Here is a 72,089-nt window from a genome sequence, read left to right as displayed (position 1 = left end):
AAAGTCGATAGTATTCAGTTGGGGAAAGTTTCAAGAAGAAGCCTTTGAGGAATTAAAGAAGAGACTCGCGCAAGCTCCAATCCTTGCTCTACCCGATGGTGACGACGATTTAGTTGTTTGTGCTGATGCCTCGCATCAAGGGCTAGGTTGCGTGTTGATGCAACGAGGGAAGGTGATAGCTTACGCGTCTAGACAGTTGAAAGTCCACGAGAGTACTTATCCGACGCATGACTTAGAGTTAGCAGCTGTAGTGCATGCTCTTAAGATCTGGAGGCATTATCTGTACGGTACTAAGTGTACTATCTATACAGATCATAAGAGTTTAAAGTACTTCTTCGAGCAGAAATAATTGAACATGAGACAGAGAAGATGGTTGGAGTTGATAAAGGATTACGACTGCGATATTAAGTACTACCCTGGCAAATCTAACGTGGTCGCCGATGCACTAAGCCGTAAGAATGAGGAAGTCCTTGCAACAGTAAAGTCATACAAGTTGATCAGGAACCCAAGTCTTTTTGAAGAAATCATCAAGGTGCAGTCATAGGTGTTAGTAGATGGAGGGTTAGTAAAGAAAGAAAGGATTCATGGCCAGCAAGATGAGTTGATGGAAAACACTCATGGAGTTAAGACTAGGTTCGACCGTATGTGGATTCTACGCCATGGAGATCTCAGAGGTCGAATCTTAGATGAAGCTCATAAGTCAAGATATTCGATTCATCCAGGAACTACGAAGATGTACCAGGATTTGAAAAAAGATTATTGGTGGCCAGGAATGAAGAATGATGTGATAGATTATGTCAGTAAGTGCTTAACTTGTTTACAAGTCAAGGCAGAGCACCAGAAGCATTATGGAAAGATGCAACCTTTGGAGATACCAGAATGGAAATGGGAACACATCACCATGGATTTCATAACTAAGCTACCTCGTACAGCTAAGCACCATGATACCATCTGGGTGATTGTGGACCGTTTGACCAAGAGTGCTCACTTTCTGCCTATACGAGAGGCTATCTCGTCAGAAACGTTAGCAAGCTTGTTCATTGAAGAGGTTGTGTCTAAGCATGGAGTACCGTTATCAATTGTGTCCGATAGAGATACAAGGTTTACTTCGAGATTTTGGAAGAAGTTCCATGAAGCTATGGGAACGAGGTTGAACATTAGTACGGCGTATCATCCCCAAACAGATGGACAGTCTGAAAGGACGATCCAAACCCTTGAGGATATGCTACGTGCTTGTGTTCTAGACTTTGGTGGAAGTTGGGATGATCATCTGCATCTGGCAGAGTTCTCTTATAACAACAGTTACCATTCAAGTATTGGTATGCCACCATTCGAGATGTTGTATGGGAGACGTTGTAGAACTCCCGTATGTTGGGGAGAGATTGGACAGAAGGAGATGGGAAGCCTAGAAGTTGTGCAAGAAACCTCTTCGAAGTTCGATCAGATCAAGGCAAGAATAAAAGCTGCTCAAGACAGACAGAAGTCGTATGCTGATAAGCGGCGACGACCGATTGAGTTTAACGTTGGTGACAATGTGATGCTCAAGGTCTCGCCTTGGAAAGGAATCATTCGTTTCAGGAAGAGGGGAAAGTTGAGTCCAAGGTACATTGGACCGTTTAAGATTATAGATCGTGTAGGTGAAGTGGCTTATAAGCTGGATTTGCCAGAAGAGTTAGAAGGAATTCATTCAACCTTCCATGTTTCTCATCTGAGAAAATGTCTAGCTGATGACACGTCCCATGTGCCATTAATGGACATTGAGGTGGATGAACAGTTGAATTACATTGAGCAACTGATAGAGATAGTTGACCGCAAGGAGAAGCAACTTCGTCGCAAAGTTATACCTCTAGTGAAAGTGATATGGAAGCATCGCAAGGGATCGGACGCTACATGGGAAGCTGAGGATGAGATGCACAAGTTTTATCCGAATCTGTTTATGTAATAGTAGGTTTCGGGGACGAAACCTCTTTAAGGAGGGAAGACTTGTAACATTCTACTTGGGGTTATATTAATAAAATAAAGTTCGTTTATTTTATAGCGGGTCGTTATCGGTTTAGTTGAATAGAATACGAGATGGACTTGTGTTGGGTAAATGGATATGGGTTATGGACTTGGGTTATGGAGGAATGAAGGAAAGACCATGGGCTTAAGCCCATGATCAAAAAAAATATATATATACCCTTAAACCCTCCATTTAATTCACTTACACATATCCCTTACACCATCCAAAACACACACTTAAGATTCTCTCTCTAGTTCTCTCTCTCTAAACCGATATCAAGAAGGAAACCGAGAACCGACCCGAGGTAATGATAGTATTATATTGTATGAGCTTAACCCGTTAGATATAGTTGCGAAACGACGAGCCGACACCGTTTAACCGTTTAAATCATGAGATCCGGGTGGAATCGGGTATAAACCGAACCTATGATGAGCTTAGGGATCACCCTAGCTCAGATCTGGATCGAACGGGGCGAAAAACGAGTTAAAACTCGTTTTTCCGGTGAGTTCGCGTTTTTCCGGCGGCTTTCCGGCAGTGGCGTCGCCGGAAAGGCGGCGCCGGAAAGTTAATACGAGGTTATGGGTGTCAGGGAATGTTCTGACATCCCCTGACCTAACCCTAGTTCGCTAGGGAGTAATTGACGAATTAGAAGCGATTCGCTAGCTGATTCGTCTAAGGGAATATAACGAACTAGCTTTGATTCGTGTACTAATTCGTTAAGGAAAGATTAGTGAACTAGCATGTCATTCGTTATGGAAATAAGGGCGAACTAGGCCATTCGCTAAGGCCATTCGCTAAGAGAGGGACGAATGAACCCCCTTCGTTATAGGGTTCATTCGTTGACAAGATCAGTTCGTTAAGGTCCAATTCGCTATAAGGACCAGTTCGTTAAGATGCATGATTCGTTACAAAGGCAGATTCGCTAATGGCTAATTCGTTATGAATTCCCATTCGTTAAGAACTGAGTGACGAATTAGAACTTTGAAAGAATGACAGAACAGTCCCTGGACTTAGAAAAGAATGATTTAATTATAAATAAACCCTTGAACTTTTAAGTAGCATATTATTCAATGATTCAAAATGCTAATGGAAAATGTGATAAGACAGTTAATGAAAATAAAATTTTTCCAAGCTGACCTGGCAGCTTAACCCCAGCCAGGGGCTCTGCCCCTTGGACCTCGCTAGGGGCTGCCGCCCCTAGAACCCCGCTGCCAGGAGCGCTGCCCCCGGACCCCTGTTCGTTGAGGGTAATGATTAAACTAGAAAGGCGATATGTGTAGTGATAGTTTACTGAAACGTATAATTATTATACAGTTAGTCGTGCACAGCTCAAGAAGGGAATAACCGTAAACGGTGAACGCAACCGCATTGAGGTGAGTTTCTAGCCCCACTTCCTTGTTATGTTTTCGGGGCTGTGTGAATACTCGATGTGATAGTTAATACACTTATCTTAAGTGGTAAGTGTATGCCTTGTATGATTTATGTATGATGATTGTTTGACGGTGCGTGAACGATCTTCGGATATTGCATGTACCGTCAGGTGGTAGTTAAGATATGATTGATAAGTCTCATGAAAGATAGGATGTATGTATGAATATATGATGTATGCATAATGTATGTATGTTATGATGATGGTACGTGAACGCTCTTCGGAGATTGCACGTATTGTCAAGGAAAGTATGTTTGAACAGGTACGGTACAGTTACACGAAACAAAGGGACCAGACCTTAATAATATATGTGATGTTAGGGACCAGACCCTAATAATATCTGTGATGTTAGGGACCAGACCCTAATAATATCTGTGATGTTAGGGACCAGACCCTTATAATATCTGTGATGTTAGGGACCAGACCCTTATAATATCTGTGAGGTTATAGGGCGAAAGGCTCTTTAAAACGTATGATTATGTATGTAAAGAAAGTATGCAAGTAAGAATGAAAGTATATGCACTTATGTGTGTATGAAAGAAAGTTAAGAGGTTAAGTATGAAATGTAAGAAGGTATTGTATGATTATGTGATTAACTAGAACTCACTCAGCGTAGCCGACTTTTAGTATGCACTCAGGTGAGTAGATTGAGGCAGGTAGCTTGAGGAGGACACATAGCAGAGTTGGACGAAGCTGGCATCTGAAGATTTTGCTATGATGTTTTATTTTAAAAGACTATGTTTTGTTTTTAAATGACTATGAATGCTCGATAAGACCAGAATTATGGTTATGGAATGTAATGGTTTGAATGTTTTTAATGTTCCGCGAATGTTTTAATTAACTCTGATATTTAGAACTGCGTTTATGAGTAAATCCAACACGAAAGTAGGGCTACCGGTAACGGGGCCTTACAAGTGAGCTCTCAACAAAGTCACAATTAAGAATCGTTATCCACTCCCTCAAATCGACGACCTTTTTGATCAACTTCAAGGTGCTAGCTATTTTTCAAAAATCGATCTTCGTTCCGGCTATCACCAATTCAAAGTTCAAACCGAAGACATTCCGAAAACTGCTTTCCGAACAAGGTATGGCCATTATGAGTTCACTGTTATGCCATTCGGACTTACTAATGCGCCAGCTGCGTTCATGGACATGATGAACCGAATCTGTAAGCCTTACTTGGATAAATTTGTTATCGTCTTCATCGACAACATACTTATTTACTCTAAGTCTAAGGACGATCATGAAAATCATCTTCGAACCTTACTTGAAATTCTAAGAACCGAGTTGTACGCCAAGTTCTCAAAATGCAAGTTCTGGTTGCACGAAGTGCAATTTCTTGGTCATGTCATCAATGTCAACGGCATTCAAGTGGAACCTGCTAAGATTGAAGCTATCTGTAAGTGGGAAATCCCAAAGTCGCCAACCGAGATTCGAAGTTTCTTGGGATTGGTTGGCTATTACCGTAGGTTCATCGAAAACTTTTCCCGAATCGTTGTTCCTCTAACTTCTTTGACTCGTAAAAACATTAAGTATGAATGGGGGACAAAGCAACAAGAGGCGTTCGATATACTAAAACAAAAGCTTACCCAAGCTCCTATACTGGCCTTGCCAGAAGGTGACGAAGACTTCGTTTTTTTTAGTGATGCATCTCATTCCGGCTTGGGATGTGTACTAATGAAACGTAAGAAAGTAATCGCCTACGCCTCTCGTCAACTTAAGGTGCACGAAAAGAACTATACAACTCACGATCTAGAGTTAGGCGCCATAATCTTTGCACTAAAAATATGGAGGCACTATCTCTATGGAGTAAGATTTATCGTGTACACTGATCACAAAAGTCTAAAACACATCTTCGACCAAAAAGAGCTTAACATGCGACAACGACGCTGGATGCAAACTCTTAACGACTACGATTGTGAGATTGTTTATCACGAAGGTAAAGCCAACATCATGGCTGATGCCTTGAGTCGTAAAGAGCACGAAAAGCCAAAAAGAGTTTTAGCGTTGAGGCTAGAACTTCAAATCGATCTTATCGATCAAATCAAATCCGCTCAAACTCAAGCGATCAATGAAAACAAGATCTCCGATGAAAAACGTAACGGCACCATTGACTCGCTCGTCAAATGTGACGATGGTATCCTTAGAATGGGAAACCGGATTTGGGTACCAATCGTTGGAGATTTACGTGAGAAAATCATGAACGAAGCCCATAAGTCCAAATATATGATGCACCCCGGTAGTGACAAAATGTATCAAAACCTTAAGTCGAACTACTGGTGGAATGGGAGTGGATTCATGATTACATTAACAAGAATAAAGTGGAATTGAATGTGATATTAACTACTGCACTTATTAACATGTATTGCAAGTGTGGGAGTGTTGAAAGAGCATTAATCCGCATCGGGTAAATGGATGGTCCTGTTGGAACTCGATGGTCATGGGCCTTGCGATCAACGGGCGTGAAAATGAAGCAATTGAGCTGTTTTCTAAGCTCGAGTCCCTGATCATGTTAGTTTCATTGGTGTTCTGACCGCGTGTAATCACTCAAGATTGGTTGAAAAGGCAAAACATTATTTTTGTTTAATGACTGAAAGATATAAAATTGAACCGTCAATTAAACGCTATGGGTGCATGATCGACGTGTTATGCAGAGCGGGACTGCTTAAAGAAGCGAAAACACTCATAAAAACCGGATGTGGTTATATGGAGATCGGTGTTGTCATCATGCATGAGCTATGGTAATGTTGAAATGGGACAATGGGCTTATAAGAATCTGGTTGATTTAGGTGTTGATGAGAGCTATGGTAATGTTAATATTATTACACTAGTTATTATATATGTTGATCAATTCCTCATGGTGATAATGGAAAACATGAATAATATGATTAACTTATAATTATATGTGTATCTGTTAGAGCAGGGAGAGTAGTAATCGTAGCAGGGTATGATGTAGTCGACATGCTTGTCATCTTGATCGAGTTCCCATTTAGGATGTATAGTTAAGGATGGTTAGGGTTCTTGAGAGGAACTCGGTTTAGAAGAGAAGGGAGACACATGATTTACTTATGTGTGTGAGATTAGGTTATGATGTTAATTTATTCTCTCTATATATACACCCAAGGGAAAACCCTTTATTAGCTATTAAGAGTAATATGACCCATCAACAATTACCAAGCCAATATATAATAAGGTATAACTAATATTTTGATCTAGTATTATATAAATGATAATGATGGTCATATAAATAAATATATAAAATATATATATTCTTACATTCTCCCACTTGGCCGAGTAATCATTTATTATGAGTATTAGATAAGCCTGATCAGGAGTTAATACTCATTTTAGCTTTAAACTTAAACTGGAGCAGAGAAATACAGTCATTGAATTGAACATCAGCTCAAGACCCCCATTAATCATACTGTAGTCCTTATCTAAAACCTAAGTAGTTATGATCAAAATTTTCAAGTAAGCCCTTCAAACGTTTGATTTGTATATTAATTCGTCTATATGTCATTATGCATGCAGAACATATTAAGAGACGTACAAAATCAAAACTGATGAGGAAATTTAATAGTTAATCATTCATAGTACGATATGCAGTTGTACGTGGTCATTAATAAACCCCTCATGATTATAAGCGCTTTCATAATACTTATGGGTAATAGACCTTTAGTTATAAGATCCTTAAGCATATCATGAATGTATTCGATATGAAAATTTAGATTCCTCAATTCGTTCATAAATGAATAATTAATTTCATATCAAAATTTAATGCAGCACCTATCAAACTGTTACTATTTGAGAAAACATGGTAACTGACTTTATCACAATAAGTCTTCAATATATAATTTATATGGAGTTTAATAAAAACTTATGAGTCCATTAATAAATGTTCAACAACATTTATTGACAACAACGTTGTACTTAATCAGCATATTATGTTGTTATGACTTAGGTTGTTGTTATCAGTTCATTATGACTCCTCCATGAGATAGATTTATCTAGTGACATAAGAATATATCCCGAAAATTACATTTTCTTATCTCTGAATATGACAAAGTTTAGAGTAATATACCGGTTTGAATTTTCACTTCTTCTTTTAAATTATAGTCTTTTGTTTATTTTAAAGATATTTTAATACTCTTTTAGATGTTTCACATTAATCTAGGCATATCTAGTGTGTTACAATTTTGAGTAATATCTGAACGAGTATAGACTTGAACCTATATAAGGCTTCTACTTAATGAAGCATAAGGTAATAATCTCAATGATCCTATTATCCTCTAAATAGAGCAATATTGTTTATTACATGTATAAGGACCCATTTAAGATAAAACTTATAGAACAAAACTAACGTCCCTTTGGGTCTATCTCAGAATATTATGATATCTATTATGTAAGGGATATCTCTGAGATCTATCACATCGAAGTATGTACGAACAATGCTTTGACTTATGTAACATATACTTGTCAGAAGAATGTTAACTATATAAGGACAAGTTTGTTTTTAGTTGCTCCCACTCATCTTGAGGTAGGTACATTAATCCACTAGAATTTTGATGAAAATAATTGTATAAAGATTTCATCACATTTTGATGTTTACATTAAATAAAATAGAGTCCATTAAAACATACTAAAATACAAATAGAAATTAATACTTTGCATACAATGTGAATTTTATTAATTAGAAATTAGTTGAGTAGCTATCTCATCACACAAGGTAGTCATATACTCAACGCTTGGTGAACCCCATTCTATGTCGTTAACGAGCTGACCATCACTTTCTCCTCCTTGTATTTCAGAAAAGATAGTGTTCTCATCGTAGTCCATAAATAATTGATCATGAATATTGCATTTCCTTATAAAATTATGGACAGCGAAACAAGCAATCACTATGTCTCTTTGTATTGGAAAAGAAAATGGAGCCATTTGCTTTAGGATTGGGAATCTAGCCTTCAAATTGGAGGGGATATGTTTCCTTCTAATTTGAAAAGAAATGGTAGGAAAGAAAGGAAAAGGTAGAGAATAATCAAGTGAATATATAAAATAAACCAAATTTCTTAGGGTATCAAATGATAGTACATAAGGTTCTACAATACATTGAAGATGAAAGAACAAACATAAAGTGTCTTTTATTTTTGTAGATATGAAAGAACAGAAGCAGTGTGGCTTTCACTTCCTTTCTCATTCTTTATTTTTGTTAACCCAGAAACATTCTTGTGCAACATTTGAGGGCTCATAAGCTTTAAAAATTTTCATATTCAACCTCCACCATAATTTTAGTTGTTTTGACACATCACCAAGTTGAAATAAGAAGTTTTCACAAATTTTAGTTGTTTTGATCACTTAAGACTAATATAACGAAATTTTTCGAAAGTTTTCCACAAAATTCAAATTAATCGAGCGTTTAGAGAACATTTTTATTTGGGGTTAAAATGTAATGATAAAAAACTAAAAAAATATAATATTTAATTAAAAGTAAGAAAGTGTGATTATTTTAAGTATTTACTTATAGAGGTGGTTGTGAGAAATATTGAAATGTATTGAGAATAAGTGGAAATACAATAAAAAGAATAAAATTTGACTACTTTTACGTTGTGGTATTGGTTTTTCAATGGCGTTCTACTTCCAATCTCCCCACACTCCAAATCAAGACCCCCAACCATCCCCAATTCTTCAATTCAACAATCAAACACAAGCCGAACACAAATCCTTGGCAAATTTTCAAGCATGAGGCTTAAATTCAACTTGACGTCATGTTCGTGAGTTTTTACGAGTTACCGGAGCGGTAGTAAGCGATTGTGCTGGGCTGCACACGACGGTGTGTGATCGTGCTTTGTTCAGGGAATTGTTAGGGTTATATTCTTGTTAAATTAGAGACACTTACATTGAAAATTTAAATCCAAATTCTTTCCATTAGGCTCACAAACTGGTCGGGTCAGGCAGGTTCGAGTTACAAGTCAAAATGGTTTAGGGTCGGTATGGTTATGAGCCAAATGAGTTTTGTGTCAAAAAAGGTGATCTTAAAAACATCAGTACAATTCGGGTCTAAACGGATTTCTAGCCAAAATGAAGCCGATGGCGGTAGTGATGGGTCGACTACGACTTGGAGGCATGCAACACCTCCAAAATCCGATCCGATTGAACCGATTAAATGATGACACATGTATGTAATTTCTTATGTGTTCATATACATGTACCAACGTGCTTGTATGCGCTTGCATGTTCATATGTAACTTATGATATTTCATATAATACTAGACGGGAGTTGATCAGATCCCAGGCCAACTAACCTGTTGAGGTCTAATAGGATTAAGCTCAAATGAGTTATTAGAGCCCATAGACTATTACCACTTAAACCAACCATGAACCATGGCTCTCTGCGCAAAAACATTCTAGGTGATGAAAAATAAGGAATCATAATTCTGATTAAAAATAATTATTATTATTTTTCTTTTTTTTTTCGAACTATAACTTTTATAAACACCGCCGAAAAAACAAACACCGAACAGTATGTTCAACACTACAGGCCTATAACCAATACCATTATTACTACATTATCCTTCCAGCAACAAGGGGTTTAGGTAAATTCATTGACCTGATTTCAGGGTCAGAACTGGGAAAAAGTATATTAAGCTTATGCATCAAAACATCACTTCTTGATGGTATCTCATTCAACAGAAACTGCTGAACAATAGGCTTCTTAAACCACTCAGATACCGAGCCACCAGGCGCCCTTAAAACCACCTTACTCACCTCAAACGGCGACTCAACCGAACTTAGGTCTAAACCATCGTGTAGAGCCCGTAATTAGGTCTAAACCGGGCTTTCTTCATTTCATCCCAGATTCTTAAAGCCGTGTCCAGCTTTCCCGCTTTGACGTTCGACTCGATCATGGAATCAAATAAGGGCGCGGACGGTTTGAGCCCGAATCCTTGCATTTCCATGTAGATTTTCATGGCCGTATCCAATCCACCAGCTTTTCCTAACGAGTCAACGAGTGGCATGAAGACGTTAAACCCCGGTTTCATGGTTCAACCGATCAATCAAAGCAAGATAACTGAAGAGGTATGTACCCGCCTCAACACCGAGCGAGGCGGGTCAACCCACAAGATATAGACAAGAGGCTTGAAATCAAGACATTATGAAGGCACAAAGCCAAAACCTATGCACATGGCGCATATCACATATGCTCACGCATATCACATATGCTCATGCATCACATGCTCATGCATCACATGCTCATGCATCACATATGCTCAGGCATCACATATGCTCACGCGTATCACATCTGCGCGTGGCGCATCCGCGCGTGGCGCATATCACATGCTTGTGCATATCACATCTGCGCATGAAACATCTGCGCGTGAGAATAAAGAGAAGACCTCGCGCATCCTCAGGATGGGTGTGACATCTGACCCGATCCGACCCGACCCAGGTACCCGTTTCTCCGATCCGATCTCTTTCTTTTATGATTTAATATTTAATTATACTTATACTTTATTTTTAATAATAATAATATATTTTCCTTCCCGCCTCTTCCTCTCTTTTCCTTTCCTCCGTCCCGTCCCTCTTCTTCTCTCTTTCCGCCTTCTTTTCCCTCTTGTCGCCGTCCCGCCCTTAAGCCTTGAACCCCTAACTGTCCTTTGTTTCTTCCTGCCTAAGGTTGTCTGCGCAGCTCCACGCGCCAGACTCCTTACAAGGAAGCCTGCGCGAAGACCAGTTGTTCCTGCGATACGCGAGGCGAACTGTTCTCGCAGCGCGCTAAGAATTGTAGTTCTTCCCGCGACGCGCTAAGAATTGTAGTTCTTCTCGCAGCGCGCTAAGAATGGTAGTTCTTCCCGCGACGCGCTAAGGATAATAGTCCTTCCCGCGGCGCGCTAAGGATTGTAGTTCTTCCCGCGGCGCGCTGTGGACTGTTTTCTGTCTGCCTTCGCGCTCGCGCGCTCTTGACCTTCTGTGTCTGCCTTCGCGCTCAAGCCTTCTCGCGCTATGTCTTGAGTCTTTTCTTCTGTTTAATCTAGCCGTTTGCTTTTGTGATGTCTTATCTTCTGTGTTGTTATCCTGACCTATCTTATGTCTGAAAAGTTACTTTCGGCGCAGCATGCGCACCAACCCCATTGGTTGGCAGAAAAAGTGACTGACATTATCTTTTGATATCTTTTGCTTTTGGAATCTTTTGCTTTTTGGAGATCTTTTCCCCTTTTCTAGGGATTGTGTTCCCTAGGGTTTCCCTATAAATAATAATGTTAATTTCTTAACACTACACACACAAACACTTAATTTAACCTCCTCCTTGCTCTCTCTGCCGCCTCCCCTCTGCCCCCGTCTTCCTCCCTGTTCTGCCCTGCTTTTCCGGTAATATATATATTATATATAACTTACTTATTAATTATGCTAACTTATAATCAAGACTTAAATCAAATCATTAAAACAATAATCTTTAATTATAGGTTAACTTGTGCTTGTTTTAAGTTGGTTCTTGCTTTATCTTTCACCGCACCGTTTATCAAGTGAGTAATCTCGTACCTAATCCCTTTTTATTTTTAATGTTTTGGGATGTTCATGTGTTCATACAAACTTAGAGTCTTAAACTTGTTTATGAACTTTAGTCGCGCAGTATCCCATGTGTTGAGGACGTTTACTTGGCTGTTTATTTGTATGTGTGTATCATTAACCGCTTTGTTCGGCCTATTCCGAAGTTTTCATGGATCCATTGGATGAACACGGGAGACCTATCGTTTACGGTTTTCTTTGTTTACACTTGCACAGATGTTTTCTTGTTTTTGTGCTCAATTGGGAGCACGGATTGAACTATGAACTATGATCTATTTAGGCTTGATCACAATCTGATTACACCCTTGTTAAACACCAGACATACACGTGTTGCGCGCAGATTTATTGTTATCTATGTATTGTATTAAACTTGATTTCTCACCAACACGCAAGTGTTTGACGTTTATTTTAACACATGTTCAGGTTTGCGGTAGCTACATTTGGAGCTTGTGGACACGTAGGACGTTTTTACTTTTGGACCTAGATTAAAATGTATCAAGACAAGTTATTGTTGTTCGAATATTTTGCCTTATAATATATTGATTTATGTTGATTTATGTTATCTTGTGTTTACGTTGCGCGTGCGTGAATGAATATATTTATTAAATATTGACACCCAATAGTGTCACGAGTAATGAAACAATATGTGGCGCCCCGATGTATAATCCGCCTTTGGTCGGGGTGTTAGAGATTGGTATCAGAGCGCTTACATGGTGGAATGGAGTAGCTCACGCGCGTGGCGCAGAGGCTGCTTCCAGCATGCTCTGGGAAGAATTTAAGGATCTCTTGACGCGAGAATTCTGCCCTCCCAACGAGGTAAAGCGCCTGGAGGAAGAATTTTGGAACTTGAAGCAATACAGTGGCGAAGCGCGCGAGTATGCGACGCGTTTCCATGAACTAAGCCTGCTTGTCCCTCACCTTGTTACCCCTTCCCGCCGAGCCATCGAGAAATTCCTTGGGGGTCTCCCCATGGAAATTCAAGATTCTGTATGGGCCAGAAACCCAGTAACCCTCTCTGACGCCATCGAATTGGCCGCTGTGCTCAGCGACAACCATGTCAGAGCAGGAACCCTGTTCCTGCGGGGAACTGAGAAAACCAAACCCACCAAGACTGTCCCAGAACCAACAGAAACCAAACCTGAACCCTCTAACCGTAACAACCTCAAGCGCAGGCGCAAAGCCTATGCGCTTACCAGCCCGCCCATTGTCCAGCAACCCACCTACCAACCTCCAGTTCACGCTCCTAACCCACTGTCGACCTACCCAACACCTCCTATAGTCCACAACTATGCCTTAACCAATCCCGCACACCCTGTCCCGCCAACTAAGAAACCTTACACAGGAAACCAACCCTTTTGCCCAACCTGTAGACTTCACCACCCAACCCAAACCCCGTGTCGACAATGTAACCGATGTGGCCGCGTTGGTCACTCTGCCGAGTTCTGTAGAGTCCCTTCCGCCAATCCAATGGCGCCAACACCACCAGTCTACCCGCAGAACCCACAACCAACATACCCTAATCCACGACCCAGGACGTGCTTTAACTGCGGTGATCCCAGTCATTTCCGGAACGCGTGCCCGAGACTACAAGTGCAAATCACACAAGCGAATCCGGTGAACCAAATTTCGAACCAAGTGGCGCGTGGCCGAGCTTTTAACATAACCGCGCACCAAGCGCAAGCGAATAATGATGTAGTTAATGGTACATTTTTGCTTAACGGATTTTATGCTTCTGTACTTTTTGATACTGGCGCCGATCGAAGTTTTATTTCTCGCGCGTTTGAGCAGAAGCTTGCGCGACCGCGCAGCGACTTAAAAGAAAATTTTTCAGTTGAATTGGCTAATGGCGAAACTGTTTTAATTAACTCCGTGATCAAAGATTGCACGCTTAACCTTAACGAAAACGATTTTCTGATCGACCTCATCCCCATGCCTCTTGGAAGTTTCGATGTTATCATTGGTATGGACTGGCTCTCGAATAATCGCGCCGAAGTTATTTGCGCCAGGAAGTTGATTCGCATTCCTCGAGAAAATGGTGATCTTCACATCTATGGCGAGAAACCCTCCAGTGGTCTTAAACTTATGTCTTGCGCCGAAGCCCGAAGACTCATGCGGAAGAAGTGTATTGCATTTTTAGCCCATGTGGTTAAACCTGCTGAAGAAAAGAAGCTTCGCGATATCCCTGTTGTGCGTGATTTCCCTGAAGTTTTTCCTGATGATCTTCCTGGTATCCCTCCCGCTCGTGAAGTCGAGTTCCGTATTGATCTTGTCCCTGGTGCTTCCCCCGTAGCCAAATCTCCTTATCGTCTTGCACCCGCTGAGATGCAAGAATTGGCAAGCCAACTTCAAGAGTTGACCGCTAAAGGATTCATTCGCCCTAGCTCTTCGCCCTGGGGTGCTCCGGTGTTGTTCGTTAAAAAGAAAGATGATTCGTTTCGCATGTGTATTGATTACCGCGAGTTGAACAAACTCACCATTAAGAACCGGTATCCCTTACCGCGTATTGACGACCTCTTTGATCAACTCCAAGGTGCCTCTTGTTTCTCCAAGATCGATCTCCGCTCTGGCTATCACCAGTTGCGCATCCGCGATGAAGATGTTCCGAAGACTGCCTTTCGAACTCGTTATGGCCATTTTGAATTCTTGGTCATGTCCTTCGGTTTAACCAACGCACCCGCCGTTTTCATGGATCTAATGAATCGGGTGTGTAGGCCTTTCTTGGATAAATTCGTGATTGTGTTTATCGATGACGTTCTGATTTATTCTAAGACCAAGGCCGAGCATGAGCAACATCTTCGATTGGTATTGCAAAAGCTTCGAACCGAGCAGCTCTTTGCCAAGCTCTCCAAGTGTGAATTCTGGTCTGATGAAGTACAGTTTCTTGGTCATGTTGTAAACAAGATGGGGATTCATGTCGACCCATCCAAAATTGAAGCAATCAAGAACTGGATTACGCCATCCACTCCTACCGAGATCCGTTCCATTCTGGGCTTAGCTGGTTACTACCGGCGTTTCATTTCGAACTTCTCGAAGATCGCTTTGCCTTTAACAGCTCTAACGCACAAAGGTAAACCGTATATTTGGGGCTCGAAGCAAGAAGAAGCCTTTCTGACGCTCAAGCGTTTGTTGTGTGAAGCTCCTGTTCTTGCGCTACCTGAGGGTAATGAAGATTTTGTCGTGTATTGCGATGCATCCAACCAAGGTCTCGGTTGTGTTCTTATGCAACGAGGCAAGGTTATCGCTTACGCATCAAGGCAACTCAAGGTTCACGAAAAGAATTATACAACTCACGACCTCGAACTAGGCGCAGTTGTATTCGCCTTGAAGATCTGGAGACACTACCTTTATGGTACTAAGTGTATCCTCTACACTGACCATAAAAGCCTTCAGCATATCTTTGATCAAAAGGAACTCAACATGAGACAACGCCGATGGAACGAACTCATCAGCGATTACGATTGTGAGATCCGGTATCATCCTGGTAAGGCTAATGTGGTAGCTGATGCGCTCAGCCGTAAACCCTGCCAGCTTAACTGTATCTTGCCGCGCACGCAGCTTCACTTTGCGCCGATTCAGAGCAATCTTGAATCACGCATTCGCGACGCGCAGCGCGCATCTATCAGTAATGGTAACCTTCGCGCCGAGTTAGCGTGTGGCGCGGAAGCGCATTTTGTGCCCAATCTGAGTAGAATTCTCTGCTATCTCAATCGCATCTGGATTCCCTTTGATGAGAATCTTCGCGCTGATATCCTGAGTGAAGCGCATAAATCTCGGTATTCTATTCATCCCGGCGCTGATAAAATGTACAAAGATTTGCGCATCACTTATTGGTGGCCCGGTATGAAAAAGGATATTGCTGTGTTCGTAGCTAAATGCCTGACTTGTTCTAAGGTAAAAGCTGAACACCAGCGCCCATCTGGTTTGCTCGAACAACCAGAAATTCCTACGTGGAAATGGGAATGTATAGCGATGGACTTTATTACCAAGTTACCTTTGACAGCAAGCAAACATGATAGCATTTGGGTAATAGTGGATCGTTTGACTAAGTCTGCTCACTTTCTGCCCATTCGTGAAAACTACCGTGTTGAGCAACTCGCGCAGCTTTATGTCAAGGAAATTGTCTGCCGCCATGGTACTCCTTTGAGCATCATATCCGATCGCGATGGCCGTTTTATATCCCGCTTTTGGAAATCTCTCCAATCTGCGCTAGGAACTCGCTTGGACATGAGTACGGCATATCATCCTCAGACTGACGGTCAGTCTGAGCGAACTATTCAAACTCTTGAGGATATGCTCCGATCTTGTGTTCTTGATTTTGGAGGTAATTGGGATTCGCACCTGCCTTTGATCGAGTTCTCTTATAATAACAGCTATCATTCCAGTATTGGTATGGCCCCATTTGAAGCACTTTACGGTCGTAAGTGCCGCTCCCCGATTTGTTGGAGCGAAGTGGGTGAAGCTCAAATCACAGGACCCGAACTTGTTCAAGAGACAACCGATAAAATCGCCAAGATCCGTGATCATCTGCTGACTGCCAGAAGCCGACAGAAGAGTTACGCAGATCGCAGGCGAAAGCCTCTCGAATTTCAAGTTGGTGATCTTGTTCTCCTCAAAGTGTCGCCCTGGAAGGGTGTTGTCCGCTTTGGGAAGAAAGGTAAGCTTGCTCCTCGATATGTTGGTCCATTCAAGATTCTCGCGCGTGTGGGAAAAGTTGCCTACAGACTTGACCTGCCGCCCGCGCTCAGCAATGTACATCCAACGTTCCATGTATCCAATCTCAAGAAGTGTTTAGCCGACGAGAACCTTCACATACCACTTGATGAAGTTCAAGTTGATGAATCTATGCATTTCGTTGAGAAGCCTGTTGAGATTATGGATCGCGAGGTTAAGCAAACCAAGCGCAGTCGCATCCCTATCGTGAAAATTCGCTGGGAGTCCAAGCGCGGAGCCGAGTTTACATGGGAAAGGGAAGATCAAATGAAGATCAAGTACCCGCACCTGTTCTCTGCGCAACCTACTTCGAGATAAATTTCGGGACGAAATTTCTTAAAGTAGGGGAGACTGTGACATCTGACCCGATCCGACCCGACCCAGGTACTCGTTTCTCCGATCCGATCTCTTTCTTTTATGATTTAATATTTAATTATACTTATACTTTATTTTTAATAATAATAATATATTTTCCTTCCCGCCTCTTCCTCTCTTTTCCTTTCCTCCGTCCCGTCCCTCTTCTTCTCTCTTTCCGCCTTCTTTTCCCTCTTGTCGCTGTCCCGCCCATAAGCCTTGAACCCCTAACTGTCCTTTGTTTCTTCCCGCCTAAGGTTGTCTGCGCAGCTCCACGCGCCAGACTCCTTACAAGGAAGCCTGCGCGAAGACCAGTTGTTCCTGCGATACGCGAGGCGAACTGTTCTCGCAGCGCGCTAAGAATTGTAGTTCTTCCCGCGACGCGCTAAGAATTGTAGTTCTTCTCGCAGCGCGCTAAGAATGGTAGTTCTTCCCGCGACGCGCTAAGGATAATAGTCCTTCCCGCGGCGCGCTAAGGATTGTAGTTCTTCCCGCGGCGCGCTGTGGACTGTTTTCTGTCTGCCTTCGCGCTCGCGCGCTCTTGACCTTCTGTGTCTGCCTTCGCGCTCAAGCCTTCTCGCGCTATGTCTTGAGTCTTTTCTTCTGTTTAATCTAGCCGTTTGCTTTTGTGATGTCTTATCTTCTGTGTTGTTATCCTGACCTATCTTATGTCTGAAAAGTTACTTTCGGCGCAGCATGCGCACCAACCCCATTGGTTGGCAGAAAAAGTGACTGACATTATCTTTTGATATCTTTTGCTTTTGGAATCTTTTGCTTTTTGGAGATCTTTTCCCCTTTTCTAGGGATTGTGTTCCCTAGGGTTTCCCTATAAATAATAATGTTAATTTCTTAACACTACACACACAAACACTTAATTTAACCTCCTCCTTGCTCTCTCTGCCGCCTCCCCTCTGCCCCCGTCTTCCTCCCTGTTCTGCCCTGCTTTTCCGGTAATATATATATTATATATAACTTACTTATTAATTATGCTAACTTATAATCAAGACTTAAATCAAATCATTAAAACAATAATCTTTAATTATAGGTTAACTTGTGCTTGTTTTAAGTTGGTTCTTGCTTTATCTTTCACCGCACCGTTTATCAAGTGAGTAATCTCGTACCTAATCCCTTTTTATTTTTAATGTTTTGGGATGTTCATGTGTTCATACAAACTTAGAGTCTTAAACTTGTTTATGAACTTTAGTCGCGCAGTATCCCATGTGTTGAGGACGTTTACTTGGCTGTTTATTTGTATGTGTGTATCATTAACCGCTTTGTTCGGCCTATTCCGAAGTTTTCATGGATCCATTGGATGAACACGGGAGACCTATCGTTTACGGTTTTCTTTGTTTACACTTGCACAGATGTTTTCTTGTTTTTGTGCTCAATTGGGAGCACGGATTGAACTATGAACTATGATCTATTTAGGCTTGATCACAATCTGATTACACCCTTGTTAAACACCAGACATACACGTGTTGCGCGCAGATTTATTGTTATCTATGTATTGTATTAAACTTGATTTCTCACCAACACGCAAGTGTTTGACGTTTATTTTAACACATGTTCAGGTTTGCGGTAGCTACATTTGGAGCTTGTGGACACGTAGGACGTTTTTACTTTTGGACCTAGATTAAAATGTATCAAGACAAGTTATTGTTGTTCGAATATTTTGCCTTATAATATATTGATTTATGTTGATTTATGTTATCTTGTGTTTACGTTGCGCGTGCGTGAATGAATATATTTATTAAATATTGACACCCAATAGTGTCACGAGTAATGAAACAATATGTGGCGCCCCGATGTATAATCCGCCTTTGGTCGGGGTGTTACAATGGGCGCATATCACACATGCACATAATCAACCTCGTCCTTATCCAAATCAGGATTAGGGCAACCTTGATTGTGCACGTCAAACAACCTTCCAGAAGGTATCTTTTTAAGGAATAAGAATATGCTGATGTTGACAGCTGCCAATGAAAGGTGGACAACTCAGCAAAACCCATGTGCTACCACGTGATTATAACCAATGAAAAAGCACCAGGTGTCCCAAGGACACGTGGCGCGAAGCAATAGGAGGAGACCAACAAGGCCCTAATTGGGTCTGAGCCCAATCATTGGAAACCCTAGCACTATAAATACCACATCAACTCCACAAGGAGAGACACACCCCATTACACAGTATTCAGCTATATTAAGCAACACACTCCAATTTCCTTACTCTCATATTATTATCTTCTCCTACAAACACTTATTCTCACACCGGAGGATTACCCCAAAGAGGACCCCTCTGTCCCTTTCTGAGGGGTAAGTTAACGGTGCTATTCATTTTGTAGGTGGAAGAATCCAGATTCCAGAGAACCATCGGTGAAATAGCATAATCACACCCGAGGAAAGTTTATCGTCTACCAGTGAGTCGATCCACGTTTCTTCATTGGCGCCATCCACTGTTACAACGGCAACAAAATCTCCAGTTCTCTAAAAAAAAAATTCTCAACATGGTTTCTGGTGTTCGTAACGTCGATCAAGTTCTGGAGGATATTGAGCGTGAGGATGTTAATGGAGGACAGCAGTTTCTGAGGGTGCCGCGTGATTCTACGCGCACCACCAGTAATCATCCCTTCATCACAACTCCTCATAGCCAGACTGAAACTCCTCCAGACGATCTCACGTTCCAAAATCTTGCCGGCGCGAAACAAAAAGGACCAATGGGTCCAGAAGATGAAACCAATGACCCTAAGGAATGGCTCATAAACGAGCAAAGACGTCTAATGGACAAGTACAATAAAATGGTCAAACACAAAAAGTCAGCCGACTTAACACAAAGGCTAGCGTTTGACAAACAAACCGTTCATGGAACAAGAAGAGCGCGCGCGCCGGAAGAGGGTCACTCTGTTCACACTGAACATGCTGAGTTTAGTGATGAAGAAGTGCACAGCATAAGGAAGACGCGAGATACTCATGCAGGAGGCTCACAGCTCCGCGCGCACATGAACGTGACGCATGGAGCCAAAGCCGACATGGATCTGCACACGCCGTACAGCCCACCAGTGAGAGGGCAAGTGGACGTAACCACACCGTACAGGCCAGCCATCTTGGTGAAACATTCAAAATTCACTGAGCGCATCGCGAAGGCTCCCATTCAGCACAAAACCAAGATGCCAAGTGGTTTGGGCAAATATGACGGCACAACAGATCCAGACGATTTCTTACAAGGTTTTTACAACACGGGAAACCTAGAAAGCTGGACGATGCCAACATGGTGTCACATGTTTGCTCGCTGCCTCACGGGCGCGGCGCGTGTCTGGTTCGAGAGCTTGCCGACTGGGCAAATCGATGGGTTCGAGGAACTATTGGAAAAGTTCCAAGCCCACTTCGTACAGCAGCGCAGACACACGCGCGACCCTGATGACATCATGCACTGCGTGCGCATGAATGATGAAACGATTGAAGACTACATAACTCGTTTCAATCAGGAGTCTCTGGCAATCGGAGGTATCACTGAGCAACTTTTGCGCGTGGCCTTTATACAAGGCGCGCGCAGTGATCAACTCCGCCGAGCTCTCGTAAGCAGAGATGGCATGCCAACCACTTGGGCCAAGCTAATGGAAGCATCGCGAGTCTTCGCGAGAAATGAAAAACAAATTGCCCAAGATAGGGCAAGAGAAAGAGCGCATCAAGCTGAGACACCGCGCAGCAACGAAAGAAGGGGCAAACAGAACTCTGTATGGTCCAGGTTGCAACAAACCAGTTTTTCTCCCGCAGAAAAGCAGGCGCAACCAAGCTCACCCCAGCCCCAAAAAGACGTTCGTATTCGCGGGGAGGGTGACAAGAGGGAAGGCGGCAGAGATCCTAACAGACCTCTGCCAAGAATATGGACTCCCCTCACTAAAACGCCTTCACAAGTGTTAAGCACTGAGAATGTCCAGTTCAAAAGCCCCAAGCCACTACACTACAAGGGACCATCAAACAGTGGCAAGTACTGTGAGTTTCACAAGTCCACAGGACACAACACTGATGCATGCCACCACTTGAAGGATGCAATTGAAAAAGATGTGAAATCAGGCAAGCTGGCTCACCTGGTAAAAAACTCAAGACCAGAAGATGAACAACCAGAAGGAGCCTCTGCCAGCAAAAGGTTCAAAAGAATCTGTGTAGCCGAGGGAGGAAGGCAAGGGCAAAATTCAAGAAAGAGAAGCCCGCAAATCCAAGGAGATTGGCGCGAGCAACAAGTAATATTCCCAAGAATCAGGGGAGGCCCTTCTATCAGCAGTCCTCTTGTCATCACTACACACATTGCTCATTATGAAGTGTCAAAAGTCCTGGTGGACACTGGCAGCGAATCAGACATCACGTATGAGCAATGTTTCAGGAAACTGGATCTGGCAGACCAAGCAAGGCTTGAAATTGTGAATGCACCAATCTCTGGTGTTTCAAATGAAATCATTCATCCCCTAGGTCAAATACAATTTGAACTAACCATGGGGGATGAGAAACACAAGCGAGCCGAAGTTGTCAACTTCTTGGTCTTGCCCACCACTTCATGCCACAATATGATCTTGGGTAGGGGAACGATTGCCTAATTCAACGCCATACCGTCGCCAGCGCACGGCGCGTTGGGGTTCCCAACACCAACAGGTGTAACTTTTGTATACCGAGATCATTTGTGTGCAGTGGCAAGTACTCCGCGGGAAGGGAGAATGAAACTTCCAATGGCAGACAACGCGCCAGAGGAATGGATTCTCAACCCAAAATTCCCGGAGCAAACAATCACAATTGGCACTACGATATCAGACGACACGAGGTTGAGAATGAAAAGATTGCTCACAGCATATATGTCGGTCTTCGCTTGGCAACACTCTGATATGACTGGGGTTCCGCGAGACCTGGCGCAACATTCTCTCAACACGTTCAAGTCTGTAGAGCCAATTGCTCAAAAGAAGAGAGTCGTGGGGGATGAGAAGGCGAGGGCCATGAATGAGCAAGTTGAGGATCTATTGCGCGCAAACATCATCCGCCCGATACGATACCAGACATGGGTAGCCAATCCTGTGATGGTAAAGAAAAGTAACGGGTCGTGGAGGATGTGCATTGACTTCAAGGACCTCAACAAAGCATGCCCAAAAGATTGTTATCCCCTCCCAAACATCGACGCAAAGGTAGACTCCGTGGCGCCATTCAAGCTCAAATGTTTCCTGGATGCCTACAAGGGCTATCACCAGATTCAAATGGCACCACAAGACGAGGACAAGAATGCCTTCAGAACCGACAAGGGTGTTTTTTGTTACACAAAAATGCCCTTTGGTTTGAAGAATGCGGGAGCCACCTACCAAAGACTTATGGATGCTGTTTTCAGCGAGCAAATTGGAAGAAACCTAGAAGTCTACGTGGATGATTTGGTGATCAAAAGCAGGGAGGAAAAACAAATGCTCAAAGACATCGAAGAAACCCTTGGGCGCCTAAAGGAAGTTAACATGAAGCTTAATCCGAGCAAATGCACTTTCGGCGTACAAGAGGGAAAGTTTCTAGGTGTAATGGTCACCAAGGATGGTTTCAAGGTGAACCCAGAAAAGGTGGAGGCCATCCTTGACATGCCCTCGCCATCCACCATGAAAGAAGTCCAGAAGCTGAATGGTAGATTGGTTTCAATCAACAGGTTCCTAGCGAACCATGCAAGCAAATCTACCCCATTTGTCAACACATTGAAGAATTGCTTAAAGAAAAGCCAATTCAAGTGGACTCCTGAGGCCGAGCAAGCTTTCAGTGAGATAAAAGAATGTTTGATAAATCTGCCCGCGCTCACAGCTCCACTTCCTGGTGAAACTTTGACATTATACTTATCAGCAGGAGAGCGCGCAATCGGAGCAGTATTGTTGGTGGATCGCAAGGGAATCCAAACGCCAATATACTATGTGAGTCGGGTGCTGACAGATCCTGAGACGCGCTACTCCATCATGGAAAAGTTAGTTTTGTCACTAACACACGCGTCGCGCAAGCTTCATAGATATTTCAATGGTCATCCCATTGAAGTTCTAACTGGTTACAACATCCAGCAAGTCTTGCGGCGTCCCGCGCTCTCAGGAAGGCTGACAAAATGGGCGCTGGAATTAGGAGAGCACACAATCGCCTATAAGCCCCGTCCAACAATAAAGGGACAAGTCTTAGCTGATTTCATCGCAGAAATCCCCGAAGGAAAAATTGAAGAGGCTAAACGCGAGGTAGACCCTCCGCGAGCCAATGATGAAGAAAATGTTTGGAGATTATTCACTGACGGAGCTTCAAACAACGAAGGGTCCGGCGCAGGCCTCAAACTGGTGGATCCAGAGAATCATGAATATACTTACGCCATCAGGTTGGATTTAAAGAGCACCAACAATGAAGCTGAGTATGAAGCCCTGCTGGCTGGCCTGCGCATCGCGCACAAATTCGGAGTTAAAAAGCTAGAGGCCCATGTTGATTCATACTTGGTAGCAGCACAGGTCAATGGCCTTTATGATGCCAAGGAGAATACCATGCCTCTGTATCTAGAGCAGGCGAAAAAGCTCATCGAGCAATTTGACTGCTTCAAAATCATACATATTCCGCGCAGTGAAAACAAATCTGCCGACGCGCTGAGCAAGATGGCATCAACCAGCTTCGATCACTTTGGCAAAGATGTCAGGGTAGAAGTAATGAGCAGCCCGTCGGTGGTAGCGAAGTCTGTCCTTGTAACTCATACAACACCTTCATCATGGATAACTCCAATAATGGAATTCTTGATGGAGGGAAAGGTACCAGACGATCGCGCACAGGCGAGGAAGATAAGACACAAGTCGCAGAATTATGAATTGCTTGATGGTACATTATATCGACGCTCTTATCTTGGACCACTCATGAAATGCCTAGATGCTGAGGAAGCAAGCTATGTAATCAGAGAGATACACGAAGGAATCTGCGGAATACATGCTGGCCCGCGCATGGTGGTTGCCAAGGCAATGAGCGCAGGTTACTATTGGCCAGGCATGTACTTGGACGCCTTAAAAGAGATCCAAAAATGCAAAGCGTGTCAGAGCTATGCGCCAAACACCATGCGGCCAAAGAACAACTTGATTCCGGTGACCTCCGCATGGCCTTTCCACAAATGGGCAATCGATATTGTGGGTCCCTTACCGCAGGCGCAAGGAAGAGTAAAATTTTTGGTAGTGGCAGTAGACTATTTCACAAAATGGGTCGAAGCAAAGCCACTAGCAAAAATCACAGCCGAGGCGATGAAGCAGTTTATTTGGAGCCACATCATATGCCGTTTTGGCCTTCCCATGGAAATTGTGAGCGACAATGGCAAACAATTCACTGACAAGAAGATATCCAGCTGGCTCAAGGAATTGCGCATCAACCAAATCTTCACTTCAGTATACCACCCTCAGGGGAATTGCCAAGTGGAGCGCGCGAACCAAAGCTTGCTAAATGGGCTGAAGAAAAGGTTGGAGGGAGAATCCCATTCTTGGGTCGAAGAGCTACCTAATGTCCTGTGGGCGCACAGGACATTAAGCAAAACCAGCAATGGAGAATCCCCGTTCAGCCTAACCTATGGAACGGAGGCAATGATTCCAGCAGAAATTGGATGCCCATCCCATAGAGTGCTCATGATGAACAAGATTGATAACGAGCGCGAAAGGAGGTTGGATCTCAACTTGCTTGAAGGGCGCAGAGAGGCGGCTATCATCAATGAAGCCAAATACAAGAAAAAACTGGAAAAATATTACAATCAGCGCGTGAAAGAATGCCACTTCAAGAAAAATGATTTTGTCCTTCGAAACAATGAAGCTAGTCGCGCGATACCCCCGGGAAAGATGTCCCCCAATTGGGATGGACCTTATCAAGTCTCGGAAGAATTGGGAAAAGGCGCATACGCCTTAAAAGATTTGAATGGAAAGAAGATCCCGCGCGCATGGAACGCGGCACAGCTCAGAAAATGTTTCATGTAAAAATTGTCAAGTTTGTAATCAACGCTTTTTAAGCCATTATGAATAATGATACGCGCTATCTTCTCTTAATGTGGATTCTATTACCTTTTGCATACATGTTTCACACTTCCCTTTATTAATTTTGAGCAATATGACAACATTGTATTGACATCAAAACAAAATAAAACGAAGTAAAACATACATGCGCGAGCTTCAAGCTCAAACGCGTTAATGAGTCTTAACTCTAAAACGTCAGGGCCTTAGCCCAATAATATGAGCCTTAGCTCAGGGCCTTAGCCCAATAATGTGAGCCTTAGCTCAAATCACTCACAACATCCATCCTACATGCTGCGCAGCCTGACCATAAAAATACCTAAGCACAACTAAGGCAAAGCAAATGCCAAAACATAGTTGTTAAGGTCTCAGGTCGAGGTCGCGCATGAAATTGTAATGGATATCTGAGTAACACATACTAACACGTAAAGTCTAAAAAACTCATAATTCCCTATAATAAATGCGCGATAGCGTCGCGCAAAAGAAGAATAATGAAACGCCAAGACACGTGTCAACATAATCAAGACATGGCAAAATCACTTACAATATGACAAGGATTAAATATAATAATTTCATTACAACCTTGTTCTTATTTCAACGTGCAAGCATATCTTATATTCAACAAGCAAACATGCAATATAAAGAGATGATTCGGGAGTGCGCAAGATGCGAATAAGGGAAAAACAAAATTTCATTCCAAAGCATTGAAATTTACAAGTTTACAAGATGATGAGATACAAACTACAAATAAAAAAAAATAAAAACATGAAGGGCTTCTCAAGTCTCCACGTCGACGTCAGCCTCTTCATCGTCTTCATCACCGCCCTCAGCATCTGGCGCAGCCCGCTCCTCGTCATCTCCAAACTGACCATAGTCAAGTTGTTCATCCTGAATGGAGTCTTCTATCACAATAGTGTCAGGAGCGGGTCCTTTGGCCACGCCAGAGCCGCTAGCGGGGGCAGCATTCCCCGCGCCATCATCGCCGCCACCAGCCCCTTCGCACTCGTCATGTAATTTCTTAAGCGCGCCGAGATCGGGCTGGTCAGCAAGCGCGGATATCTGCAAATCATAAGGAAAAATATGAGTACAAAAAGACTTGGAAAATAAGTCAAGGTAATCTCATTAAGGTTAAAATACCTGCGCAAGGATGGGAATGGGAGTATTCAAATACTTCTCCCCCATCTCGGCCATGTCCGCGCAGGCAACGTCGAACTGATAAAGGTAATCGGATGGGTTCTTCTTAAGCATGCTATATTCACAGCCATCCTTAAACCCTTCATCTCGTCCCACCAAGCGCGCGGCAGCGTTGCAATCCATCACGAGGGCCTGAAACTCGTCTGAGTATTTCATCGCGTAAGCGCAACGAGTCATACCCTGTGAGATTAGCCATTGGCGATCCTGCGCGAGGGAAGAAACAGACGTCTCGAGAGCAGGAATCTGAGAGTTTAACAACTCAACAGTTTCCTTAGTCTGTTTCAGCTCTTCTTTGTCGGACGCTGCTGCCGCCAAGGCTTCTTCCTTTTCCGCTCGCGCAACATCGAGGGCTTCCTGGCTAGACGCTGCCGTCGCCAAGGCTTCATCTTTCTCGGCCCGCGCGGCCGCCAGCTCCTTCTTCAGGCGCGCAACCTCACTCTCCAATGATGATTTGTCAGTTATAGACTGGACAAGAGCTTGGTCACGCGCCTCCGCCTCCAGCTCCAAGTCGCGCACTCTACGCGCGTACTTGGCTGAGTCCGCCTCGGCCGCCTGTAGCTTCTCCCGCGCAGCCTGTAGCTCATGCCCGCGCTTCACGAAAGCGGTGTTGGCACTTGCTCTGTTCTCACTGAGCTCTGCTTGGAGCTTCTCAGCTCTCTCTCGAGCATCAGAAATATGCCAAGCAGACACTTTAGCCTCTTGCTTTGCTTCCGCAAGAGCATCACGTACCTTTACGTAATCATAGCGAAGCTCTTGGGAAGCAGCAAAGAAAGCCGACCCAGCAAACAGATGATCGTTGAGCAAGTCATCGCGAGCGCGGCCCTCCTGAAACCTCCTTTCAGCTGGAGGCACAGAATGAGCCCAGAAGTCCTCACACACACCCATGGACTGAAATGAGCTGTCTTCAGTAATATTCCATCTCGGGCGGTAAATGTGATCGGCTTCCTGCAAACACAAAGTAATTATCTAAGTCATCAAAACACTAATATGGAAGTCCGCGCTGCGGAAAAAAAAAAAGAACCTATACCTGCGGGGATGAAGCAGAAAAGTCAGCGCCAGCCCCACGAGAAGACTGCGCCACGAAATCTCGTGGCGCTGCAGGGCTGGCGCGTCCGGTGTCAGAGCCTTCAACTTGAACCTCCTCATCCTCTGAAACAGGCCTTTTCTCCTGCGACCTGGAAGAACCAAAATCAGTCTCGCGAGGAGGGCTGCGCGCAGGAGGAGGTGAGGGAGGTCTCGACGCCGCCAGATCGGCGCGTAAAACGGCCTCCTGCTCCTTAGTAATCCAGATGAGGGGAGATTCAGCGCTTGCAGGAGCAGGAGCAGAACCAACGGCGCTGGCACCGGCGCCAGCAGTGCCGCCAGCAGCTTGAACGCCAGCTATGACTCCTATGAAAAATCAACAAAAACAAATGGTTCATGACTTGATCTAAAAGAAAAAAGTCAGAAAATAAAAGCGCAATACATACCTTGGCGCAACGCCGTTCGCGAGTCAAACATCGCCATGAAGTCCATTCTACCCTTTTTTGAGGGTAAAACAGGGGACTTCGAAGCGACCTCCGGCACGGCCTCGGCACCTTGTTGCGCCTGAGGTTGATCCACCAACGTCGCCGGCTCTACAAACATTTGAGTGAGCAAAGATTCATTAGTAATTCTATCAGAATCGCGCTCATAAAACCATAAAGAACAAAGTATACCTGTTGAAGAGGAAACGGCAGGCGCAACGCCGCTTCCCTTTTCCGCCGCGCCAACGGAGGAGGTAGCGGCACCATACCTCGTGTGGACAGGAGGTCTGCCCACTTTTTGAGGCAGGGAAGACAAGGAAAACGTGGAGGTAAACTCCTGGGTTTTCTCAAGTCCCCTCGCCTGAGTAGGAGGATCCTGAGCAACAGGGGCAACATCTTTCTTCTGTTTCTTACTGGCCCCTGCGCCAGTTTTCCCCTTAGCTTTACGCTTTAGTTGGGGCAACTCAGCCTCCTCCTCCTCCTCCTCCTCCTCTTCCGCGAGCTCCAGCTCGTAGTTCTCAAGAGCGTCTACAATACGTGCAACAGAAGTGTTAGCCAAATTTGGTATTATAAAGGCAAATGCATAAGTACAAAGGCTTACCAGGCGCATCGCTGTCAAAGAGAAATCCCAGATCAACAGGGATGAACATGTCATCGAAGCGATCGGGGAAGCCAACCTCCCCAGCGCCCAGCGAGACGGAGCCACCCTCCATATGCTCATCATAGGCGGCGTGGACATACTCCTTGCTGACTGCACAAAACAAGTCAAATGATATCAGCAAAACGAATTATATTCGCGCAGAAGTAATGCAATGAGTTAACTTACACAAGCCGTCAACTTGGATAACGGGCTCAGTCGCGCTGTCGGCCCACCTCCTGCTCATACCAACCCCCACCAGCGCCTCCTCACAAATGTTCTTGGCGGGAGACGGTTCGGCAGTCAACTTTTTTACCCAGGCGCCAGTTGGGTTCTTGAAGACACCCATATCCGCAGGCGCATAAGAGATCGCGCGCATGGTCATGCGGATGGGGATCACACCAGCCCTGATGTAGAAAAACCTCTCAGACCAGTCATGAAGGCTCTTGAATGAAACAGTGCAGCACTTGACCTTCTGACTGCGAGGAATAAATGAGAACCAAGAATCCTGGATCTTGGGCTTATAAAAAAACTGAAAGCGCCGAGGGGTGGGCTCCTCGCGCTGAGATTTTCACATGAACTCGAAATGAGTCATGCGCACGAGTCCAAACGGATGGACTTGGGATATATGAATCCCATAAAACTTAAGCAGCGCACCCACAAACCTTGTCATCAGGAGACGAAGGTTGCAGTGGGTGAAAAAATGGCAATACAGGGATATATAGCCGGTGGGCGGGTCCGCCGCCGTTTGCCCGGCCGCCGGCAGCATGCAGCCATACTCAGGGAGAAAACCCTGAGAGGCGATAAGGCTGTCAAAATCGGACTGCCTCAGCTTACAGGGGATCTCATCCCACTTCTTCACTGCCTTGGTCTTCCCTACCTCCTCCGATGAGGCCTCAGCAGCCCTCTTCCCCTTGTCGGTCTTCTTCAATGTAGACATTACTAACGATTTCACACGGCGATGGATAGGGGAGATTGTGTTGTCTGAGCTATCAGACATACAACTGTAAAAACGGACAAAGGATGCTTCTGAAGAACAGAGATCTGGAAGCAGAAGACAGGTAATCGGAATAGAATGAAAGAAAGGAAAGCTTTGAATAAACAACAAGGAAGATGAAGGATAAACACTCTAAGGGCTTGCTTTTATAGGCCCAGGAGAGAGGAAATTTGGTACTGATCGGACTTCACGCGCCACCACTCGCAGGTGTAAGCCAACGCGAGCGCGACACGTGTCCCTGACACTGTGTGAGGGGACACGAAAAGAAACGATACAGGTGCTGCCAGAGTTCACGCGCAACCACTCGCAGGTACGGACCAACGCGAGCGCGACACGTGTTCCTGACACTATGTGAGGGGACATGAAAGGCAACTGTAGCACCTCGAGCACACGAAAGGTCTGACACGTCTCCATCACTGACGCATGTCAGCAACAACCAACCACGTACAGGGACGATTCGTTTTCAACCAAAAGGATAGAACTTCGCGCACCGATGAGTAATAAGAAGAAAAGACAAACCCTATTAAAAGAGCAAACTATTAAGTCTAATATCTATCTTACCTCGCTCGCGCGAGACAAGACACACATTAGACTGGGGGGGCTTGAAGAGGTATGTACCCGCCTCAACACCGAGCGAGACGGGTCAACCCACAAGATATAGACAAGAGGCTTGAAATCAAGACATTATGAAGGCTCAAAGCCAAAACCTATGCGCATGGCGCATATCACATATGCTCACGCATATCACATATGCTCATGCATCACATGCTCATGCATCACATGCTCATGCATCATATGCTCAGGCATCACATATGCTCAGGCATCACATATGCTCACGCGTATCACATCTGCGCGTGGCGCATCCGCGCGTGGCGCATATCGCATGCTTGTGCATATCACATCTGCGCATGAAACATCTGCGCGTGAGAATAAAGAGAAGACCTCGCGCATCCTCAGGATGGGCGCATATCACACATGCACATAATCAACCTCGTCCTTATCCAAATCAGGATTAGGGCAACCTTGATTGTGCACGTCAGACAACCTTCCAGAAGGTATCTTTTTAAGGAATAAGAATATGCTGATGTTGACAGCTGCCAATGAAAGGTGGACAACTCAGCAAAACCCATGTGCTACCACGTGATTATAACAAATGAAAAAGCACCAGGTGTCCCAAGGACACGTGGCGCGAAGCAATAGGAGGAGACCAACAAGGCCCTAATTGGGTCTGAGCCCAATCATTGGAAACCCTAGCACTATAAATACCACATCAACTCCACAAGGAGAGACACACCCCATTACACAGTATTCAGCTATATTAAGCAATACACTCCAATTTCCTTACTCTCATATTATTATCTTCTCCTACAAACACTTATTCTCACACCGGAGGGTTACCCCAAAGAGGACCCCTCTGTCCCTTTCTGAGGGGTAAGTTAACGGTGCTATTCATTTTGTAGGTGGAAGAATCCAGATTCCAGAGAACCATCGGTGAAATAGCATAATCACACCCGAGGAAAGTTGATCGTCTACCAGTGAGTCGATCCACGTTTCTTCAATAACAGTCATCGCTCGGTGAATACCACGGCTGCCTCTTCGCCCACTTAAACAAACTCAAACACGCATCACCGTCTCCAGTAACCTTCAACGCCTGCGTAACATGAATCATATTCGGTACAAACTGGAGCTTATCCAGCTGGGTTTCCATCTCGGGGCCCCACTTCCACCTCTTCACAATCTCAACAATTTTGGCAACTGCAGCCGCGTTCGAAAACGGCTGTTTTAACCCGCCTATCATTATATGATCATCCACACCGGGCTCGACGGACCGTACACCCTTTCCGGTGTAAATCACACTACCCGATTCGTCTAAGTAATCTATCTCTTCTGTGAATTCATTGGTTTCTTTATTGTAGTAACCCCGTAAACAAAAATTAGGGCCAATATAAAACTTTTAAACTTTTAGTTGTCTTACATCAACCACTTGAGCTATAATTAGCTCTTAATTTAGCTTCTATTTTATAATTACACTAAAAAATCGCGGTATTTTGTTATGTTTATATTTTTCTTAATTTTTTAAAGGTGTTTTGACCATGAGATAACCATTAAGTCTACCAATCATCAATAAACGAATTTGAGAATTGACATGAAATTCAACCGTCTATTATTAATTTAACACCCCAAAGGTTTGAACCTACGACCATATTTGAAAGAAACCCCTAAGGTAAAATCCCCGAGGCAAAACTCCCTAACACCAAACCATAGGCTCGATGGTTGTATTTGTCTTGTTTTAATTGATATTTTTTTAATTTTCTGATAACAAAATAAAAAAGGTTTAATTGATTATTTTGATCAAATAAACAAATTATTGTTATGAAACTTGCATAATAACATAGAAATATGAGAAGAATTATATAGAGAAAAAGATTTGATATTTTGCATATCAAGTGAGTAATACAATGAAATATGTATTTTACCATATTTCATTTCAACTATGTTCTTTACTAACTTGATTTTTTCTCAATCTCTTAGGGCTATGTGTAGTGGAGGGGCGCGAATTGGGACACGTGGTGCCCTGTCAACAAATGGTAGAAATTTGTTTTTAGGGTGTAATGTTATTGTAGCCTAGGGATGAGATCGGGACCGTACCGGTACCGACCGGTCCCGATCCTGAAAATCAAGAATTCTTGGTACCGGTACGGGACCGGGATTGAAGGTAAAAATTCGAGAAATACCGGTCCCGTCTCGTACCGGTACCGGTACCGAAACTTAAAACTTTGATACCGATTCGATAATGACGGTACCAAATCGGTACCGATTTCGGTACCGGCATCAACCGGTACCGGTACCGATTTTGCTCATCCCTATTGTAGCCTAATATATATACACAATTATGCACACACACACACATATATATATACGTACATATATATATATATATATATATATATATATATATATATATATATATATATATATATATATATCACACACACACTTGGTTTAAAAAAGCATTAGGCGAGGCGAGACGTTTTAGTTCAAAAATCCGAAGCGCTAAGTGCTAGGCGCGAAGCGAGAGCTTCACGTATGTGAGGCGCTCAATTTAAAAATTACTAAAAATTAATTATACATGACATATTTTACTTGAAAATCAATCATAAAGATAAAACATATTTGTAAAACTAAACATGAATACTTAAAATACGTAGGTTAAACATTATAAACGCATATTTAAAAGTTTCAAAACACTTGAATTCTTAGAGTAAAAAGTAAAAGGTATAGTAAAAAGTAATAATGAAGAAAAATACCTCTTGAGTCATAAACATATGTGTAATAATTAAGTGAGTTTAAACTGATTTAAAAGATGGTAGTGATAACTAAGGAGAATATAAACTTGAAACATCTAGAAGGTTGATATTTGGAGAAGATAAACTTTAAATATGAAAATAAAGAGTGGTTTGAATTAAATATAGAGTGATAAATATATATAATACGGTTGGGTAATGTTTTATAGATGAGCCCCAATGTTATTATATTAAGCAAATGGGCCCAAATAGCTACATTTTCATTCTAATTTAGACTGAATCATATGAGGCGCTGCCTCAAACGCCTCACCAGCTAATGCGCCGCCTCAGGTATTTTAGCGCCTTACGTAAAATAAAGCGTTTTCAAAAACGCCTCGGGCGCCTCACGCCTCAGGCGTGCCTTTTTAAACCAATCATCATCATCATCATCATCATACTCAGTATATCCCACCAATAGCAAAACTATGGTAGGGTCTGAGGAGGGTAAGATGTAGACAGCCTTACCTCTACCTCATAGGGATAGAGAGGCTACTTCCGGTGAGACCACCGGCTCGATAGTAGTTTTGCATCAAGCCTTGGACATAAGGCACATAACACTCAATCATCGGGACACCGGTTGATTGATGCATGTACCGTTGTCTTTCGGCTATCAACGCCACCACATGATGGCTGATTAACCTTCCGTCACTTTTAACGTTATTTTCACGAGATTAGTAAAATAACGTCAAAATTAGTGCAATTTCACTTTTGCCCACCCGAGGGTTCCCACATATATATACATTATATGTGCGCACCGCCCTCATCGTCAGAAATTCCCGCCCGCTACGGGTGGCCTTAAAAAGTATCAACATGTATTATAATTCTTGTATTATAATTCTTGTAAACTTCATATTGTTCTTTTATTGAAATAAATGGACCAACCACATTGTATATATCTCTATTAATTTAGTCCATATACATCTTGTTAACTCTATAAAACATCTTGTTACATTTTGTTTCGGGTTTTTCTTGTTACTAAACATATACTTTTATTTGCATGGTACAAGTAATAAAACTTTGCATAATAAGCAAGAATCTAAATCACTAGAACAAATGACAAAAAGATTCCAAAACCATTTCATGAACTTTATGTTTAGGCATTGGTGATATGTACTTCTGCTGCTGCTACTAGGAAACTTTAGAGTAGAAAGCAAGCAAAATAAAAGCTCCAACTTTCCATTTCATTCTTCATGCATCATGCTTCTTTAATCTATTCTTAAGCCAAGAATCTCTTACACCCATCCTCCACATGCACACACCTTATCTCTAACACGTATCGATATACGCATCTGTATATATAATAAACGCATATACATGTATAATACATGATACGAAGATAATAAAGATGAAGATGAACTGCGCGTTACTATATGCATTTGCCATTTCCTCTTATCATATCTTCGTCTCACCGTCATGCACGCTATTTTATTACTATTGGTCTTTACACAGCCGACTTTTTTTTTATGATGTTGCTAATGTATATGCTCATGATATGCAGATGCAAGGTCACCGACTCACCTCGAGTATTGACTTCGTTACGAAAATATCATGTTGTTAATCACTTTGTAGATGATTTATCTTTATCATGATTTACCTTTGCCTCCTGTTGATCCTCTTACTCCTGTTTTACCCGAGGCTTTTTGCTCTAACCCCTGGTGGTTCTCCGCCTTCCACCACCGCTCTACCACCACCTACTATCGGGTCTTACACCCCATCACCGCCTTCTTCGTCTTCCTCCTACCCCACACCACCTTTTTCTTATGGTACTCCATACACACCACCTACTAGTACCAACCCAGGCTCAGCTGCCTCTTACCAACCGAGCTCTGGTTCGAGCGCTCCTTATACCTATGACCTGAGCCCAAACCTGAGCCCACCTTATAACTATGAACCGAGCCCTGGTGAAATAACCGTTTAAATAAAAAAAAATAATAATAACAATAAGAAGTTTATGTGAGTACATATAGAGTTTACACAGAAATATATAGGTATAAATTATATATTATGTAAGTAATAATAAAGAAATAATAAATCATAAAAGAACGAGTTTTTCTTCCAAATTTAAACTCAACATACATATGTACGTTAAAGAACAATAATAATAAAATAATAATAATAATAATAATAATAATATCAAGTAAAGTTATGTTTGTGTGGTGGAGGTTACAAACCACTATACTCAATTTGTTTGACCAAACATATGTAATTATTATCTTCTTTCTCCATTTTTCTTTTCCTGAACCTTCAAATCACACCATACTTCTTCCAATTTGTTAAGCAATCAGATGAAATCATGTAATAATATGTTGAGGCCATATCTTGAATAATTATGCATGATTCATAAGATATTTTGGCTCCAACAATACTTGCCTATAAATATATATACATCCAGCATCAAAGTATCAAACCACTCATCACTTACCATCAATCATCTTCGATGACCAGCTACATTTTTTTTGGGTAACCATTTTAATCATCTACAACCAACCCATTTTCATAACCCGAAACCGACACTATCACTCAACTCTCTCTTAGGCGCCACACTTCCGACAGTCTAACTGATATCCAACATCGCGACCAACCCATTTCCATACATGAAGAACACCACCAGACACACCTACGGTTGTCTCCATTTTGCATCGCAGTCCGCCGCCACAAGGACCGTCGTAACTGCCGTCGCCATCGCTGCAAGTCTATCCGGCGAGGAACCGTTCTTTGTCCCTCGGAACCGTGCGATATCGGAACTCAGGTAACAAGCATTTGAAATCCTAAACTAAATCGTACATGGTTCCTGTTGTTATTGCGTAATCAAGTTTGAACCATGTTAAGTGTACCACATTACAACAAATATTGTTCTTAAGTTCAATACTGACATACGAAGACAATTGAAAATGAATACAAGAATATTAGCAATATGTAAACATCAATATTTTGTTAACTCGGTTCCGATATGTTACACCGATCTTTTGTTATTCATGCGGTTTCAAGTTCGAAAATCGTAGCCGCCAAATATTTTGGTGATATGTATGCTTTAACCCATATTACTATTATGCTAAAACACATTTTAGCCCAACAGAACAATATTTTTTACGTGTGTTTTGTTATGAACTCATGTAAATAGTATATTATATATTGTTACAAGCATGGCTTAATGGAAGTTTGTTACTATTAAATTGATATAGTAAATGAAAGTACAAAACAAACAAAAATACATAAGTAAATGCCATATATTAGTATAAATATTAATTACATAAAGTTTGATGGCTAAGTAATAACAAGAGGTTATACAAGATGAGTTGCGGACATTCTGTATTAGACATTTCATACTTAAATTATAAACTTGAAAATATATTTTATTAGTGGTGGTTATAATTATAAGAAAAGAAGTTATATAACAAAATAATATATACTGATACATAACCAACAAATAGTAATATTATCTACAAACTCACTTAATGAACATACAACGCTAAAATAAAATAATAAATAAAATAGAAGAGTATATAGATATATCTCACTAAATACAAATTATTTGTAGGTTATCACGACCCCTAAAAAGAAAGTCGGACTCTAGTGTAAATTGCTACTCAAAGTACGGATCTTAACCCCTTCCTTATTGTTATTATATTCGTTTGTTAAAACCCTGTTGATATTATATATATTTACCTTTGGAACTCATAGCGTTCTTTGACAACTTGATTCATTTGGCCGTCCGTTCGATTCATGTTCTGATTATGATTTGTTATATGACTTAATAGCATGCAATAGAATTATTATTATATTGTGCTCATTATTGCGTGCTTCAATGATAATGATATGATTATGTATTTGCTTTGACGCTTCGAGAGCGTACTTTGGATATATTGTTGAAGTGTTGTTTCAGCTATTATGATCTGTTACCCTGAGCATGTTCCTACTTGTGGGGGTGACCACAAGCACGGCATTGCGGCATCGATGGCGTGGCACCGACCTTGACGGTGAGCCTAAATCAAGGCGTTCCCTTAGTACTTGTGAGGTACATGAGGCCATTAGGAGGCGTATGGACTGGTCCTAGGATATATGTATATGATTATGGTGGATGGTGTGTGATGCCCACGCTCCATTGCACGTTCGGCACATAGGGTCTGCATCTCTATGTGCATGTTTGTAAGTAATAAGTTAAGAATTCGGCTCATGGTGTGACACCCGGTAATTTCCCAACCCTATAAACTAAGTAATCAACCTAATAATTAGGTGATTGTGAATATCATGCGCGCTATATTAGAATCAGCGCGGGCATGTTATGTGCGCCATGCGCGAGCGCGCTATATTAGAATCAGCGCGGGCCTGTTATGTGCGCCCTGCGCAAGCGCGCTATGTTAGAGTCAGCGCGGGCACGTTATGTGCGCCCTGCGCGAGCGCGCGATGTAAGAACCAGCGTGGGCATATGTTATATGCGCCATGCGCGAATGTTTTGGCTTTATGTTTTCATGTAACTTAACTTTATGTTGTCTAATGGGTTGACCGTCCCGCATGATGCTAAGGCGGGTGCATCCCAAAACGTTTATGCGCATGCGGAAAGGGAACTAACCTCCCCGCATGGCGGGAACATTGAGAGCTAGTTTGTCTGAAGCTCCAAGATGGAATTGACTTCAACATAACTGATCACTATGTTGAAATACCAAGACCACCTGGAGAATCTACAAATGAAACTCAATGTCCCTGACTGCGAGAAGGTTACGCACCTACCCGCAGCAAAGAAATGTCCTTCACGCAGAAAGCTATGCGCACAAAGTTATACGCGCAGAACACTTAGCCTAATCTCCAGATTTAAGGAGGATTATTCCCGCCCAAAAGGAAACAGTAGCGTGTTTCAGAAATTTCTACTTTTTAACTGTACACCTGAAAAAGCTTACTGTAACATGAAAAGTCAACTGTCAGCCACCCTACTCTCACCAACCACAGACCTGCATGTCCTGTCCAAATCAAATCAGAATCTTTTATCCACTCCTCCACTTTTAAATAAATAATAATAATTTCCATACTTTATCATCATTACACCTAGATATGAAAAGATTACAATCCCCTAAAGCAAGGGATTGTGTTCCCTTGAGTTTGCCTATAAATATGTAACCTAAATTATCACCCAAAACACACTTCAAACTTCTCTCTTAAGAACTGCAAACTTGCACTAATCATCGTCCAAGCATCCGTTTGATTTTCAATTCTGTTCCTGTTACTAGGTAAGCCGAGATTATAACCCTGAGATCTACTTTCCAACCCTTATATTCTCCTATTTCTTGATCTTAATATATATACTTGTTATTTAATCGTATTCTAGACCTTCAATTCCGAGGCCAAGAAAACCCGAATCTCGATTAATCCCTTAACAAGAACCACAGGTGAGTCTCACAGCCCCTATTTTCACGGTTTTCACTATTTTTAAACTGTTTTCGGGGCGAGGGACACGTACCTAAATTATGTTTTATCATGATACTCTTACAAGCAATGCAAGCAATTATGTGTTTAAATAATGTTCATTATGGTATACTTACGAGCAATGCAAACGGTTATCTATGGTTTTCGATGAGAGTGCGATACGAGTAAGTGATCACTTTACCATTGGAACTCTAAGGGTAGGGACTGCTGGTTTGATCCACCCACTCGTAGGGGTCGCACCTCTTACACAGACGAGTGCCTAGCATGTCACGGGGCAGTACAATGGGATTGAGCCCGCTCGTAGAGGTCGCTCCTCTTACGCAGACGAGCGCCTTGTTTTCCGGCACAACGTCCGCGCGTAACCCGCGGGACGGTATTATTTCGCTCGTAGTGGCAGCGCCACTTACACAGACGAGCACGGTTTTTCAGAAGTGTCCGCGCGTAACCCGCGGGACGGTATTACTTATTTCGCTCGTAGTGGCAGCGCCACTTACACAGACGAGCACGGTTCCCAGAAATGTTCGCGCGTAGCCCGCGGAACGATTTTATCAGAATACGTTATCAGAACTATGTTTTACTAAGCATGTGTTTCAATGATGCTATCAGAATCATGTTTCAGAATGATTTTTATCAAGACTGTGATGCAATACGAATTATCAAGTTACTAAAACTTGTGAACTCACTCAGTTTATACTGATTCAAATGTTTTACGTGTCTTTCAGGAGATAACTAGGTAGCGCATGGAGTCACACTTAGAGCACCTCACGCTGAACATCTAAAACTAGCTTTTTGGAAGATTTTAGTTCTATCCCTTCGATGCGCGCGGTTGTTCCCGCCACGCAAAGGGGATATGGCGTGGAAATCTTCAACAGTTTTTATACTTGGATGTTTTTATGTAATCTTTAATCAATGTAATGTATTTGTATTAAACATTTCATGCGCAATGAAAATCTTACTTTGAATGTTTGCAATGGCCCGTGCTTAATTATCAATCCCCACTCGCGCGCGCCCGGCTGTTTCCGCCGTTCAGGGCCGGGTGTGACAGATTGGTATCAGAGCACTGGTTATAGCGAACTAGGAAAAGAAGTTTTAACCTAGACTATAACCGTTGGGGAATCGCATGAAATATTTTTCAAAGAAAATATTTTCAAAAGAAACTATACACACACTTAGGAACACGGGTCGCACAGTGTCTAGTGAATAAAGATAAAGAACATTATGTGCTCAGAGTACATGCGCTAAGTTTGATATATTTTCACTCTTTTAAAGCGAGAATGCCTCCAACTAGAGCCAAGGGAATTACCATGACACCCGAGGAACTCGCGGAAATAATCGCGCAGGCGATCGCGACACATGAGGCCAGCAAGGCCGAATCAAGTCAGGGTCGTCAGAACGAGACCCCAGAACCCGAATCAGGAGCCTTGGACAAAGGGTGCTCCTATAAGACATTTATGGCCTGTAGGCCTTGGCCATTCAAGGGTACCGAAGGGGCCATTGGGCTCTACAACTGGATTGACAAGATGGAGACAGTTCTCTCCATTAGCGGATGTAGTGAGAAACAGAAGGTCCTTTACGCGACCTGCATGTTCCAAGAAGCAGCTTCGTCTTGGTGGAAGCTTCAAGTGAAGACTATGGGGCGAGAAGTTGCTCTTCACAAGACCTGGGAAGAACTGAAGGAAATGATGATGAGAAAGTTCTGCTCTCGCGCAGAAATTCAGAGTCTGCAGCAGGAATTCTGGAACCACACCATGGTAGGAACGGATATCGACGCCTACAACAACCGGTTCAACGAGCTTTGCCAGTTGGTGCCAGACATGGCAAACACGGAGGAAAAGAAGATCGAGAGATATATCTTTGGGTTACCTCCTGTTGTTAGGGTTCCGCTCAACGCCGCAGCGCCTCCAACCTTTGATGAGGCGGTAGCGCGGGCCATCACCCTTACAAGGGATACGGTCCGTGCGGGTATGTTGACTACGCGCGGAAACGAGCAGCGAACCTCTAACTCCAAGAGGAAATGGAACTCTCACCACCGAGGGTCCGACTCCAAGCAGCCACCGTTCAAGAAGCAGGAGAGCGCAAGGGTTTACGCGATCCAAGCCGCGGAGCCATCAAGGAAAGGATACAGCGGGCCTTACCCATGGTGCAACAAATGCAAGTTTCACCACGAGGGTGAATGCGCGAGCGTCACGTGCGCCAAATGTAACAGGCCAGGGCACAAGACGGTGAATTACCGTGCTAAGGAAGCTGGAGCCAGTGACAACTGCTACGCATGCGGGAAGCCAGGGCATTTTAGTCGGGATTGCCCGCAAAAGGGAAACCAAGCTCGCGGGAGAGCTTTTGTGATCGGCGCGGGCGAAACTAAAGAAGAGCCGAATGTGGTAACCGGTACGTTTTTGCTTAACGGCCATTTTGCATCTGTCTTATTTGATACTGGCGCTGACCTAAGTTTTATATCCGCTGAGTTTAAAAACTCCCTAGGCCTAGCGAGCAGTAGGCTAGACACGCCTTATACTATAGAACTAGCCAATGGTAGGCAGTTATGCGTGACCGAAAGAACTGAACAATGTGTAATAGTCATGGGAGGTCACGGGTTCAATATTAACTTGTTGCCAATAGACTTGGGAAGTTTTGACATTGTGGTAGGTATGGATTGGTTAGTCGAGAACCACGCAGAGGTTATTTGCCATGAGAAGCAGGTTCGGATCCCACTGTTGAACGGAGAAACCTTGGTAATTCAAGGGGAAAGAAGGGGAGTTGCGACAAAACTGATTTCGTGCCTAAAGGCGCGCAAGTGCCTAAGGAAAGGGTGCTACGCCTTCCTGGCGCATGTAGTAGAGAAGAAAGGAGATGAGCGAAGAATTGAAGACTTACCAGTAGTGCGCGAATTTCCAGAAGTTTTTCCTGAAGATTTGCCCGGATTACCGCCGCCGCGACAAGTCGAATTTCGTATTGATTTAGTCCCAGGAGCTGCGCCAGTAGCTCGAGCGCCTTATCGATTAGCTCCATCTGAGATGCAAGAGCTATCCAATCAGTTACAGGAACTATTGGATAAGGGTTTCATACGCCCAAGCTTCTCACCTTGGGGAGCTCCAGTACTGTTTGTAAAGAAGAAGGATGGTTCCTTCCGGATGTGTATTGACTACAGAGAACTGAACAAGCTGACAGTCAAGAATCGGTACCCCTTACCGAGGATTGACGACTTATTTGACAAGTTGCAGGGATCCAGTTATTATTCGAAGATAGATCTACGGTCAGGATACCACCAACTTAGGGTCCATGAGGAAGATGTGCCGAAAACAGCCTTCCGAACTAGATACGGCCATTATGAGTTCCTAGTGATGCCTTTCGGGCTAACTAATGCGCCGGCTGTATTCATGGATCTGATGAACCGCGTGTGCAAACCATACTTGGACAAGTTTGTGATTGTGTTTATAGATGACATTCTGATTTACTCTCGGACCAAGGCCGAGCATGAGCAACACCTGAGATTGATTTTGGAATTGTTGAGGAAAGAAAAGTTGTATGAGAAGTTTTCCAAGTGTGAGTTTTGGCTTAGAGAAGTTCACTTTCTCGGTCACGTTGTAAACGAGAAAGGAATACACGTTGATCCTTCCAAGGTCAAGGCCATCGAAAACTGGGAAGCGCCAAAAACCCCAACTGAGGTGAGGCAATTCCTAGGACTAGCTGGCTACTATCGACGCTTCATTGAGAACTTCTCCAAGATAGCTCTACCACTGACCGCGCTAACTCAGAAAGACGAAGTTTGTTTGGGGCGAAAATCAGGAAGCGGCATTTCAAAAGTTGAAACAGAAGTTATGTAGTGCGCCAATTTTGTCTCTGCCCGAGGGGACGGATGACATCGTCGTTTACTGCGACGCTTCACATCAGGGACTCGGATGTGTCCTTATGCAGCGAGACAAAGTCATAGCGTATGCCTCGCGCCAACTCAAGGCCAATGAAAAGAACTACACAACGCATGATCTGGAACTTGGAGCGGTTGTCTTCGCGCTAAAGATTTGACGCCATTACCTCTATGGTACAAAGTGTATAATCTTTACGGATCACAAGAGCCTTCAACATATATTTGATCAAAAGGATTTAAACATGAGGCAACGAAGATGGGTGGAGTTGTTGAATGATTATGATTGTGAAATTAAGTACCACCCTGGAAAGGCGAATGTGGTAGCAAACGCGCTAAGTAGGAAGGAGCGAATAAAAACGCTACGAGTCAAGGCTCTAAGGTTGACCATTCGCGCAGATCTCTCTACCCGCATCAGAGACGCTCAGCAAGAAGCCTTGAAACCAGAGTTTGTTAAAAACGAATCCCTTGGGGGTATGATTAAGGATTTGGAGCTCAAAGAGAACGACACTCGATATTTTGCTAACCGCATATGGGTCCCTCTCAAGGGAGGATTGCGCGAGCAAGTATTAAACGAAGCTCACAAGACGCGGTATTCCGTACATCCTGGCGCAGACAAGATGTACCAAGATGTTAAAGTGCTGTATTGGTGGCCCAATCTTAAAGGCGCCATCGCGACGTATGTCAGTAAGTGCCTGACGTGTTCGAAGGTAAAGGCTGAATACCAGAAGCCGTCGGGGTTACTTCAGCAGCCAGAAATTCCCATGTGGAAGTGGGAACAAATCTCTATGGACTTCATCACCAAACTGCCAAGGACACCTGGGGGTTATGACACGATCTGGGTTATTGTAGATCGGCTAACTAAGTCAGCGCACTTCCTGCCGATCAAGGAAACCGATAAGATGGAAAAGTTAGCCCGGTTGTATATTCGAGAAGTAGTTTCAAAACATGGAGTCCCAGTGTCCATCATTTCTGATAGAGATAGTCGGTTCACCTCAAGGTTTTGGAGATCGTTACAAGGGGCTTTAGGTACTCGTCTTGACATGAGTACGGCATATCATCCCCAAACGGATGGGCAAAGCGAGCGAACAATCCAGACATTGGAAGATATGCTGGGCGCGTGCTTAATCGATTTCGGAGGTAGCTGGGATACTCACCTCCCATTGGTTGAATTTTCTTACAACAGTTATCACACAAGCCTCAAGGCTGCGCCGTTTGAAGCTTTGTATGGGCGCAAGTGTAGATCCCCACTGTGCTGGGCTGAAGTGGGTGACAAGCAAATGACTGGTCCAGAATTGATCCAAGAAACAACAGACAAGATTTTTCAGATACGGGATCGCCTTAAGACAGCGCGCGACAGACAGAAGAGCTACGCAGATGTGCGAAGGAAACCGTTGGAGTTTCAAGTAGGGGATAGAGTACTTTTGAAAGTCTCTCCATGGAAAGGAGTCCCCCTTTTCGGCAAGCGAGGAAAGTTAAATCCGCGCTACATTGGACCATTTGAGATCCTGGAAAGGATCGGTCCGGTTGCTTATAAACTCCGTTTACCCGCCGAACTCGGTGGAGTTCATGATACGTTTCATGTGTCCAACCTCAAAAAGTGCTTATCTGACGAAACGTTGATTTTGCCGTTGGAAGAGATTCACATCGACAAACAACTGCACTTCGTAGAAGAACCTATAGCAGTAACCGATTGGAAAGAACAAAAGTTACGCAGAAGCAGAATCAAGTTAGTAAAGGTTCAATGGAACTCGAGGAGTGGGCCTGAATTCACTTGGGAAAGAGAAGACCAGATGCGCATGAAATACCCACACCTCTTTCAGAGCATGGCTTCTGCCAGCGACGTCTCCTAAATTTCGGGACGAAATTCTCTTAACAGGGGGAAAATGTGACACCCGGTAATTTCCCAACCCTATAAACTAAGTAATCAACCTAATAATTAGGTGATTGTGAATATCATGCGAGCTATATTAGAATCAGCGCGGGCATGTTATGTGCGCCATGCGCGAGCGCGCTATATTAGAATCAGCGCGGGCCTGTTATGTGCGCCCTGCGCAAGCGCGCTATGTTAGAGTCAGCGCGGGCACGTTATGTGCGCCCTGCGCGAGCGCGCGATGTAAGAACTAGCGTGGGCATATGTTATATGCGCCATGCGCGAATGTTTTGGCTTTATGTTTTCATGTAACTTAACTTTATGTTGTCTAATGGGTTGACCGTCCCGCATGATGCTAAGGCGGGTGCATCCCAAAACGTTTATGCGCATGCGGAAAGGGAACTAACCTCCCCGCATGGCGGGAACATTGAGAGCTAGTTTGTCTGAAGCTCCAAGATGGAATTGACTTCAACATAACTGATCACTATGTTGAAATACCAAGACCACCTGGAGAATCTACAAATGAAACTCAATGTCCCTGACTGCGAGAAGGTTACGCACCTACCCGCAGCAAAGAAATGTCCTTCACGCAGAAAGCTATGCGCACAAAGTTATACGCGCAGAACACTTAGCCTAATCTCCAGATTTAAGGAGGATTATTCCCGCCCAAAAGGAAACAGTAGCGTGTTTCAGAAATTTCTACTTTTTAACTGTACACCTGAAAAAGCTTACTGTAACATGAAAAGTCAACTGTCAGCCACCCTACTCTCACCAACCACAGACCTGCATGTCCTGTCCAAATCAAATCAGAATCTTTTATCCACTCCTCCACTTTTAAATAAATAATAATAATTTCCATACTTTATCATCATTACACCTAGATATGAAAAGATTACAATCCCCTAAAGCAAGGGATTGTGTTCCCTTGAGTTTGCCTATAAATATGTAACCTAAATTATCACCCAAAACACACTTCAAACTTCTCTCTTAAGAACTGCAAACTTGCACTAATCATCGTCCAAGCATCCGTTTGATTTTCAATTCCGTTCCTGTTACTAGGTAAGCCGAGATTATAACCCTGAGATCTACTTTCCAACCCTTATATTCTCCTATTTCTTGATCTTAATATATATACTTGTTATTTAATCGTATTCTAGACCTTCAATTCCGAGGCCAAGAAAACCCGAATCTCGATTAATCCCTTAACAAGAACCACAGGTGAGTCTCACAGCCCCTATTTTCACTGTTTTCACTATTTTTAAACTGTTTTCGGGGCGAGGGACACGTACCTAAATTATGTTTTATCATGATACTCTTACAAGCAATGCAAGCAATTATGTGTTTAAATAATGTTCATTATGGTATACTTACGAGCAATGCAAACGGTTATCTATGGTTTTCGATGAGAGTGCGATACGAGTAAGTGATCACTTTACCATTGGAACTCTAAGGGTAGGGACTGCTGGTTTGATCCACCCACTCGTAGGGGTCGCACCTCTTACACAGACGAGTGCCTAGCATGTCACGGGGCAGAACTATGGGATTGAGCCCGCTCGTAGAGGTCGCTCCTCTTACGCAGACGAGCGCCTTGTTTTCCGGCACAACGTCCGCGCGTAACCCGCGGGACGGTATTATTTCGCTCGTAGTGGCAGCGCCACTTACACAGACGAGCACGGTTTTTCAGAAGTGTCCGCGCGTAACCCGCGGGACGGTATTACTTATTTCGTTCGTAGTGGCAGCGCCACTTACACAGACGAGCACGGTTCCCAGAAATGTTCGCGCGTAGCCCGCGGAACGATTTTATCAGAATACGTTATCAGAACTATGTTTTACTAAGCATGTGTTTCAATGATGCTATCAGAATCATGTTTCAGAATGATTTTTATCAAAACTGTGATGCAATACGAATTATCAAGTTACTAAAACTTGTGAACTCACTCAGTTTATACTGATTCAAATGTTTTACGTGTCTTTCAGGAGATAACTAGGTAGCGCATGGAGTCACACTTAGAGCACCTCACGCTGAACATCTAAAACTAGCTTTTTGGAAGATTTTAGTTCTATCCCTTCGATGCGCGCGGTTGTTCCCGCCACGCAAAGGGGATATGGCGTGGAAATCTTCAACAGTTTTTATACTTGGATGTTTTTATGTAATCTTTAATCAATGTAATGTATTTGTATTAAACATTTCATGCGCAATGAAAATCTTACTTTGAATGTTTGCAATGGCCCGTGCTTAATTATCAATCCCCACTCGCGCGCGCCCGGCTGTTTCCGCCGTTCAGGGCCTGGTGTGACACATGGGTACATCCGTATGATACGATTTAGTTTATTGGCTTGCTTTATATTGTGTCGTATCATCTTATGTCATATTATTGTTTGATCTTGCTAGATTGTTATTATTGTTACTTGTGCCATTTTATCTGTACTGGGCATTCGGCTCATTCCGTAAATCCTTTTCTTTAGCAGGTTCACAGGTTACTTTGGGCGGGGTGTGAAGAGAGATAAAAACTGAGCTCTTGAACTTTTGATTTGGCAAAGTTAGTCACTTTTGGTAGCCTCTGCTAGCTTATCTAGAACTGCAGTTATGTATTAAATAATTAAACCTAGGGCTCTGTAATAATGTTTGACTTATGGAATTATGTCTTATGTTTTGATATCTAAGACAGTGACACGTCACCCTTTCGGGGTGGGGTGTTACACCTGGTCTGAGCCCTCCTTATAACTATGAACCATGCCTACCAACATTCTCATTTCCTTCACCAACAACCTCTGTTCAAGCCTCCAGTTGTATACCCTCCTCCAGGTGTGTAGCTAAACCATCTGTCCCGGACCCAATTATTCAAGAAGCCATGAACTATGCATGTGGGTCCGGGGCCGACTGTGAAGCATTGCAGCCAAATGGGAATTGTTTTCAGCCAGACACGTTATTTGCACACGCTTCTTATGCATTGAATAGCTACTGGCAAAGAACCAAAGCGGCTGGTGGGACCTGTGAGTTCGGCGGTTCTGCCATTCTTGTCACCGTTGACCCAAGTAAGCCCATAATTCACTTGCACTGATTTTGACTACTTTTTTATTTTAACTAATTTTGTTGATATCTGTTTACAGGTTATGATGGGTGCCATTTCATCTACTTCTAAACAGGAGTTATTTTATATTACAAGTGACAAGTTTTTGTAAGTAACTAACTGATGAAATAGTGAAATAGAGATAGAATATGTTGATATCTCAAAGATATAATTTGGAGTCTTTGACTACACATTTACTCTGTAACTATGTCTTTCAAATAAACGCAATCGAAGTTGTGAGTTCATGTACTCAAAAATATTAATCTGTGTTTTTTCAAGAACATAATTTTATTATGAATCAGGTCAGTAACAGTCAATCTGTGCTCAATAATGCAAATAAATTCTTATCTCAGCAAGTTAATAATCGAACAGCGAATAAATGTTATAGCCAATTGGCAGTAGGTGGCATCCCATTTAAAAGACAATTATCAGAGACCTTTCAAATGTTTTGGAAACCGGCCATAGCTTTTCCTCGATGATGAACGGACCAGTAACCGATCGAGTGTTCAAGTGATCACTATCCTTTTCCTCTTCTTCTTTAGAGCCATTGTGATGCCGGAACGCAAGCATTCAAATGGCTCATGACACTTTAATAAATTAAAGACGATATAGCAAACAAACATAATATTCAACTAAAAACTCCATAACATCAAACCCAAAGTACATATAGTTTACGAACCAAACAGATAATATGAAACTTTAAACAAAAGATAAACACCACAAAATATCCAAACTTAAATAAAAGAAAAGGATTATTCAAGACTTTTGAAATTCAAACTGAAACACCATTATCCATAGCTTGCATCTGGACTCAATCACGAAACTGTACGCACCGACCCGGCATCGCATTGCTTGCGCGAATTCTTGGTGTCTTTGGTCATCCAACATTTACATGTAACTTCTTTAAAGCAAGACGCCATTTCTATAATGAGATTTGGGTAACACTTTAGAAGATAAATAATAGCAATAATAAATCTATTCAAGAGAAACACTGTCTAGTTTTACTTTTTGTATGTGATAATTTGTTGATTTTATCTACATGGTTATAATTTATATCCAAGTTCTTTAAGGTACATTATGATAAATTATGGATCTAATCTTTACACATGCAACACAAATATTAAAAATGACATTCTTAATTTCATTTGTAAGTTTTTTTTTGTTTCTGTGTGGTGTTGATCAGATTGGATAACGGATTATTCAGTTCATTCGGTTTGGATTTTTTGGGTTTGAAAATTTAAGGACCCTTTACGAAACCCAATCTGATCTGAAGCTGGGATTTTCCTATCCGAATCTTAGGGAATTCAATTCCGATCGGATTATAATCCAGAATTAACCGTAGTATCTGAAATTAACCGAATAACATTTTTTTTTTATTTTTGGTTAGTAATATTTTACTTGTTTAGAATCACAATAAACATATAAAACAGGAAAATACAAATTAGTATGCTTAACACAAATTCAAAGTTCAAACTTCAAACAATAGTCTAAATAAGCATACGAAACCGGAAATACCACTAATAAACACGTGACTTAGAGGGAACAATAAAACTAGTTCTTTTTTAAACGTCGTTCGAAAAAAAACTTTTTGAAACCCGTGTTTACGGCAAGTGATTTTAGTAAAACTTATATTGTGGTTATTAACACCAAGATGTTTGATATGAATCACAAACCTGCAAATGACTCGCAACTTGCGATCTTGTAAGTTCATGCACTCCCATCTCGTTAAGTATGTTTTTCGGGGTACACTCTAATAAAAGAAAAAACAAAGGTACTTAGTTCCTATATAACTGATATATGTAATTATGTATCATGTATAATAACTGAAATAAAAACACTATGTCAAACATAAAGTAAGGATATGAAGTCTTACTCCCTTCTTTTGCAAGTTTAAGAGCAGCTCTAAGAAAATCAGAATGCAGTTCTTTAGTCCATTCCAGTGACATCTTTACACAGAAGCCTTCATTTTCATGTAACTGGACATTTGAGTTCCTTACAGCATGACTCGTTCTGACCTTTTTTCCAACAGCAGGACGATTACTTTCAAGTTCACCAAACTTCTTCTGTCGCTCATTTCTCACACACCGTCTGGCACGGATAAACACATCAGCAGCAAGCGGCCTTTTGACGACACGAAGAGCACCATTCTCAATCATGTTAAATACGAAGTCGTCATCTGCCTCCTCATGCATTACTTCATTTTATAGCGAAGATGTGTTAGCGTTGGAAAAGAAACATTAAAGTTAACAAGAAGAGTTTGATTTCAAGATTACCCATTGTCGGTATGTTCATATTCTTTGTTATTCGGAGGAATGTGATAACATCTACCTCTTCCAGTTTACCTCCTACAAATAGCAGATCATATTTCGCCTCTCTTGTGGTTAGGATCCTTAACGCATCACCAGCTCGTTTAACGCATGTAACTAATTACAGCAGGATAATAATAGTATGATAAGTGATATGAGGAAGAATTATGCAAAATATACACCTACTTATATCTTTATCAGTTTATGAATAGTAACAACATTCTTGGGAATTTTATCAAATATAACAACATACTCAATTTTACTTATTTAACACGCTTGATACGATTCTATAAGAACAAAAATGGAAGTAACACAAAGAGTACATGGCAGTTTTAGGAGCACACATTCCTTAATGCTAAACATAGATAAGCTTGAATTATATATATCAATTGGGAATTATATAAATAATATATATTTATTATATTTTTTATCAGTTTATAAATATCTAAACTAACTGAATAAGTATGATTAAGTATTATTTACATTCTTTTTCTTCTTGTATCTGGGCTGGGCTCCTGGTATTTTACTTGGAGGTCCCATTTTTTTTTCTTAATGAAATTGGCTTTTCTAAAAAATAAATAAATAAATGAGAAAATTACTCTTTGCATCCATGTGGTTTGAGGGAGGACCCGTGGAGTCACCTTGACACCTCGAAAAAAATGTGCTGGTTGAATATCTGTTGTTCCAATAATGAACCGGTTGGAAGCATGGGGATTCAACTAGTCATTTCTTTTTCCTGGAGTCAACGTGACTCCTCCCTCAAACAACAAGGACGCAAACAATAATTTTCTCTAACTAAATTAACTGATTGAGGGTATAATTGTCGTTTTTTTATTCATTTTGAGATTATTGCGTATTGGCTAGCAACTTTCGTTGTATCATTTTGAATATAATTATTGAAGTTATTTACTCATTCCTACAAGATAAACGTTAAGAAATTTAAAATGTTTTAATTTTTATTGTTATTCTTCTTTATGGGTTTCTTCTGTTCGAGTATTTGGAATCCTAGTTGGAAATTTTATATTTGATAACGGTTTCTCATGATTTTATTCTCCCGCTGCATAACTTTAGGGTTTTATCATGTCTATGATTTGTGACACCATTTCTTGTAATCATTTGGTTGGAAGCACACGATTACTTACTCTGTATTATTTTGAACCCATGTTTTTTTAGATTTTCTTGCATCATTGACTACGTGAGTTATTATTATGATATGATATTCATGTTATGTTAGGGCTTGTTGAATGTTCATGATCTATATTGCATACATTTGTCCAAAATTCATATTGTGAAGGTTTCTTTTCACCAATTACTTGTGATAGATGATTGTTGATGTTCTTTATTAAGAATTTGTTTTAACAAAACTAAATAACCATTTGTGATTACATTCAATTATTGTTCAATATTTCAATCATTAATCAAATTTGTCAAAAGACACTAGACAAAGTTTAAAAAACCATTTAATCAATCAAGTTTAAAGATCGACCATGAACTATTCGTAGTTTGAGTGTAACTTCCAACCCCTCGTACCACCAATCTTGTTTGATTTTATGTTGATGGATAGCCCATCAAAGAACCTACAAATTTTTATTTTTGGTTTCCCGGTACGAGGTCACTCATCATAGAAGAACACCCACCTGGGAATTTTCATTTAGTTCGCAACAAACTAAACCAAAAACACACTGATTACTTAAGAGGCAAGACATCCCTTATGAACCAAAAATCTATCATGTACACGACCAATGTGGGGGTTGCCTAGAATTTTACAATTGATCATGTTAATCTTATTTGTATTGCTACAATCACTTTCCCCTTTAGGGACTTATCGTTTTCAATGAGGTTTCCCCCACCATCTGAACGAATGAAGAGTTGCTCTAATATAACATCTGGCCCCTCGTACCACCAATATTGTATGATTTGCTCTCCGGGAATGTCCCATCTAGGAACTCACCGATTTATTTTAGGTTGCCTCTGTGGGAGTATTGCCAAGATGGGACATCCTAGGAACCTCAACCAGGGCAACCGAAAACAAATCCGTGATTACTGAGTGGACCATCCACCTCGGGCAAAGCAAACAACATTGAAAGTACGTGAGGATGGATATTACACCGACAACTTTTTTTTACCATAAGTAATTTGAGGCGGTTAGGAGCACATTCTTCTTTTATCTTTGATCGACCCCTTCGACATCGATCAATATTTGGCGTCATTATCGGGGTGTTCTTATGCTTGAATATTTAATTGGTTTTGTGGCTATCTATTTTATTGTTTGGTTTCGTTTTCTCTTTTGTTCTCATCTAAGCTTGGTGTGTTTACGTGTGATGACGACATCTAGTGTATATGTAAACGCTTATCCCGAAGGACTTTAGCTATAGCTTTAGAGCTTGAGATTGAACGAGTTACAAGGAAAAACCGAACCCGGCAATACCCGTTATCACCTACTTCACCCGAACCAACAAACATAGATAATTAAACAAGACAGACATTCAATGGCCGGGTAGTGAAGAAAAACGAGCCATCACTCATCCTATACCTATTCTCATTAACCTAACCACCCAACTTCAACCAAAACCGTAACTCTAACCCAAATTGCAATTCCTGCTCAAACCAACCTATTCTTAACCTTAATAATCCTAACGAAAATAGTATACGCCTGAATAATCAAATTCTCCTCGTCGAAACATATTTACCCAAAGCAACCCGAAAATGATAAAACTGATATTGAAATCCTATGATAAATAAAACAAGAAAGTAGCCTATTTATTATGATATTAACTATAACAAAATACAACTTTTTATAAAGCAAAACGACTAACCTGAAAATACTATAAATATGATACAAAAAGTAAGCGGTGTATAAACCAAATGAAAGGATTTCCTTCTTCTATATGTGAAATATGATATCGAAAGAAGATAATTTTGTAAAGCAAGGTTTAAAAATCAGAGTATAGTCGAATAGGTCATTTGTCGGTTCCATTATAACGTTATGCATCATTAAGAGTTAGAACAATTGGCTTAATTGTTTTTCCTGATTTGCTTGTTAGTCGATCTCTTTTCATACTTTTTTATTAGCTTATCTTTTACGATATCCTATTATTGAAATCGATGATTCGCAGGAACAATAACACGTCATACACTAAGTTTGTTAGTTTGATAACTTGTCGATTGTTAAAACATTGCTTTAAGGATATTGTACTTTTAGGTAATAACAAACTCATTCATAAAATCGAGGATACACCATGAAACAATAATTCTTAAGATTTTTTAGGAGCTAGAAAGGTAAAATACACTTCAATTTATACTTTACAAAAACTTTTTGTTTTCTTTATATTAAATGTCGAGTAATTCTAAATACACACGAAAAAATAGGTTATGAAATAGTTACCTTCAAATGAATGAGACTTAAGAGAGTCTCCAACGTAAGCAAGCAACCACTTATCATTTTCGACAACCATAACTTTGATCGTAGTTTGTAACGGCAGTGCCTTCTCTTCATTACTACGACCAATCTTCATCATGTTAAACTTATATCACTTTACAACTATAGTTTGTGAAGAAGAGTCGGAAAAGAGATGAATGAAATGGGGAGGAATATGCTTGTATTTAAGAACAACTTATATAGATATAATTGTGACGAATGTGAGGGTGAAAAAAGGAATGAATGAAAAGTGAAGGGATGTGCTTGTAAATAAGAAAAAACTATACATATATATGTTTTTAATACAGCATATCATATTACATTATATTACAATAAGTTATACTATGTTATGCTATATTATATCCTTGAAACATATATCATGTTATGTTATGCCATATCATATTACTATAATATATATCAAATAATATGACATAATATGATATGATATGATATGATATGATATGATATGATATCATTTATGAATCTAGTATACCCAAGTGTGAACATAATCATTCGTGCTATGGCAGCCTGCTCTAGTCCCCTTAAGAAACTTTCATTGTTGGGCTAGTGAAGTTAAACTTTTGGCGTTTAACGCGTGGGAGATTTGGTTGCATAGCGTTTATATATTGCAATTTTCATAAAGTATTGTTTGGAATGAAATGACAAATTTAGGTGAATGGAGTTTAAACGAGGGCATTGGAGCATTAACCGAGAAGTGGGAAAGCATATGATAGGCCAAGATGAAAGACGGGTTAAAAGGAGGAATATGGTGAAAATTATCTAAGGGTGTAAGCTTACTCCCATAGGTAGTAATCTTACATCAATTTTTCTTTCTAAAAAACACAATTTTCAAAGGAGGGCGTAGCCTTACGCCTCTATGGTTAGGATTCTTGTATCATGTATACGCGTACACGATAAGACACGAACATGAAACATATATACATGTTGACAAGAAAAATTATCATGTACAGTTTCCCAAACACGAACATGAACCTGTTAATACCATGTATACACGATAAGACAATAATCCGAAGTTAACCATATGTATATAACTTTACTCGAATCAAAAGAAGGTTTAATTTGGGTACCAACTACTGAGGAAAAGGAGACTGTGAATCTATAAGAGGTGCAAGAGAGGCTAGTCCCAGTAAGTACAACACGACCAAAGGATCCGGTTAGAAGAGCATATGCTCCACTAATTCCCTATCCAGGGCGTCTGCAATAAGAAAGGTTGGAGGTTTAATACGGAAAATTTCTCGAGTCGTTTAAGTAATTTCACATCATCATCTTGTTCGTTGAGAATGCTTCCCAAATGCCGAAATATGTCAAGTTTTAGAAAGATGTTCTCACTAACTAGAAGCTGAAGGAGCTATCCCACGTCACCTTGAATGAAGAATGCTCAGCCATTCTAGAAAACAAGCTTCTAAAAATGACCGATCCAGGGAGTTATACTATCCCTTGTCTTACAGGATATTTATCTTTTAGTAATTCCCTAGTGGACCCATGAGCTAGTATTAATTTGGTGTCTTTTGTGGTTTTTTTCAAAACTAAGGGATATGCGAACCAAAACCCACCCCATGAGCATCTAGTTAGCTAGCTGACCAATTTGTAAAATACCATCAGTGCATTGTACATAGCATGTTAGTCATAATTGACAAGTTTGTGTTCATAGTCGCTTTTGTGATCCTCAACATGGATGAGGGCTAGATAGTACCGCTCGTTTTAGGGAAAATTTCCTAGCCACGTCTAGAGCTCTTATTGATGTTTGCACGAGCAGGCAAACCCTAAGAGTAAATGACAAAAATGTTAAAGTTGACATAAGTAGATCAATGAAGCACCCACAACACCAAGATGATTCACTCAATTGCGTTGATGTTGTTGATTCAATTGTGAGTTGCCACGTGTGAGACTCCGCAATAACGGATGCCTTTGGTAGTCAAACCTAATTCCAAACCCATTCGTGAGGATCACTTCGTCGAGGAAACCGTCAACCTGAAGAATCAAGAAGCGTCTTCATCCCAATAAATATTCGAAGTTGTCGGCCGCAAACTTGAACCAAAAACAAAATCATCTACTAAGCAGCCACCAACCTTAGAGTTGAAAGAACTTCCAGTAAATATGTAGTATGCCTATTTGGAGGACGATTCCAACCTCCATGTGATTATCTCTACCCACACTTCAGTAGATGAAAAGGACATATTTCTCAAGGTTTTGAAACTTCATAAGAAAGCCACATGTGGAAGATCATCGATATCAAAGGCATAGACCCTTTTTTTTGCACTCACAAAATCCTCATGGAAGAGAATTGCAAGCCAAAAGTTTAGTATCAAAGATGTCTAAACTCTAAACCCCAACATGTAGGATGTCGTGAAAAAAGAAGTGATCAAGCTCCTTGATGTCGGGTTAATCTATCTAATCTCTAATTCACCTTGGGTAAGTCCAGTTCAGGTTGTACCCAAGAAGGGTGGTATAACGGTCGTGATGAATGAGAAAGATGAACCTATACAGATGAGGACTGTCACAGGCTGGAGAGTGTGCATCGACTATCGCAAGCTTAATGATTCCACGAGGAAGGATCATTTTCCTCTCCTTTTGATTGACTAAATGCCTGAACGCCTGTCCAAGAAAATATTCAATTGCTTTCTTGATGGTTATTTTAGTTTCTTTCAAATTCCATCGCTCATGAAGATCAGGAGAAGGCTTCCTTTACATGTCCTTATGGCACGTTTGCCTACCGGCGAATTCCCTTTGATTGTGCAATGCGTTCGCTACCTTTTAGCATTGCATGGTACTATTTTCCATGAAACGATCGTACACTCAATGGAAATTTTTATGCACAATTTCTCTGTCTTTGGAGATTCCTTTAATCACTGCCTCAATAATTTGAAGAAGATGTTGAGGTGATGTGAAGAGATGAACCTTGTTCGTGCGTGAAGGCATTGCTCTTGGCCATAAGATTTCCTATGCAGGACTTGAAGTGGACATAATGAAAACTGAAACCATTTCCATACTCCCACCTCCAACTTATGTCAACGCCATTATGAGTTTTCTTGGTCATGCATATTATATCGTCGTTTCATAAAAGATTTTTTAAAAAACGCCCTACCAATGACCCAACTCCTCGAAAAAGATGCACAATTTATTTTCTCTAAAGAATGTATAAATGCATTAGTTCTTTTGAAAGAAAAGCTTGTCAATGCTCCAATCATGGTGGCTCTTAACTAAATACAACCAAAACTCTATGTTGTCCACGACCAATGTGGGGGTTGCCTAGAGTGTTACAATTGGTCATGTTAATCTTATATGTATTGTTCCAATAACCTTCCCCTTTAGGGACTTATCATCCTCAATGAGGTTTTCCCCACCATCCGAACATATCACGAGGGATGTCCTAACCAGAAACTCACCAATTTATTTTAGGTTGCATCTGTGGGGCAACCAAAAACAAATATGTGGTTCCTGAATGGACCATCCACCGGAGGCAAAGCGAACAATAGTGAAGGCACGTGAGGATGGATATTACACCGACAACTTCTTTTGCCATAAGTAATTTGAGGTGGTTAGGAGCACAATCTTCTTTTATCTACGATCGACCCCTTCGACATTATTTGGCGTCGTTATAGGGGTGTTCTAATGCTTGAATATTTAATTGGTGTTGTGGCTATCTATTTAATTGTTTGGTTTCGTTTTCTCTTTTGTTCTCATGTACGTTTGGTGTGTTTACGTGTGATGGTGACATCTAGTGTATATGTAACCGCTTATCCTGGAGGACTTCACCTCTAGCTTTTGAGCCTAAGATTGAATGAGTTACAAGGAAAAACCGAATCCGACAATACCCCTTACCACCTACTTCACCCGAACCATCAAACATAGATAATTAAACAAGATAGTCGTTCAATGGGTAGTGTTTGAAAGTGAGCCATCCCTCATCCTATACCTATTCCCATTAACTGTCAGGTCCCACTTTTATGGTCGATTCGGCTCGGATCTTTAAACAATCATGTCATAACTCACACAAAATTAATCGTGTTGACAAGAGAGTTAATGACGGGTTACTATATTTAGAAAGATGACCATTTGTTAAATGCGGAATCAATAACAAACATACGGTTGCAATGAATATTCAAAGATAGAAGACACACACAGGATTCACTCAAAAGATTTCCATTTATATAATGTTAGTCATACAAAAGGAGTAATCGATTTAGGGTTTATAAGGAATCCTCGGACAGCCGTTACACACACAAAATATTCTCAATTAATGTGTCGTGTGTATTCTGTCTCTCTGTCTCTCTCTCTCCCTCTCTCTCTGTCTGTCTCTCTCTCTCTCTCTCTGTCTCTCTCTCTCTCTCGGCGGCGTGCCCTAATTATTCTATTTATAGGCCTGCCAACCTAAGACAGCTGTCATTCCTTCTAGAAACCCTATCCGATAGTACATATTCAAATTACATATTCAAAAATAAAACTAAGTGTAAAACAAGTCTTCCGAGTAGGCTTTTTATTAAACTTCAGTCTCCGAGTACGCGATGTACTCGGCCTTCCTTCAGACTTGGTAAACATAGAAGTGTACTCGGAATCAGTTTCCGGGTAGACTTTACTTAAAGAATATTTTACCAAGTAAATTATTCACCGAGTAGACTTCAATCTTCTTGGACTTATCAAACTTTGCCCGACAAATCCTTACGAGCAACCTTGTTCTTCTATGGTCCTGTTCGGCTCATTGTCATTGAATAACTTATTGATAAGGAGTACTCGAGAATACATACCTTACTTGAGCAGAACCATACTCGATATAACTTAGAGATATTCCATTAACTCATCAAGTATACTCGGACCATAATTATTAAAGAATACCTTGCCCGGTCTTCCAATTATGTGACAATTGCAAAGTTATTACATGCTAAGTTACATGTTATGAACGATAAGTTACATGATGCTACATGAAGTGTTATATGCTAAGTTATATGTTATGTATGCTAAGTTATATTACATGAAAAGTGGAATTGTATGTGTAAGTATGTTGCAAGTTATGAAGTGTTACATAAAACATTACATGCTAGTTTATGCTAGGCAAGTATGCTAGGATATTACATGTTACATGACACATTAGAACATATAAATAAATGTTGTAACATGTCACATTATTTATAACATAAGTTGGAAAAATACATTTAATTATAAAAGACTTACCAAAAATTAAAACCAAACCCCCCAAGCCAAGCCCATATGGACGCCCCCCCCCCCTATACACATTCACAAAGAAAATATTTTCTAACCTAATTCTCTCATTCTCTCATCTCTTTCACACCCTCCTCCAATCTCTTCCTTGAAAAAGCTTGAATATTGATCTTGATCAATACAAGTGCAAGTGATCCAAGAGAGTAAGTGGTGTGTATTGATTTGTATTATTCTTTGTTTTGATTCTTGAGAACCTAGTATCCAACAAGGGTGATGATCAATGGGGAATCCTTGTTCAAACAACAATTGAAAAGATTATGTTTTTGTAAAACTAGTGTCTTTTGTTGACTTGGGTGAAAACCCTAAAGTTGTATCTTTAAAAAATACTCAATGACATCTTGGTGGAGAGTATAAATCTTTGTTTTGATGTTTTCTAGAGTTTGGTTCATGGATTTGAATCCTAGGAATGTTAATTGGTGATTTGTTTGAGTGATTGTTATAAATCTGATTCTGATCAGATTTGTATTAGACTATTGTTTAGCTGATAAATCGATGCTAACTTAATGTTTTTGGACGATTTATGATTCTATGATATACTACTTGGTGTCTAGTTTTTGTGGATATATGATTTGAAATTTTTGGAGATCGTTTGCTACATTTTTATGATTTTATGAAATTGATTGTCAAAACTGTTACGGGTTTCCTAAAATTTCTTCTTACCATAAGTGTTATATCTTGACTATGGTAATTGATAATTGATTGATTCCAAATCTGGAAGAATATTTAGGATGTTAGGAACATTCTCCAATTGGTCTCACATTATTTAGAGTTATATTGAATTTTTGGTGAATTTATACTTTTGATTGGTCACTGACAGACCTGATTGCGCACGGCTGTAGTATATGAATTTTCATGATTTTTGTATGCATGAGAAAATTATAAAAAAACTATTTTTGAAATCCTAAGACATAGTGGTATTCTGTGTAAAATAATGAGAATTTATTGAGTTAGGGTGATATGCTAGAATCGTGCATCTTTGCTGGTTTGAAATTGCTTGTTAAGTGTTGTCCAAGGCTATGAATCTTTGTTAAATGATTTGATGTGTTGCTAGGACACAAGTTTGACTTAGGAACCTTTTCGGTTTAACCAAAGGGGTTAGTCATGCTTGACCATTGAAATTGATACATGCTTGATGTTAGCCAATGTGTTAGATCATAAGCCACCAATGTGTCGTCGGGTCAACTCGGTCAAAGTTTTGGTCTTTGGTCCACAGAAGTCAAACCTTGGTCAAAGGTCAACATAGAAGTCAACTTTAGTCAAAGTCAACAAAAGTCAAACTTTGGTCAAAAGTCTTTTTAAAAACAATGGGAGATTGTTGGATACTAGTGGTTCTAGGAACCATCCCACAAGTTACTTACGTACTTGCATTTTTAGGGTCTTAGCACGTGACGCATTTACTTCGGTCAGATTTGTGTAATACCCGAAGCACCAACAAGGTGAGTTTACGGCCCCACTTTTATACTCTTCCTTTGGGGGAGGAAACATGCAAAACTGTTTTACTTTACTTGCTCTAAATCTTTACACAACCGTTTGGTTGCTTATAACGTAGTGTTTCTTTGCCATGGAAAGTCCTCACAAACATCGGACCGTTAACTAAGGTTAACTGGCTGGTAAATTTAAATAGTACTATTGGGTTTGACAAACCCCACCCTGCATTATTCTCGACTGGAGGTCGAACGGGGTGTAACTTTGACCAAACATTGTTAAGTTTTGGCAATACTTGACTTGAGGCAATAACTAGTCAGCTTCGGTCGTGATGGAAACATAACACTATGCGGCAACGAGTTAACTAAGTGTAGTTAACCATGGGCCACTTTTATTTATAAATGTTTATGAACTGATAGAGCATAACTTACTTTGAAAACCTGTGAACTCACCAACAATATGTGTTGACTCTTTTTAGCATGTTTTCCTCAGGTCACTAGCAAGCACTTGGATTAGGATAACATTGCATGCATGGACTCGCATTGTTTTAAGTTTGAAAACATTTATTTGATATTGGTTTTGCGCTTGTAGCGCCATGAATTATTTAAACTTGTTTTGGGAGACGGCTCCCGCACTTTGTTTAGCTTCCGCACTAGCACTTAAGTACTCTGAACATTTTATTTTGATTTGTTAAAACTTTTGAGACCATATAGATGTCGTTTGGTGTGATTAATGTGTTCGGATCCTGGTTTGTCACCCGCCTTACGGTAAAACTCCGTTAGTGGAAATTTGGGGGTGTGACAAATTACTTGGCTTCTTGGACTTGGTTGACCATACCTTACTCGGAAGAGTAAAATACTTGGTCTTGAAGAACAATCCTGCTTGACAAAGTGAACCTTGCTCGGATATGCCAAATCAATGATCCTTACTTGGAAAATCAATAAAAAGCATACCTTGCTCGGATAAACACTTAAGAAGTCTATTTGAAGTAAACCTTTCCCGGGAGGCAAAATCTCGTACTCGGCTAAGTAAAAGCTTACTCGAAGGTCCAAGGTGTGCTCGGATTCAATACTTAGCAGTTTCTGAGGAGGTTGAGAAGATTCCAATCTTCCATATTCTTCGTTTTCGGTCAAATCTTCTCATTTGGGTCAAATTCTTGACCCAACAATCTCCCCCTAGATTGGAACACCTCAGCTGACCCAAAACACTCTGTGGTTACATACACTTAGCAAAATATACATCAAATTAAAAGTCAAATTTCATAATCAAATTACATAAGCAATAGTTGCATAAGCAAATCCTAAACATTCTTCAATTTAGCCAAAGATGCTTGTTTAGGCATGGAAAGTCCAATTTTTGCTGCTCTCTCAAGAATCCCAGCAACTCTGATTGCATACCACTTGTAGGCCTTTGCCTTTCCTTGGAATCAGAGAGATGCAGTGCTGCAAGCACATTCAATTGCCATAGATTGAATTTTCTGAAATCAATCTTAGAGAAGATCTTCACAATCTCTTCATTTTCCATCATAACATTCAGATGTTCAGTCCTGGAATCACAGAATATTCCACTTGGCATAACATTGTGGTTGACAGAAGGATTTTTGCCTTTTGCAACAATCTTGTCAGGGGTTTTATCCATCTTCAAGTGCATCTGCATTAGTTTTTCCTGAGTATCCACAGATATCTTCCTTTTCTTTGTTTTGTTTTGTTTTGGAAGCAAGGATGTTGTCTGTTTGCAGAATTCCTCTACATTGAATTTCCCTTTCACTGTCATCCTTGATAGATCATCCATCTTTTTGGACATTCCATTGTTCTTACCAACCAGAGATTGAGCGGCTCCCTTCTTCAAGTTCAGCTGTTGTCCTTTCATTTTCTTGAAGTTGCTCAAAATCTCTTTTCTTGTCATTAATTTTACATATTCAAAAGGAATTCCATTCTTAATCAAAAATTTTGGTTTACCACCATATTTGCTTAAGAATTTTTGAATTTCCACTTCTTGTTCCAAATCATCTTTCAGTTTCAAACCTTTTAGTTCATTGTCTTGAGTATTCTTTTCTTTGCTTAAAGCCTTTGAAATCATGTCAATGACAGTGTCTAGTTTCTCTTTCACTTCTGTCTCGGGTTCTTCTTGTTTAATCAACTTGAGTAGAGATACTAGCACACCATTTGGAATTTCTTTATCATTTAAGCAGTTGTCAATTACTTCTTGTGGGACTTCTCTCTGTTTATTTATCACTTCATCTCTTAGCCTTTTCACATCTTCAAACATTTTCAACAAATTTTCTTGTTCTTCAAAGTCTTTGTCAGACAACATTTGACTCAGAACTTCTCTGTCATGAATTTCTGTCATTCTTTGCTCATAGACTCTTTTGGCTTCTGATTTAGATTCCTTCAGTTCAGAGTCCATTGTATTCATTTCAAAGTCCATTTTCTTAATTTCAACATCCTCTTGTGCAATTTCTTTTCCTTTTAATTTCCTTCTTTCCTCACGATCCTTCCTTTCATTTTCTGGAACATTGTCAGCTTCATCATCTGAGCTGTCCTTTTCATAAATTGAGAGAAGCTTCAGCGAATTCTCCCCCTGATTCAGTACTTTCTCCCCCTGTTTTGGGGCAGCTGAGATCTTCTCAACCTCAGACATTAGGGTTTGAACTCGTTGCAATGCTTTCTTCAGTTCTTCAGAAAGATGATGTTTGTAGGAATTGGAATTACTTGGAGTTGGATCCATTGCTGATTTTCTGTTACATCAATGAACACACAATTATCAGTTAGATCTGAAAGTAAAAAGAAATTAAGGTAAAAATAATATTTCAATTCAAACCGTTGTCTTGAATAATATTGAAATCTGCACAAAAACACAAATGTGAGTTACTCTTGAAATGTGAATTTTGAAATTTTAAATAGCATATACAGGTCTTCTTTTAAAGAGAGTTAAGTCAAAAGTAAGGTACATATCTGCAGCTTTATCAGAAAAGAGTTATGAATAAAGGTCTGCATTTTTTTTAGCATGTCAGATAAAGTGAGAATCTTTAAAAGTGTTTTGTCTTTTATCACATAACTTTCTTATCTATTTCAAGAATGGTTTCATTATCTATTTAAAAGTGTGTCCAAAAATGGTAAAGTATGTAAAGATAAAGTTTCTCAAGCATTTCTCAATTTCAAATTAAAACTTATCTAGCATGAACCCTAATAAGAATCATAATCAATTTTATCATATTAACTAACATATTCAATCAACGCATTCATTCAAGTATGAATCTAAACAATTTCATCATACCATCTTACATATTCAATCAACGCATTCATTCAAGTATGAATCTAAACAATTTCATCATACCATCTTACATATTCAATCAACGCATTCATTCAAGTATGCTTGTATACATAGTGTGTTCGAGCACTCTTTCAAATGTAAAGTGTGTTCGGACAACAATCTTATGTAAAGTATACCCGAATAACTTTCATATAGTACAAAGTGTGCTTAAAAAGAAATTCTAGCAGACAGTGTACTCGGAAAGTTAAAGTTTGAAATTACCAAGTATATTGAAGGAACACAAGTGTACCCGAAATATAAAGTGTGCTCGGAAAACAAAGTTTGCCCGAAAACACTTGTAATTTCAAAGAAATCATAACCACGAATATCACAGAGCATGCTCGAAATGAAATTAAACACATAAACATTTAAGTGTGCTATAGTCTAAAATTTCATAGAGCTTGCTCGAAAATCCTAAGTTAGCACTGAGTTCGCTAGGATAAACACATTCAATCATCAGGTATGTCCTTATTCGATGAACCTCAACATTTCAAACCATACCCGAAACATGACAAACTTAAACAGTAACATCTAAGTGTGCTCGAAAAGATTAACAAGCATTTCCTAACAACATATTCACACAAAGCTTACTCAGTATACTTACTCAAGTTCACAAAGTTTGCTTGGAAACACAATCAGCATATAACATGCATAGCTTACTCGAAAATAGCATATAACATGCATAGCTTGCTCGAAACAAGAATTTCTTGTTAAAAGACAGCTATTTCAACACATAATCATCTCAAGACTTCAAGCTTACTCGGAAAAATGAGTGCAACAGTGTACTCTACCCGAAAAGTGTAAACACTTCAAAGTATGCTCGAAAATCATAAAGTTAGTCAGAAATGACTAAGCTTACTCGGAAAGGTTGAGATTTTTCAAACCTTACCCGAAACAACATATTCACACATAGACAACTGTTTTGTACTCGGAAAGGTTAAACCTTACCCGAAAATACATATTCAAACAGTTTGTGCTCGAGAAGGTTATAAATCATCAAACCTTACTCGAACTTACATATTCAACCTATTTTAGGCAAAATGCAACACTTTTTGACTTAAACCACTTGTCAAAGACATTTCTAAGTTATGTATGATTTCAGAACATAGTTTAAGAGCAAATGGTGCATTTAGAGATCAAATTTCAGTTATAATTCATTTCAAAACAATATCTTTATTAAACTGAAAAGATCTCAGGAATGGGATCATATTGACTAAGTAGTTATCTCATTACTTCACTCTCAGCATTATTATGACAACTTAGATAGGTTAACAGCAGGTATAAACTTAGCATGATTTTCATTTCTTTGGTGATATGATTAAAGTTCAATTTGAGCATAATTCAATAATGGTCAACACTGTGCTATGATGCCTCATATCTCTTCTCAAAGCTTATTTGGCTTTCCCCAGATCACCCCAATTTGACTCCAACCTCCTGTATTTGGTCAAAAATAGATTTTTGTATGACAGAACTTATTGTATTTTTGTATTTTTAGATTCAAACATATATAGAGGTTGAACGTTGGACTTATAGTTAGCAACATGCCTTTCATTCAAGATGAGACAGATTTTGCCAGCATCTTTGTAGTTCTTGTTGTAACCCTCTTGTTTGATAAAATATTTAAAACACTTATCAACTTTTGGTTGATTTATTCATTCTTCCCCTTGTTTTTGATATTTTCTCAAATTTTCTTAAAACATGTTCTTTGTCATATTTAAAAATGTTTCATTTTGGTTGACCAAATAACAACAGGCTCGTGTATGACTGGGTAATCACTTTTCTGCCGTATCATTCGGAGAGATCTATCTTGAGACATGCAAAACAACTATGCATCTCCACATAAAGATTAGCATATTCATTATGTTTATATCACCTTAGATTTTACATCATCATGGGAAAGCAACCATACATGTCAATGACTATACTAAGGTCTTTTTAGCCTATTAATTCCATATGATCAGCTAAGTAGTCAATGTACTATCATTTCCCAGAAACACAGTTTAATATTCAATCATCCCAATATCTCTTTCTTATCAGGTTAATAGCTATCCTGTTTTGACCAAAAGTGGTCAACAGGACCAAACATACATGTGAATATATGTCCTGTCAAAGTCAGAGTTATTGACATAGTTTTAAGTGAAGAAATAAGAAACAAGTCATAATTGCCCCAAATGCATTCAGTTTTCAGGTCAATGGCTATCCTTTGAATCTGTAGAGATTTAAGAACCAAACATACACAAGTGCATGTCCTTCTAACTGGGCAAATGACATAATTTTCAGCAAAAATAATTACTTGAGACTTTCCCTTTTAAAAAAAATCCTTCTTTTAAGCTTCTTAAAAGCTTGAACTGAATAATCTTATCATATCTCTTCACCATTAATCAACTTGCTCATGTTTTGACCAAAATATAGTATTTATGCAAAATTCATTATAAAATTCAATGAATCACTTAATTTTGACATAAAACTCATTTTGACACAAACAGTTGCATCACATACTTAAATCTTAATCATTCTTAACATCATCAAGAAAAACAGACTGTACTAACATTCAATGTCTATCCTATCTTAACAATTCCAGAAGATCAGATTAAGAACATATTCAAGTAACCGTAAACATGTGATTACTCATGACATCATATAAGCATTCAGTTTCACCTAAACAGATCAAACTACTTATCATAACATCAGATCAGTTAACATGATAGTCAAGAATTACCATCAATTTCAAGCAAATTGCACAGATAGTTACTCAAGCACCTATCAGTTAACATCAAAACAGTGACATAATCAAAACATATTAAATAACATTTAGTTGAAACATATTCAATATGTGTAATCTCTAATAAAATAATCAGTTATCACAAAGATACACACGTAGAAATAGTTAAGTCACATAACATTTAACATACTCAGTAACATATTCAGCAACATATTCAGCAACATATTCAGCAAGTGTAACCTCTAATAAAATATTCAAGTAGCACATAGAGGTACCCAACCAAGCACACATCCTTAATCAGATTTCATCAGAGTTGATCATCCCCAGGGCTTTCAAAAGAAAGTTGAATCTGGTTCTATCAAGTGGTTTGGTGAATAGGTCAGCCAAATTATCACTTGTATCAACTCTTTGCATTTCAATCAAACCTTTTTCACTGCAATCTCTGATGAAGTGATGTCTGATTTCAATGTGCTTAGTCTTAGAATGTTGCACAGGATTCTTAACAGTAAAATATGCAGCAGTATTATCAATCAGAATAGGGGTGTTTAGAAAATTCAAACCATAGTCCAGCATCTGATTTTGAATCCAGAGAACTTGTGCACAGCAGGCAGATGCAGCAACATATTCAGCTTCTGCAGTGGAGATTGATACTTTAGTCTGTTTCTTGCATTTCCATGACACTAGCCTTTCTCTCAAAAACTGGCATCCCCCTGATGTTGACTTTCTACTCATATTGCATCCATCATAATCACTGTCTGTATATGCAATCAGATCAAAGGATTGGTTCTTTGGATACCAAATCCCTAAGTCTGGTCTTCCCTTCAGGTATCTGAATATTCTTTTAACAGCATTCATGTGGGAGACTTTTGGATTTGACTGGAACCTAGCACACACACACACAACAAACATGATATCTGGTCTTGTTGCAGTCAGATATATCAGAGATCCAATCTTGGCTCTGTATTCATGCTCATCAACTGACTCCCCCTTTTCATCAGCTATCATCTTTTCTTTGGTGTCCATTGGAGTTGAAGCAGTCTTGTAAGCATGACAGTTGAACTTATTCAAAATGTCCTGCACATACTTAGTTTGATGAATGAAGATCCCTTCAGCCTTTTTGTTGAACTTGTAGCCCCAAAAAGAAGTTCATTTCACCCATGGAACTCATGCTGTACTTGGACTTCATCACCTCTTCAAACTCCAAACACATATTTTCATTTGTTGATCCAAAGATGATATCATCAACATAGACTTGTAAAAGCAGCAAATCTGACCCTTTTCTTTTGTAGAAGAGTGTCTTGTCAATGGCTCCCCTTGTGAAACCATTTTCAAGTAAATGATTTGATAGCTCATCATACCATGCTCTAGGAGCCTGATGCAATCCATAAAGGGCTTTGTTTAACTTATACACCCTGTTTGGATACATGGGATCCTCAAAACCTGGTGGTTGAGCCACATACACTTCTTCATCAATCTTTCCATTTAGGAATGCAGATTTAACATCAAGCTGGAATACTCCTATGTTCTTTGAGGCAGCATATGTAAGGAAAATTCTTATGGCTTCCAGTCTTACAACTGGTACAAATACTTCCTCAAAGTCTATCCCTTCTTCTTGAAGACATCCCAGTGCTATAAGTCTTGCTTTGTTCTTAATCACCAAACACCTTTCATCCCTTTTGTTTCCGAACACCCACTTGGTTCCAATTGCATATCTGTCATGTGGCTTGTCTACAAGATCCCATACATGTAAATCTCTAAACTGGGCCAATTCCTCTTGCATAGCCTCTACCCAACTGTTGTCTTTTAATGCTTGAGCAATATTCTTTGGTTCTAATTGGGATAGAAAGCAAGAGTAAAGACAGATGTTTGCTATCTCAGAATGACTCCTTGTTACTCTTTCATGCAAGTCACCAATGATATTTTCAGCAGGATGATTCTTTTCAACAGTAGGAGTTTGTATTATCATATTTGTAGACAAATTTGTGTCAAGATTTGATTCATTAAGTTTAGGTTCTTCAATGATCAAATCAGCTTCTGCATCATGAAACTCTGGTGCTTCATCATTGTTTTGTCTTGAAGTAGATGCATCATTGTTTCCCAGGTTCAAGCTTTGAAACAAGTCTTGAAATCTTGCTGTTGTTGCAGCTTCATCTTCATTTGATTGGTTGCCTGTGTCACTCCCATTCTGAACATGATCATTTTGTACATTAGGACTGTCTTGACTTGCTATCTCCAGATCTTGTTCAATTGCATTGTTTGAGGAGCTCTTCACAAAAGTGTATTCCTTTTCTTTTCTAGCAACCTTCTTCCACAATTCTTCCAAGTCCAGTTCTTTCTTCTTATTCTCTTCAATCACACTGGTCTTGTAGAATGAATCAATAAAGTCTTCAGAATAAATCTTGAATGACTTTATTAGTCTCTCATGATCAAACAGCCATGTTGCACCACTGACTGTATTGAATTGATTTTCATTAAAAATGATGTCAGATGACTCTAACACACTCATGTGATCTTTCACATAAACTCTGTATGCCTTTGAGTGAGTAGAATATCCAATAAAGAAACAATCTAGTGACTTAGTTTGAAACTTGTTCAAATAATCTCTAGTGTTCAATAGAAAACATTTGCAACCAAAGGGCTTGAAAAACTTGATGTAAGGCTTTCTGTTATTGAAAATTTCATATGGAGTCTTGTTATGCCTTTTGTTTACAAGTACCCTGTTCGGAACATAACATGCTGTATTGATTGCTTCAGCCCAAAAAGTGACAGGCAGATTTGCATCAGTCAACATGGTTCTGGCAGCTTCTATCAAAGTTCTGTTTCTTCTTTCTGCCACACCATTTTGTTCAGGAGTTCTAGGAGCTGAGAATTGTTGAAATATTCCTTTCTTTGTGCAGAATTCTTCCATAACTCCATTTTTAAACAATGTACCATTGTCACTTCTCATCATTTTGACTTTCTTATTCAGCTTGTTCTCAATCATTGTAACACAACCCATAATCAACTCAGCAGACTCATCCTTGGTACTTAGGAAATAGACCCAAGTATATCTTGAATAGTTATCAATGATCACCAGACAATATCTTTTCTTTCCAATACTTGGCACATTCACAGGACCAAAAAGATCCATGTGAAGTAACTCAAGTGGTTAATCAATTGAATTGATGAGCTTTGTCTTATGAGTAGACTTGTGTTGCTTGCCCTTTTGACATGAATCACAGTGATCATCAAACTTAAATTCTCTTGTAGGTAAACCAATCACATGTTCACCCTTGACCAGTCTATTCATGTTCTTTAAGTTTACATGACACAATTTCCTATGCCACAATTTTGATTCATTTTCAGTGGCTTTGGAAACAAAACATGCACCACCTCTTGAAATGGCTTCTTTCATATTCAACTCATATAAGTTGCCATTTCTGGGTGCCATCATCATAATCATCTCAGGTGGAATCACAAATTCAGGTTTTAAGATGAAGCAATTAGAATCATCAAAACTAACTTTGTAACCTTTATCACACATCTGTGATATGCTCAGAAGATTGTATTGAAGTCCCTCAACATGAAACACATTATCAAATGACACCTTTCCATTTGTCAAGATTCCTTTACCCACAATCTTTCCACCATTTTCATCACTCCCAAAGGCAACAGGACCTTCATATTTCTCTTCATAGTTCACAAGTGACCTCTTGTCACAAGTCAAGTGCCTAGAACAACCACTATCCATATACCATATGTCATTCGATGGAGTGGCCTGTTCCTGCACAAAGAGAAATTTGATTAGTTAAGTGATGAGGTGCAAGTTTCATCAACTTGCAACTTATCAGTGTCAATTTCAGTGACAGCCTGGGAAGTGAGTGTTGTAGATTCAGGATCTGCATGAGTGATTTCCAGATTATCAGAATGATCAGTTTCATAGCCACATTATCTTGGTGTTTTGAAAAGTGAAACTGAACATTGAGGCTCAACTGAGTCAGTGACATTTTCTTTCAAGACATAGTCCTTTGTTTCTGAGTAGTCTCTTACATCAGCCACAGCTTCAATTTTAGTTTTTGCTTTAGATTTCCAGGTGAAACCTTGTGGTTCATATCCATGTTTCATCAAAAACTTCTCATCACCAGTAAGCTCAGTTGATTTCATTCTCTGATAAGTATCTTTTCTTCTTGTCTTTTCACTGTTTGATGATCCATATGATTCATCAGACTTAACTGATTGAATGTCTTGATTAATCTTCAATGACTGATTTTTCTTCTTTGTCATCTTCTTGTGCTTCTGTGGTGACTTACTTCTTCTTGCACACTCAGTCACATGTTTCTTTCCTTTGATTTCAACATTCTCTTCATTAATTGTCTTCTTTCCACAGACATTCCCTTTTCCCAAATACATTTCATATTTCTGTTTGTACAATGCAAAGTCTTGACCATACATTTTTCCATCTGGTACATGAAATGGTTTGAGTTTGAATCTTTCATGACATGAATCTGTGTGGTGACCATATTCATCACATTTTCTGCACCAAACCTTTCCTTTGAAGACTTCATGTTCTTTTGGTTTCTTGAATCTTTCACTTGGCTTAGGTGTATTGACTCCTAAAGTCTTCTGATTCTTCAAACCATCAAAGTCAATTGAAAAAGGAACAAATTCCTCAATCTTGATGTCTTGTCTTTCAACATTGCTTTTGACAAAGACAATCTTCTTCATAATCATAGGTTCTTCATCACTGCTTTCTCTAACCCTTGACTGTCTTTTCTCATATTCTTCCATTGTCTCCACTTCTCCAACATCCAACACTTCATGACTAGAAAAGATTGGATAAACTGGGATAAAGATTTCTGTATTAGTCTTTTCATTCACCTTCTTCTTCTTGTTGTTCTGCTTTATCCTATTCAATACAGTCTTGCTTGGAGGTCTGACTGCATTGTAGTTTATCTTTCTCCTTTCACAGATATCAAAAGAGACATGTTCCCTTTCAATGTTATCATTTTTTTTCTTTGATTTTGGTGGGATTGGTGGATACTTTGGAAGCTTATCAACAGATTCAGGTTTTTTATACTTTCTTCCTTTTTCAGCAACTTGAATTTCCTTTTCAGTGATTTGATCACTCAAATCACTCAGATCATCTTGATCCAACTCATCTGAATCAAAGTCATCCTCAGAGACTTGAACTCCAATTGACTTTTCCATTTTCACTTCTTTCTTAATCACAAACTCTCTATCTTCATTCACTTCTACCTTTTTGTATAAATCAACAAATTCTTCCCTGTCTTGAAAGACATCTTTGAATTGTTGTAAGTATGCATCTCTTTTCTCTTTGTCAACCTTTGGCATAAAGTTGTTGTTGAATGGAGGTGGAACTGTCTTGTATTTGTCCTGTTCTTTCACTTAATTCAGTATTCCACAAATGTTCCCAGTTGAGACCAAATTCTTAAGAAATTCAGTTTCAACCTTTAGTCTTGTGTTTTGCACCTTTTCTTCAATCAACATCTTCTTTAGACCATCAATCTCAGTGATGTATCTTGTTTGAGATCTATAAATGATCATACAATCATCTTCAAGGCTCTTAATCTTTTCATCACTTATCATTTCACTTGCCTCATACTCATTTATGATACTTTGCTTTCTAAAACACTCACCTTCCAGCTTGCCTACTTTTGTTTTTAGTTCACTAATAAGTTCATTCAAATCAACTGTAGGAGCAGCGTGTACCTGAGAGGAGGTTCCCTTTTCTTTCTCAATTATGGCCATGAATGCCACATTTGCCTTTCTGATGTCATCAGCAATATCCTCCTCATGACTGCTCCAATCAAAACTTCCTTCATGTTGTGTAGTCACTGCTACATTTCTTTGATTTCTGATCTGATTTTGATTTGCTGGAACAGTGTTGTTTTGAATATTTTGAGTTCCTTGAAGGTTTTGATTGTAATTCATTTGAGGCTGAAATCCTTGACTCTGTTGCATGTTCTGTTGTTGATTGTTCATTTGAGACTGAAAGTTATTGAAGTTTGGATTGTAACTGCTGTTGTTGTTAAAAATTTTTAATCTGATTGCAGTTGTTGTTGAATCTTGGCTGATTTTGCTGGTAATGCTGGTGACCTCTAGATTTATTGTTTTGATATTGAGGTTGACCTCCTGGTTGTTGCTTCTGAAATTGATTCATCTGAAAATTTCTTTGTTGATTGCATTCTCTAGCAAAATGACCAGGTTGCTGACAATTGTAGCATATTGCTTTTGACTTGTCAAACCCAATCCTGTCATTTGGACCAGAAACCAGAGATCTACCAGTTCTATTGTACAGCCTTCTACTTCTCAATCCCAACATAGCAGCTTGCCATTTCAAATCCATATCTTCTAAGTCATCTGCATCAATTTGTTCCAAATCATCTTGAACCACACTTATGTGAATCATGTTCTTTGCAACAAAGGCATTATATGACTCAGTAAACATCGAAAACAAAGCTTGTGTCTCATTGCTTTGAACATGTCCTGTTCCAGGGTTAGGAACATTTCCATTAGACACAGAGGCAGAGTCAGAATCATCAATCAATTGCACATTGAACCTTTTCTGATTTCCTTGAGTGCTTGTGCTACCCCCAATAAAAGATTTTGGAGTCACAACATTATGTTCAGCTGGTTCTTCTATTATGGGAATTTGTTGTTGGTTATTGATGGACAGATTTCCCATTGGTGCAATCAAAGCATTTGAAACATGA

This window comes from Bidens hawaiensis, unplaced genomic scaffold (assembly GCF_021521415.1).
Source record: "Bidens hawaiensis isolate Kalapana, Puna unplaced genomic scaffold, B.hawaiensis_p1.1 tig00035841_1, whole genome shotgun sequence".
NCBI lineage: Eukaryota > Viridiplantae > Streptophyta > Magnoliopsida > Asterales > Asteraceae > Bidens > Bidens hawaiensis.
The sequence above is the reverse complement of the archived record's forward strand: the minus strand, read 5'-3'. Positions refer to the sequence as shown.